General features: G+C 42.3%; 2 protein-coding genes and 1 long non-coding RNA gene across 3 annotated transcripts; all 3 read left to right on the top strand.

Annotated features, from left to right (window-relative positions):
- Positions 1 to 33,710: 33,710 nt before the first annotated feature.
- On the top strand, positions 33,711 to 34,254 carry LOC140359884 (uncharacterized). Its single transcript, XR_011926889.1, has 3 exons — positions 33,711 to 33,806; positions 33,991 to 34,112; positions 34,178 to 34,254. It is a non-coding gene; the product is annotated as an uncharacterized lncRNA (long non-coding RNA).
- A 14,063-nt stretch (positions 34,255 to 48,317) lies between these two features.
- LOC140359269 (uncharacterized) lies at positions 48,318 to 53,068 on the top strand. Its single transcript, XM_072444127.1, has 10 exons — positions 48,318 to 48,393; positions 48,914 to 49,708; positions 49,790 to 50,260; positions 50,377 to 50,691; positions 50,754 to 50,962; positions 51,037 to 51,182; positions 51,277 to 51,519; positions 51,594 to 51,747; positions 52,811 to 52,886; positions 52,960 to 53,068. The coding sequence occupies exons 1-10, from the start codon at positions 48,330 to 48,332 to the stop codon at positions 52,971 to 52,973; spliced, it is 2,487 nt and encodes an 828-aa protein (XP_072300228.1). The 5' UTR covers positions 48,318 to 48,329; the 3' UTR covers positions 52,974 to 53,068.
- Positions 53,069 to 53,832: 764 nt separating this feature from the next.
- On the top strand, positions 53,833 to 66,857 carry LOC140359267 (coiled-coil domain-containing protein 138-like). Its single transcript, XM_072444126.1, has 13 exons — positions 53,833 to 53,905; positions 54,961 to 55,013; positions 55,791 to 55,838; positions 55,955 to 56,068; positions 57,232 to 57,305; positions 57,352 to 57,367; positions 57,533 to 57,649; positions 58,560 to 58,737; positions 60,651 to 60,872; positions 61,717 to 61,806; positions 65,632 to 65,869; positions 66,479 to 66,619; positions 66,782 to 66,857. Exons 1-13 carry the CDS (start codon positions 53,833 to 53,835, stop codon positions 66,855 to 66,857), a joined length of 1,440 nt encoding a protein of 479 aa, XP_072300227.1.
- Positions 66,858 to 72,089: the final 5,232 nt, after the last annotated feature.

The raw sequence follows: 72,089 nt of genomic DNA, 5'->3' as shown, positions 1-72,089 counted from the left end.
CACTCAGCAGCGCTGCTTTAGTCTGATTCCACAACCAGTATAATACATCCTGCAATATCGATGCATTAACCATTATAACGTTGGTCTGCAGAAGAACCAACACAAGAACCTAACAAATGTATGTCTCACTCCCATAAATAAAGAGAGACATTCTTTGAAATGATAATGTAGTAAAAGCTGTATAACTGAATACTAATGTGTATGCAAAAAATGATGTGATGAGGTTAACTTCTCAATGATAATTCAGATGTATTTTTTATACAAAGTTGGTGTTGGGTTGAGAAGGGTTAGGGTGAGCGCGGCGTTGAGCTGATCAGTCATAACATGAGCGACCACACATTCCTCAGTAATTGAGCCAATGATTAGTCTAACAATCAGCTCACGACACCAGCTGCCACGCAAACTGAACACACAGAGAGGGGCACAGAGCCACACTCAATCTATTATCACGTTTATCAATGCAAATATCTTATAAAACCCAGGAATGTTTCAGAATATTCCTGGTCTTACAACAGAGAATATTGAGCTGTTAATGCAAATCATATTGAACAGAAACAGATCTTCATGTTTTTAAAGCCATGGAAGTTCCATCCAGTTCTTTTTGACTGTGTCTGTGCAGGTCAGAGATGAGGCTGTACCAGAATGTTCATGCACAGTTCACAATGACGCCACAAACAACCAAACAAAACAGTGCTGGGTCTGAATAAGGGAGAGGCTAAATACCTAATAAAAACAATAGTTTGAACGTGTTCTTATTCTAGTTCTGATATTAAGCGAATAGTACACGTCTTTTGTACTATTATTGATGTGGTTTTTTTTTACCAATATTGATACTTAAATGTGTATATACAAAAGTTTTGATACTAGATTCAATATTGATTATTTGGGTATTGATTTTACACTGCCCTAACAGGAAATAATGAGATGTAGTCTCTTTAGAGTGTTCTTAATTAGATTGAAACACAGAGGATACATAAAGTTATTGAATTGACTGTGTAGCCCTTGCACTACTGCTTTCGATCTCTCTCCTTTGCCCTTTTACACTTTTCTCTTTCAGACTTGACTAGCTTCATTCCCAAAGCTCACTGAGGTAATTAAGAGCTAATTTGCCTTTCTAGTGCAAGTGTGAGGAAGAGTATTAGCAGCATTAGCGAACATCTCAGATTTCTGTACGCTTTGTGTCAACAGGGCGGCCTAATGATGCATGCTGGGAGCGCCACACCACACTTGTTCTGCTCAGTTCAGCAAAAATCTCCAGTGTTTCAAAAATAGCTGGTGGAACACCCAGGTTGACCCACATTAGTGCAAGTCGACCATTGATACTGTTGTTTCACTCAGAGGCTTATTATTGTTGCGTCTAACCTTGGAGTGAAGCTAATGATGCCAAGCAGATGAACAAGCTGTTTAATAAAGATTAAAACAGGCAGAGAAATTGAAAAGGTAATTGGATAAAAGCAAAATTGGATTAGATCATTACCATTTCATTTTGTCCAGTATAATGAGGCTTTAATGTAACAAACACACAGAAAGAGACTGAGGCAGCGAGGTTATCCTGGAGTCTTTCAATGGCCAATACTTCAATAACTTCAACACAGATCTTTTATCAAACTGTTTCTTGCTGAACATGGAATAATAATGATCATAATAAAGGCTTAATAATTATTACTGGTAGTTGTTTTATAGTACAACAGCGGCAGCAGAGAATTACTTGTGTGCCAGCAAACAGCTTGAAACATACATTTAAATCTATATTCCAGTGTTTTCAATAAAAAGTCAATTTGAAAATACATTCACATTATGTGGGTTTGTGGGTTAGAAGCTTACAAGACGCACGTGATATTGATGAGTCATTAGAATTATAAGATACTTTTACTATTAACTAACTTTTCTATGGGAAAATAGACTTGCTTGTCTCCAAGGAGATGTGATGCTTTGCCTTAAATGTTGCAAACGTGGCATTAAACTTCTATATCTCCATGAGACAAGCATGTGAATAAAATATGAAACAAAATTGAAGTAAGAAAAGCCAGAAAGAATAGGTAAATGAAGAGGCCAGAGAGCTTGGGCTCCAATGTCCAAAAACTTCCACCATGTTTTGTGTACCAGCGTGTAAAACAGCGTGTTTTTTTTTATTCAACTGTTTTTGACTTTTTTCGGCTGGATTTGAGCGTTTTTCGTTGTGTTGTTGTGACGTCCCACCAGCCCACCAGCCCCCCCCCCCCCCCCCCGCGCCCTCCGGCCGCCGCTAAAGTACGGCGTGTCGTCGGTACACGTTTATATACACGTTTATATGAAAGAGGAACTTCATGAATGATCGGGACACGCACTGGAATCGCTTTAAATTAACTTGTTTTGACTTTATTCGGCTGGATTGAGTGTTTTCGTCGTGTCGTTGCGATGTGCCTTGGCCGCGTTTACACAAAGGAGGAACTCATGAAACTGCGGAGAACAGTCGTCTTACCCGGAGATCGTCACGTTATCCCGGCGGACATCCTAAGGAAAACGCAACGAAGCAGACGGGCTGGACGTAAACTCCGAGAGAAGAGAGGAGAAAACAGGAAGTCGGTTCCCGCCGTAGTCATGGGTAACGTGAGGTCCCTTCAAAATAAAATGACGGAAATAGCGAGCCTCATGCTGTCCCAGAGGATTTATAGGGACAGCAGCGTCTTGATCTTCACAGAGACCTGGTTAACAGCAGAAATGCCAGACTCTATTGTAGGTTTGGACAATTTTCATCTGCTGCGGGCGACAGAAGGAGAGAATGCGGGAAGAAAAGAGGTGGAGGTCTGGCTGTGTATGTGAACACAAGCTGGTCCAAACCCGAACACTGCACAGTGAGGGAGCAGCTATGTAACAAGGATATTGAACTATTGGCTATTGGCATGAGGCCATATTATCTGCCCGGGAGTTCTCACATGTGATTTTGATCGCAGTCTATGTGGCCCCGTCTGCCAATGCTGAAAATGCTTGTGAAGCACTGCTCTCCTGCACTTGTAGGCTGCAAACACAGCATCCACAGGCTCTCTTCCTCATCTCTGGTGACTTTAACCACGCTTCTCCCTCTTCTGTTCTACCAACATACACCCAGTATGTTACCTGCCCCACCAGAGAGAATAGAACATTGGACTTGTTTTTTGCCAACACCAAGGAGGCTTATTCCTCTTCCCCCCTCCCTCCCCTGGGCAGCTCGGACCACAACCTTGTACATCTGAGGCCTGTGTATGAACCCATCGTGCGCAGGCAGCCTGTGGTGTCCCGTGAGGTGAGGATGTGGTCTGCTGAGAGCGAGGAGGCTCTGAGGGACTGCTTCAGCACCACTGTCTGGACTGAGCTTTATGACCCACATGGGGAGGACATCAACACCATCACAGAGTGCATCACGGACTACATCAACTTCTGTTTTGAGAACATTGTTCCCTCCCGGACAAACAACAAGCCATGGATTAACCGTGAACTGAAGGTTCTGCTGAAGGAGAAGAAGAGAGCCTTCAGGTCAGGGAACAAGGAGGAGCTGAGGACTGTGCAGAAGGAGCTGAGGAGGAAGATCAGGCAGGCTGAGGCCGGCTACAAGAGGAGGATGGAGGAGCAGCTGCAGCAAAAGAACATTCAGGGAGTGTGGAGAAGCCTGAAAACCATCTCGGGCTTCAAAATCCCCCCTGCCCAGATAGAGGGGGATCTACAGTGGGTGAATGATTTAAATGCTCACTTCTTGAGGTTTGATCGGTCACCCGCCCCTCCCCATGCACAGCTGCATGCTCCCTCTTCCACAGCTGGACAATGCCCTGCATCTGTTCCTCTTCGCTTATCTGCCCCGGACCATCAGTTCCACACTTCGCCTGGACTCACCCATCCCCCCAGCACACGGTCCCCCTGCCAACCACTGACTGTCACAGCAGCACAGGTGAGGAGTGAGCTGAAGAGGATTAAAGTGAGGAAGGCAGCAGGACCTGATGGCATCAGCCCCAGGCTCCTTAAGTCCTGCGCAGATGAACTGTGTGGAGTTATGGAGCATGTCTTCGACATGAGCCTGAAGCTGAGGGTGGTACCACAGGTCTGGAAGACCTCCTGTCTGGTACCTGTGCCTAAGACACCGCGCCCCAAAGACCTCAACAGCTTCAGGCCGGTGGCTCTCACGTCCCACCTGATGAAGACACTGGAGCGGCTGGTCCTGGACCACCTCCGCTCCACCGTGAGCTCAGCCATGGACCCGCTGCAGTTTGCATATCGGCCTGGCATCGGAGTGGAGGACGCCGTCATCTCCCTGCTGCACCTCTCTCTCTCTCACCTGGAAAAGCCTGGCAGCTCTGTGAGGATCCTGTTCTTCGATCTTTCCAGCGCCTTCAACACCATCCAGCCGCTGCTCCTGAGGGACAAGCTGGAGACGGCTGGTGTGGAGTATGACCTGGCAGAGTGGATCCTGGACTACCTCACAGACCGACCCCAGTTTGTGAGAGCCCGGAACTGTGTGTCTGACACTCGGACCTGCAGTGTGGGGGCGCCCCAGGGCACTGTCCTCGCGCCCTTTCTCTTCACCCTTTACAATGCAGACTTCAGACATGACACGGACAGCTGTGTCCTGCAGAAGTTCTCTGACGACTCTGCCATCATCGGACTCATCACGGACGACGATGACGAGGAGTACAGAGGACTGGAGCAGGACTTTGTGGACTGGTGTCAGCGGAACCACCTCCTCATCAACGCGGGGAAGACCAAGGAGATGGTGGTGGATTTCCGCAGACGCCACCCCACTGCCCCCTCGCCAGTGAACATCCAGGGACGGGACATTGAGAGAGTGGACTCATACAAGTACCTGGGTGTTCATCTGAACCACAAACTGGACTGGACTCATAACACAGACGCACTGTGCAGGAAGAGCCAGAGTCGGCTCTACCTCCTGAGGAGACTCAGGTCTTTTGGAGTGACAGGGCCACTCCTGAAGACCTTCTACGACTCTGTGGTGGCATCAGCCCTCCTGTACGGTGTGGCCTGCTGGAGCAGCAGCATCACAGAGAGGGAGAGGAAGAAGCTGGACAGAGTCATCAAGAAGTCCAGCTCCGTCCTGGGCTGTGCTCTGGACTCGGTGCAGGAGGTGAGGGACAGGAGGGTCCTGGCTAGATTCACATCTATGCTGGACCATGAGTGTCGCCCCCTGCAGGACACTCTGTCCCCTGCAGGACACTCTGTCCCCTGCAGGACACTCTCTCCGCTCTGGAGAGCAGCTTCAGTGAGAGACTGATCCACCCTCGCTGTGTGAAGGAAAGGTTCCGTAGGTCTTTCCTTCCTGCTGCTGTCAGACTTTATAACAAACACTGTTAGTCCTGAACACTCGCAATACTGACCTAACCTAATACTGATGTGCAATTCTGTCATATGTGCAATTGCTGTTGGAATTCATGTGCAATTCATGTGCAATTACTTTGAAATTCATGTGCAATCTATGTGCTGTCGTGACACATATTCATGTGCAATTACTGTCGTGATCACATGCAATGGTATTTATGTTTTTATTTATTTATTTATTTGTCTATGGGAGTTTTTATTTATTTATAGGAGATCTTCTACTGAAAGTGTTTTTCAGACTTCCTATAAGTGATCTGTTCTTCTGTATCTACCTCTGTATCTACCTGCATTGCACCAATGAAATTTCCCCATGTGGGACAATAAAGGAATATCTTATCTTATCTTATCTTATTAAACCATTAAGAGAGAATGAACTGTATACAAATGTAAACCAAAAAACAAGCTGTAAACAAACCTGATAAAAATGCTGGGTCACTACAAAATACAATTACTATAGTGTCAGAATACTTCTACTTCTAGTTTAGTATTCAGGGTCTTAAAATCCACATTTCAACATTAAACATTCATGGAAAAGAGGTGTGACCACAAAATCACAAAAACTCAATCATGTGGAACATTCCAAGCAAATCAATATCTCCATGGAGACAAGCATCCTCCTGAATATGGTGCATCTTTAAGTCATATATTTACATACAGAAGTCTTCAAAGCAACTCAGTCCATTTGTTCAGGCTTTGGACCGGCACAAAGTTAAGTGTGACTGGAGTTTTTGACATGACAGCGAGTGAATATGTCAAATGAAGTTCCCGTTCCGGATTAGAACCGCTGCACTATCTTCACTGTGTTTAGTCTGTCTGCTGGTGGGACCTGCAGACACTGTCATGAAAAGAACTGCTGACATTATTTGGATTGGGCAATAAACCATCATGCTTCAGTTTTATCACTTCAGGATGTTTAATTGGGATTGAGGGCAGAAACGTATAAGCATTTTATTCCAGTATCAACATGGTGGTGTTTATGTCCACATGAAGACTGCACTGGCCTATGATGAGGGAATGAGCAGTACGTGGGCCAAGGGCGGGCTGCTAAATCAAAATTAAATACACAGATCTACCTCCAAAAATGATCACCATTTATAGCTGTTTACAATGTGCTGCAGATCCTCAGTGGTTATAGAAAGCAGCCACATTCCTTACCTGCCCACACACTGAGCACACTGGTGTTGTGAAGCTTTTGCACCACATTAAAAACACTACATCTTCATCCTGTATTTGCAGATTATTGCTCAGAATGCAAGTGATTGTCATTGCGGCACAAAGAGTTATCAATATTTCAACAAAACAAGACAGCACATTATATTTCACTTTATGAAGTTAACTCCTGAGTTTTAGTTTTGTGATTAATTTAATGTTACACAAAATAATACCAGGTAATGTCAACTGTTTTTAGCATTAGTTTTTATTTTCAGGCCCCAATTTTAATGGAAAATTGTTGTATTATTCATGTCTAAACATCTCTAAAGGAAGACCAGACTTCACTGACCATTTTCATGCAGTTTTTAAATGTCAAAACCCTGGAGCAGATTAAAATCACCAAAATGCCTTTATAATGAACATGGCTGGACCCGGTGCAGGAGTGAGGACATCATCTCTTTACATCCCCGTTGTTATATGGAAACTGTTCATGTTCATAGATCAAATGTAAAGTGTATAGAGTATTATACATTGGTAAAGACAGTGTATTGGATATTTTATAATAGTACACTTGTCTTAAAACGTCTAAAACAGTTGTGGCCATCCATATCCAAAGACTGGAGAGCTTAAAGGTAACATACAGACATCATAAAGTGTACCTTAACCTTAAATTATGAACATAATGAAGCAGTAAACTTGGATATTGAATGACAGATATCTCACAGAACTTTTTATTTGACAGAAACATTTCTCCAACACTATTACTATACTGAAACAATACGGCCTCCTACTTCTTGAGCAGTCAACAAACTTTTGAAAGAGTGACAGGCTATGACCTGAAACTCAGCTGCATGAACGTAATGAGGAAGAAAACACGGTTGGTTGATCACAGCTTGTACAATATGGAACAGTAAAAGAAGTGGCTGCCCTGTGTTTGGACTGAGCTTCATTCATAAAGGCCTGTAGCAGCAGCATTGCTTGTGTGAGCTTCACTCTGGGGCAGTGCCAGGAACCACACAGTGCATAGCAGTCATTCCTGCGCTCGCTGAAAGCATTTAGACTCCAGCACCTGTTTCCCCTGCTCATTCTCTACTGTAGAGCAACACACACAGCTCCTACACTTTATACAACACTATTACAGGAATGTTATAAGGCTATTTTTGTATCTACGTGCCCGGGACACGCTGGGACAAAATGGGTCAAGATTTATTTAAGTTTAATGTGTTAAGTCTATCTCACAGGATAGACAGCCACTTTTCTCTTTTGTAGTGTTTTGAACTGCAGATAAACAGGAAGTTGTGTATCAAAATAAAACAACGACTTGGCGTAATTCATTCATCATAAGGGAAATGTAATTGTCATTGAACGTCAACTCAAACATGACAATATAAGATTAATATAAGATACTATCAGGCTGAGGATGTGCACTAACCCAAATAAATAAACAAACTCAAAATGTAAGGTCGAGGATTACAGACACAGACAGTAAATTGCCTCCAAAAAGTGGTTTATTTTCAGTTTAGAGAAGTTTAATTTTATGGTACTGATGCACAAATATAGAATTATAAAGTTGAATGTGCTCTTTGTGTTTTTTCTTAATACAACACACTGGTCTCACTCCTCACTTCAGATGATTGTTTCTAGATTGTATAATTTGATAAATAAATGGTCTAATTTATGCACAATCTTTGGTTGAATTACAACCCAGGACTCATCCATATATATCTAATAATGTAAAGTAAATATGTTTAAAGTCACTGTTATTTATGGTCACCTTTACAATATTAAAGGTGTTTTTATTGCATAGTTTCCTTTTTTATTTCTTGCGGAAATGTTTATTACTATTATTTTACTTTCAGTGTAATCCCTCTGTTATTCAGGGTCAGTTCCATAGCAAAAGAAAGTTCAATTATGTCAACTGGACAACGTATTAAGAGCAATTAAACAGTAATTATTCTTTATGATCACACCAACAGAATGATTTAGACTTAGTAACCACTTGATCAAAGAGTCATGGTTAATTTAAACTTATTTTGCCACTGTTGTTTTACCCATGCAAAACATATCCCTTATTAGATTACATAAAAGTGTCTCCTGTCTCAAACCAAAAAAAAAAGACTAACAAAACTGTCTTCCACCTGCTCTGGCGAGAGAGGCTCAGCTGGGCCACCTGCCTGTCAATCACGTTCAATCACAGCCCTGAGAGACGTGACCCTACCTGCTGCTGCTGTCCCACACTGCCCATGCCGCTCATAGCTCACATACCGGGGCCACAAAGGGACATTCCGGGAGCATTCAGCACATCCTCTTGACTTCATAGGAGCTGTCACTGGAACCTGTATCTGCCGAAGGAGAAAAAACAACTTACAAACTATTGTGTCCAGAGGAAATGGAGGCACGTGCTGTGAGTGAATGCAGCCGTGCTGGAGAAGTGGATGAAAGTGACAGATGGAGATTGATTAAGATTTAGAAGACCTTTCATTGGTTATTTCATATTCTACTGTGTCCAAATCACATTACTGTAGTGTCTGTATTCAAATTTAGAACCATTTATTCTATTGTTTTAGTTAATAATATCACACATAAAGAGTAATGCGTTTGGATCCAGTTCACTTTGGAAATAAGGTGCCCTCACACTTGAGCATAAACCACATCAAAATTGGGATTCAACTGGGACTAAATTTGAAATAAATCCTGGACTAAAACAGGACAAATTAAAATCTATTTCAGGACTAAACTGGGCTCAAACCAAGATTCAACAATGAACGCACCAACATTTATCTTTTTTTTTGGCTTATAAAATTTATCTTGATACAGATTTGTATTTATCTATTTATTAATTCATTTGAACAAAAACAGTTTGTCTTGTGGGGCTGGGAAAATGTATTTTATTTTAAAATTACCACTAAAATACTAACTGAATTGGACCCTTGGCATGTGGAGATTCAATTTACTTTTTATGCACTTGAAATGAAATAATAAGAATATTTAAACCTTTATCTTCTGTTTGTTTTTATGTGTCTTTTTTATTTAAAGCGTCTTTGAGTTGAAAAGCGCTACAAGGGTTATTTTTATTATATTCCACATTTCACTGACCATGTTTGCGGTTGTTGATCATAGCCATATACTGGTAAATCAGATTAGCTCCACTATAGTGCCCTGCCCTCTGTGTGTGTGCGTGCATGTGTGTCAGAGCCAGTGTAATCTGAGGATAACATGGACTTATCCAGATCATCCTCAGCTCCCTGGGTCCTGACAGCTCCTCATCCATCATTCTTCACACAAACTCTGCCTAATTGTCAGCTAATTCCCCGCTGTCCCACTGTCCCTCCATTGCCCCTGCTGGTTCCCTCCTGGCCGGGCACCCCATGGCCTCACATCCACTCCGCGGGGCGTCTTGTTTGGGCCGGAGCGCCTGTCCTGTCCTGTCACTGCGGCCCAAGGGGAAGTGGACTGGTGCTTCCTCTGCACTGGGGATGTCCCTGCTGAGAGCTCAGTGCAGTCTGACAGGAGCCCGGCCCTAAAGGGTTCAACCTGTCAGCTCCTGTACCAACCCACTCCTCCGGCACACAAACAAACGGACATACAAAGACAGATAGGCCCTGAAAAGTCAAAGTGAATGATCATTTAAAAGCTGTGAGCTGAAGATTGGGAAATCAACCGACTGTAATCAATTTGTTAGAGACAATTGTTCAACTGACCATTAAAGACGCAATTTTTGTCTGATTATGACACTGTTTGGTGAGTCCCTGTGGTAAATCATTCTCATAGTTTTGAATCAGTCAAGTTGCACTTTGTGAAGATAATTTGACAAATAAAAGTTGAAGATTGCAGTTCAGGGGTAATTATTTGTCAAATCATAATTATGGTATGATTTAAATGGATTTGGGCCCTTGTTTACAGTGTGGAATTATGTCATATTGACTGGCCATGTCAAACCAGGAAGTAACATCATAAACATCACCAAAATGGCCAAATTGAAGAAAAACAGGCAAAGTTTTTGGTAAACTCTTAAATATAATCATACTCCCTTTGTTTTACTGAGAAGTGTGGTCTAATGTGTCATATGGCACACACCATGCAAACACCTTATGAGCCCTAAACCCTGAGATCAGCTGGTACTGGTCTCTGGGTGGATCCCAGACTAAGCATGGTGAAGCTTCATTTGGTTTCTTTGCATCTCAGTTGTGGAACTCCCTTTCATAAAGTGTGCGTCTTGAAAAAAGGCCTAATATTTTCAAATCGAGATTAAATACACACTTTTTTATTACAGTTTATGAGTAAAATGTGTCTGGATTATGTTATGTATTTACTGACTTGAATTAGTTTTTACTGTTTTTACTATGTTGTATACTAAGTGAACTTGCTATATACATCACCATTTTGTGAACTCAAACCCTGAGTGTGCATGAAAGGTGCCATTGGTCTTTCTTAAATATACTTTTTCTTTTTATAGACATCATCAAAATTACATCTTACATTTCTGAAGTGTATTAGCTATACAACTTTATGTAAATGAAATAATAACAGTTAGTACACAGTAGATTACAGGAAAAGTACATTAAAGGTGCTCTCACAGCCCGAGGGGAAGTGAACTGTGGATGTCCCAGCGCTCAGGAGCCCGGCCCTAAACCTGTCAGGACACAAACCCACACACTCCTCCTGCACACAAACAAACACACATACAAAGACAGATAGGCACAGGTCCAGAAAAGTTAAATAAAATGGCAATTAAAAGGATAACAATTGGTTAAAAAAAAGATGATGAATCACATTTGACCATTTATAGACTGCATCCTGTAGTGTTTAATTACATAAATTATTCCAAGCGGGTAACACATCTGTCTATATAACTACTATATTTATGCCAGTAGTTTCAAGAATAACTCATTAATTGCAATGTTGTAAAAGTGTTTACCATCATAACTCAGTGTCCTGTAATTTCATTAACTTTCTGATAGGACTTGGGCCTATGCTGATGTGAAACACAAACACTCACATTCCTGTTCTACTGTAGCTCCTGACAGTGATTGACAGGTGTTTGCTGAAGCACTCAGGATAGTCAGACATGCGGCATCTGGGCACCCGCCCTCCTGTCATGTCCACCTTCCCATGAGGCCTTTGTGGCCAGGACAGGGATGGCAGGAGCAGCCAGAAGCTTGTCAGAGCAACAGGAAGAAGACGGCCCCGTGGCACAGTTACACCTAACTGTCCCGGGACGCATGCACTGTCGCTGTCGGACCCCCGGGAGAGAGTCAGCTGACAAGAACTTCCACAGTGAGAGGAGAAGAGGGGAGGGAGGGAGATATATATATATATATATATATATATATATATATATATATATATATATATATATATATATATATATATATATATATATATATATATATTTGCATTGGTGATTCAGTGCAACGTAAAACAATGAACAATAATAAAACAACATTTATAAAATCAAAAATTGCATGCATTAAAAAAATAAAAAATCTACTATCGGATAAAAATAGGCTTAATATGTACACCGTACATATTACTGTTACCGTTAATTTACAGATATAGAGCAGTAAGTGAATAATGCAGTGAGTGATTGATTAAATTAAAATCAAAGTGACTAAGTGAGGTGTTTAAGAAGTGTTCATGAGTCCAGGTGACCATAGCCTCCTACGTGGCTCAAATAGCCCATGTCCAGGGTGAGAAGGGACGGTTGTGATCCGACCTGCTCGTCCCAGAGCCCTGGAGACGTACAGGTCCTGCAGAGAAGGAAGTCTGCAGCCGATCACCTTCTCAGCAGAGCGCACAATTCGCTGTAGTCTCTGTTTGTCCCTGGCTGTGGCTCCAGCGTACCACACGGTGATGGAGGAGGTGAGGATGGACTCAATGATGGCCTTGTAGGCACCATCGTCTCTGCTGGCAACTTGGCTTTCCTCAGCTGCCACAGGAAGTACATCCTCTGCTGGGCCTTCTTGATGAGGGAGCTGATGGTGGGCTCCCACTTGAGGTCTCGGGTGATGGTGGTGCAGAGGAAATGGAAGGAGTCCACAGTGGTGATGGGGGAGTCTGTGATAGTGAGGGGGGGGCTGGGGGGCTGTACTTTTCTGAAGTCCAGGATCATCCCCACTGTCTTTTGGGCATTGAGCTCCACCAGGACCCCAGCCAGTCCACCTCCCTCCTGTAGACAGACTCATCCCCGTCCGAAAATGAGCCGAATGAGGGCAGAATCATCCACAAACTTGATCAGTTTTACGGAGTCGTGGCTGGAGGTGCTGCAGTTTGTGTACAGGGAGACGAGCAGAGGAGAAAGTACACAGCCCTGTGGAGCTCCTGTGCAGATAGTCCGAGTGTCTGAGACATTCTTCCCCAGCCGCACGCACTGCATCCGATCCATCAGAAAGTCAGTGATCCACCTGCAGGTGGAGTCAGGCACGCTGAGCTGGGAGAGCTTGTCCTGGAGCAGAGCAGGAGGTGGTGTTGAATGCACAAACAGGATCCTGGTGTAGGTTCCCGGGGAGTCCAGATGCTGCAGAGTGAAGTGGAGTGACAGGTTGATGGTGTCATCTACAGACCTGTTGACTCTGTTGGCGAACTGCAGGGGGTCCAGCAGGGGGTCCAGCAGGGGGTCCAGCAGGGGGTCCAGCAGGGGGTCTCCGGAGGGCCGTGGCCACTGGCCTGGATAGGCACCAATTTTGACTAAATTTGGGTTTGTGCAAAATATCCCCGAGATCTGTTTCAGTGATAAAAACTGCTATATGGTGCTGCCCAGTGGTCGGGTGGTTAAATCACAGCACACATATGCCAGGCTCCAAGTGCAGCCGGACGCTGTGTCGTGAGTTCAAATCCCGACTCCGACGATTTACTGCATGTCTTCCCTCTCTTTCATTCCCCAGTTCACACTGTCCTCTTCTGTCTAATAAAACGTTATTAAAAAAAAAACTGCTTTATAACTACCGTATAATGTTTTGTAAAAAATAAAAGACAAACGTCTTGCCCTGTAAAATTTCAAACACAGTATGAACCAGAATTAAAGGACAAAACCAAGACAAAACCAGTAAACAAGAATGTTTATTTTATATTTGGAAGATGGGTCATGGCCCGGATCCGATCACGTGGAGGGCCTCATCTGTCCCCCAGGCCTTGAGTTGAATTGGCATGGTGCTTCTCTCCTTGTCTCCACACGATCATATTTGGCGCAGGATCATTTTATAGCCCTCTTTATCCATTTCCATCTATATTGCTGTATGAGTGGCAGTAGGAGGAGGGGTGGCGGGCATGTGTGGAATGTATGTGATATAAAGGCCCTCCACTCTGCCCCGCCACAATGGTGTCTTTGATGGGGGGAGAAGGGACGCCTTTGTTTGGTGACACCACACACTGTTGTGAATGCCGGGCATAGCAGCCATTCCTGTGAGTGTGCCCTGGGCCAGGCTAACAGGGGCTTATCAGGGATTCCTCTCCATTCTGTCAGCCCACGCACGCTCCCCTCACGCTCCCCTCACGCTCCCCTCACCGGCTCACTCTGTGCTGGGGCAGGGGTGTGGAAGAGAGGGAGAGCTGCTGGTGCTGCCAACACATGCAAATGAAGAAGAGGCATGAGGGAGAGTCTGTGCTGATCCTCTAAGTGGACACAATTTTAGACTGACACATTTTAAGTGGCTGGTCAAAGTGGGTTTTAGGTGACCCCCTGATTTCCCTAAAAGGGCTTGTGAATGCATGAGCAAGTTCCAAGCCCGGATAAATGCATTATGGGCTGAGATAATGTAATTTATAATGAAGGTAGGTTTTATTGCAGAGTCAAAACCAACATAACGTTTTATGCGTTTTTTCTTTTCTTTTTTTTTGGATAAAATAAATAACAGTAATAATTTGCCTTGCAATGCTTCAAGAGCTTCATCAGTCCCAATATTTATACCAATAAATGGACTTTGTGCTTATTCCCAATGATATCCAGAAAAAAAATATTGCAACAACTTTCCATAAAACATAAAGTGTATGTATTAAGACAATATAATTATGCTCAGAATTCAGGATCAACAGTGCATTAAAGTTTTAAGATTCTGTGTATTCATTCATTCATTCAATCATTTTCTACCACTTGTTCCCGTTGGGGGTCGCGGGTGACTGGAGCCTATCCAACTGGGCCAATTTACAGTTGCCTCACACATGCATGTGTTTGGACGGTGGGAGGAGCCAGAGAACCCGGAGAGAACCCACGATAACACGGGGAGAACATGCAGACTCCACCCAGAGAGATCATGTGACGTTGGTCTGGCCCGGGAATCGAACCCATGACTTTGTGTATGTTGTGTGTTTTTCCTTTACATCTGTGAACCAGGAAGTATCACTGCAGCGCTGGAAGCAGGCTGAATCTTCTTTGCAGTGGACTGACCTCAAAACTTGGATTTGACCTCTACAAGATGTGAAATGTGCTTGTAACTTACTGCGGGGAATAATTAATATGAATGCATTAAGAAGGCGAGGAATAAGCTTAGACTGTTGCAAACTGTTGAAAATAAATTATTTCTCGTAAAAGTCAGGTACAGCACCTTTAGTTGATTGGCCTATTCCTTAAACGATATCCTATTTAATCCAAATTGGGCGCAATTACTGTCTATTAATTGTGAATCTCTAATCTTGTTAACTTCATTCAATCGATTCCGTAAATGTACTTTATTACTGCATTAACGACGCAAAATCTGTTGTTTTTCTATTTGTGAAACAGAGCTATAAACCTTATTTGACCGCATGTATTTTGTCTTTTGTACAGGTGTGTCCATGTTCAGTGAAGATCTAGTGTTTTCTTTAACTTTTGTTCAGCACTTGTTTCACTGAAAGCAGCAGTGACTAATCTATTAAAAATGAAGCCAGTTATTATAACTCTTTGCTGTGTTGCTTTGCCAGAACGTATTTTATAACTTATTATACCTTGTCAATAAATAAGTTTCATGTGAATGTTACCTAACCTTACAGATGTCTTTCCAGGTTTTTCAATACAAATATTTTTGCCGTAACATAATACTGAACTCACTCGGCGTTTGAACTTGGGGAGCTCCTTGACCTTTGTATTTCGATGTTCATTTACAAAATCTAAAATGACAGAAATTCATTTTGAGCAGCTTTTGGGAAAATGCACACCAACCAACCCCAGACCACATGTTATACTTCCTTATGTCTCCCTTTTTATTGTTATATTCCCATTGTAATTGTTGTGTTAAAGGAGGCATACTTTTAAAGGTGCTTAGTATTGAACTATAACATAATGATTTTAAAATGAATCAAAAACCACAATGCTGGTCTAAAATGACTTGATAAGTGAAAGAAGTTTCATCGACTTCCGGTTCAAACCTGCAGAACTGACTCTTCATGGTGACATTTTACCATTGAAAGTAGTGGATTGTTTTGTTTTTTTGTAAATCTTCTGTGTGACATTCCAGAACCCGACATGAATTAATGGAAGTCTGATTTAAAAAAAAAAAAAAAAGAACGTGAAATACGTTCGGGGATGTGGGCGGGAATGAGGGGTATGTGAAAGCAGCCACTGGAGCCTCAGTTGCAGGACTAAACAGGATTACTTTGTGCATACTATTACTACTATTTTGAGCAAGATACTGATGATTCATAGAAAACTGTTGCAATAAGGTTAAAGCCCATTAAAGTTGATTTAGCAGATGTGCCCTTTAAATGTGACTAGCCTTATGCTAACAGGCTGCAGCTCTATCTTGTGTTGCTGCTCAGGTCAGATTAGCTCTCACGCTAACGCAGCAGATGCCCAGAGTCTCGTAGCTGTTTCACACGTGTGAATGAGGAGGTTCACACAGCTGGGCCTGAGCCTTTAGTGCCAGGCTGTTGTTCATTGTGCTGCTGATGCACTCAGTCGGCCTTGCAAAACTATTTCAGAACAGAAAGTCAGGTTGAACACAGCTTCATGCACTGTTTGACTCCATAGTTAAAAAGAAAGATTTGTCTTTTGAAGGAGTTGGACAGCAGATTGTCCAGCAGGTGTTCCATGTTGAAAACAGCTGTGTGAAATTTACATTATTCTTAACCCAGTTTATATGGAAACACATGAACACAATAAACACCATGTTAATAACATTCAATATGGATTTGACCTACGACTTTACATTAACTCACATCATTGTATTCTTCAGAGTATTCAACCCGGTCTGTTAATAATGTGGAATGATGCGCACACTGACCAAACTGATGCCTTTTCTAATGACACAAACATTACCTTTCAACCAGATTCATACATATTCATATCCTTATGTTTTTTACCTAATGAACCATTCTGCAAGATCATCACTATCATGACTTACTATCATTCAATGTCGTGTTATCTGTTCTATTTATAAAGATTTTTTTACATTCTAGATGCAAAGTATGTAAATATATCCATTCTTATATTTTGCTACAGGTTTGTACAAATGTACTACAAAGCGTCTAACGCCCACACATTTTGTAAATTCCTTTCAGGAACAAATATATTTATACAAACATTTATTTCCTAAAGCCATAACTGGATGTCGCTTATTTCATTATATTCCTGAAGATCCTTTTTCAATACAAAACACACACACGCGCACACCACACACCACACACCACAAACCACACACCACACACCACACACCACACACCACACACCACAAACCACACACCACACACCACACACCACACACCACACACCACAAACCACACACCACACACCACAAACCACACACCACACACCACACACCACAAACCACACACCACACACCACACACCACAAACCACACACCACACACCACACACCACACACCACACACCCACACACACACACACACACAAACACACACACACACACCACACACCACACACCACACACCACAAACCACACACCACACACCACACACCACACACCACACACCCACACACACACAAACACACACACACACAAACACGCACACACACGCACGCACGCGCACGCACACACACAAACACACACACACACAAACACACACAAACACACACAAACACGCACACACACGCACACACGCACGCACACACACAAACACACACAAACACACACAAACACACACGCACGCACACACACAAACACACAAACACACACAAACACACACACACACATACACACACACACACACACACACACACAGGGGCCACTTCTTGTAAGGTGTATTCTTAGCTCCCATGTCCCTGAGAACGAGGCCAATCGCACACACATTATTTCCAAATATTAGCGTCTGGGCCCTCGCTCACATATGCAGCATTCCAATACTTCCAGACAGGACTTACTGAAGCGGGAATTAAAAAGGCATCGGGAGTTGTTAAAACATGACATTCCCAAAAATGGGCCGCTGTGCCGAGCCATCCCACATGACTCAGGCCTGCAGGAATGACTGCCCCGCCAGGGTCGCTAAGCGAGGTCCTCTGCTCAAATATATCTCTGCTGCAGCCTCCAACGCCGTCTGCACAGAAGTGTTATCAAAGCCCTGTCTCCGGAGTATGTACTGGACGTCTGAGGGATTGTTGTGATATTTAAGAAGCTTGAAAATGTCAGGGTGAGATAGCGATCTTTTGTTTTGTTGTTTTAAAAAGTTAAGATACATCTAACAACGCGCACACAGCAGAGAAGAGCAAAGAACGTTGGCTCCGTTCTTGAGTGAGATGCTAAATGACCAGTGCAAAACCTCAATGGGAAATTTCGGAAGTAAATTATGTCCATTGTGAATTCTTTCCCTGCATTTGACCTCTTTCTGCTGATGCATGTGGAGCGATATGTCCAAGCCAGTGGTCAGTGTGTTCATTTAGTACTCATGGATTGAGTTGATGATGTTGATTTGCTTGGAGTGTTTCACAGTTTGGCATTAAAACTACCTGGCATTTAGTTAGTGGGAACAATTACATTTACATGAACACAATTAAGATATCTAGAATAATACAATAACCCAATAATTAGATCTGATCTCATCACAAAATATACGTGTCTCTCTGTTTAGAGGAGTTTTAGAGTACTTATTGATTTTAACTATTTTGCTTTCATTTTTGCCTGCCATTTTAGTTATTTTCTTGCATAATTTCCCTTGCCAAAACCAGCACCAGTGTGAAGAATCAAAAATAATTCAAATTACCCACGTCAGATAGATATGCACTCAAAATATGTTTAATATCACATTTCTACAGTTATTAAACACATGTGAACAGCTAAATCTGATGTGAGTAATCTGATGTCATCCTGATCATAGTTCCTCTGAACACTCACATAAGTTGTGTCAGTTACATATTCCAAACGATCCGCAAATCAGATCATAATCAAATTGTGGTGTGCACGTAAACATGAACTAATAACTCAAAAAGACCTCGGAGAACATACCTGACCTGTAACGTGACCTGGACGGGCCGGACCCTCCATCAGAAAAGTGACATAGTGCACCTTTAAAGATAAGGCACAATAAGCTGCATTCATGCTGCCATAAAACTGCAGACACACAGACAGACGTGTTGTGAGGAATGTGTGTGTGTTGTGTAGGAGTGGAGGTCAGTCTCACTATCACGGACAGTGTTAATGTATTCTGCTCCTATAGTGGTGGCCTCTGGTGGCTGTGGCCTGGACAATGGCTCAATTCATGGGGCTAACACAGAGGGACAGTGCTCTGAAAAAAAATCAGGGCTTTTGACGCAACTAAAGTGTCAAAATTTCATGGTTTCATATGGAGGTCTGTGCTTCCCAACTCACTGGGACCATCATGTTAACTCATGCCAAGCAAACGGGAGTGAAAGGAAAAAGAACTTATTTGAAATTAAAACTATTCTTTGTAAATACAGGAGAGTCATGATCTAAAAAAAACCTGATTAAAACATGAATACATAAATGATTTAAAGAGTGATGAACATTTCCATTACAAAAATGATCTTTGCTGGACTTTCTTCTCTTTTCCCCGCAGTGTTAAATGGCCCCAAATGCCTCGTACTGTGAAAGAAAAAGGAAAACATTCAAATATTAATGTATCAATTAAATCTTTTGGAATTAATCCAATAAATATAAGATGACAATGTTATTATACAGAGAGCTTTTAAAGAGTGTGACAGATTAAATGGATAAATCCTGCAGGGCACAAAAGAAGTCGAGCGTGTAAATGTGGTAGGTTCCCATTGGACTGGAAATGACATCTGAAGCATTTAAACGGTTAAAGTCATGAGTTAAGCATTTTATCACATCAGTAGAAACTCAAGGGGATTTAGATTTTGTGGATTTTGGTTTTATTAATGCTCGCATCGATTTTTACCAATGGTTTGATTTCCAGGGTCCAGGATAGAGTGCTCTTTATTTATATGGTGCTCTTTGAGGCTGAAAAAGATCTAATTGCAATCTATCTAATCTATTCTTTATGTTGCGATTAGCGATTTGAATACGTCCAATACAATAACATATTTGTCTAAACTATTCATGGGTTTCAGTCATAAATATGCCTTCCTGATCTGCTTCCCGTGACACATGTGAAACAAAGGAGCTCATTGGTCATCTATCATTTAGAAATTAAGCTTCTCTCACCTCGGATTAACTACATTTTGTGCTTCGCTCATTGATTTCTTTCTATTTTCCACCATGCCCGTCCCTAATACACCTAATCCCACTTGAACTCGCAGATATGAAAACGGTGACCGGACTGATATTTTCATAAAAACACAGAGAGATATCATTCTGGATGTTCAAGGCAAATCCTGTTGTGCTACATACCTGCAAATGTTCAACACTGATCGCAAATACAGGCCATACTTTACCACAATATGACAATCAACACTGTACATGAGCCTTTGTCCGACAGTTCAATTGCCCATCATCAAAGTCCATGATGTTTTATGTGCAGAACAGAAAGATTCAATCATTTTTTTTGTTCATATCATCCATATTTCCAGTTGAAACGACCCACAGTGGAGCTGGATGTTGCTCAGGATATGTCTTTCTTGCCCGGGAAGTGTAATTGCGGTGGGGGCTTCTTGAACCCCAGACCCATCTTTACAGCTCACATTAGCATATATAATACTGTCCTGTGCGCTCATAACACCACAGTACTGAAGATCAAATCATCTCCACCGCGCCACACTTCCTATGCCTTTGTATGGTGAGAGTGGAGATAATTGCCCCAGCAGTACAAGACACCAATAATGTTAATTCCATGATTTGATTGCCTTTGTTTAGCAGTGTGTCCCGTGGGCTTGTTCACTCAGCCTATATGAGTTTGACACGAAACAGAAGGCGATAACTAGTGGCATCATCCCATTTTATCTAATCGCACAGACAAATTCATTAGCGCACAGGCCAATAGCAGATATTATTTGGCGGCGCGCTAAAAACAGGGCCCCAGGGGAAGCTCAAACGCCTAGAATAAAAAGGGAATTACATTTTTTATGAACGTCGAACTACTCTGCAACAATCAGGAACAATTATCTTCTTATTGCATTTGTAATAGGAGCAAAAGCCAAACAAAGAACTAAAATGACTAGACTACAGGTACTTTTTATGGCTCATTGACTTTTAACCTTTAGCCTCAACCTTGACCTCCCACAACTTTACACCTGTCAATGCTTCTTATTATAGAACTACATTATTAGACACTGGTTATGGTAAATAAGGTTTCAAAGGTCATCCGGGCACTGTCTTTGAAATGGTGCCAGTTGCAGTAATTCTCTACTGCTGTAACTAAAATAGATTTGCCACACAAATCCCAAGAATGTGCAGGCTAAAAATAATGTTGCTATCAGTAGCCTTACTAGCCCGATAGATAAAATCAAATTGCCTTTATATCTAAACTCACACACCTGATCACAGACATCTCATGTTAGATTTAGATGGAGCTACACTCAATACTGAAGAGGACAGTTTGACCCTTTTTTGGTACAAATCCATTGCAAATCTCTTGATAAGAAAGTATGTTAATGTGGCCAATTAACCATTTTAATACAAAGTGGACTATGCTCATAGTTCCCTAATTGAAGAACTGTGTTATTATAGAGGCTTATATGCTAATTTATTTCCCTGCAGGGACAAGGTGATTGAACTGAGAGCACGTTAGAAGGGAAGTAACCAAAGTTACATTAACCATGAAATTAAGACTATAAAATATAAAGTCAACACTTTTCAGCACGAATGGAAATGATCAATTTACAAAAAGTATATAATATTAAGTGTGGCTCTTACGGTATTATAATCATTGGCTATTTGTGGCACAACATGAATGATGAAAAAATCCAAATTATGCGTAAAACAGGAAGCTGAACAGTTTATATATATATATATATATATATATATATTCTTATTATATTGTTAAAATATAATAACGTGTGATTATGAACTATACGGTGAACTAATGAACTGAGTGAAAAAACACTTGCAGTCCTGCACGACACTGCCCTCATGTGGTCACTGGGTGAAATGACATGCTGCTGTTCACGGGCTTTGAACAATCCATCAGCTCACGACTTGAAAAAAGCTGCCCCAGGACATCAGACACAGACATTTTGGGGAAAAAACATTAATAAAAGTCAGTTGAAAGGAGGTTTCATTGCTTTTGTGGCTGGACCTGTAAAATTTGGACTGATTGCGTCTTTTGTCACTGCAGTTCGGTCTGACAGGTGCAGACACTATGAAGGAGTGACAGGGGCAGGTGGTGTATTCTGAACGCATTAGCCAAGAATCCTGGTTTCTGACCTCTGTGAGGTCGGGCCCCACATTTTTTGTGGATATGCGTTTGATGGGGGCCAACTTCACGGAGGACGAGAATGAGCTAATCTTGCGTTTAGTGTCCTTGTGTCCTCCTGAGTATACTGGTCAAAGTGAGCATAGCTCACAGCTGCAACTGCTTTGTTAAGGACCTCTCTTTTTCTTTCTCTTTTTTATTGAAAGAATAAACACAGATCAATCAGTACTTGTGGGTAAAGAAGGATACAGTCCAATAACATTGTAAAAAATGAAAAAAGAGAAAGGAGAAAAAAAGAAAGAGAAAAAAAAGAGAAAGAAAGAGAAAAAATAAATAAAAATAAAGAAAAGAAAGTGCGGAGTGGGCGGAGCCAGAGAAAATACAAAGTGTGTATTGTTTGAGATGACCGTTTTTAGAATAATGCATCCAAATGAATTAAAATACAAGGTTTGAGCACCTGATCCATAATGTGAGTCCCATTTTGTCCAGTTTATGTTGAATTTGTCCATTTCCAAGTTCAGTCCATATGTGATTTTTTCCATTTCCCGTACGTCCTTTATGATGTCGGTCCAGTCCTTTATTGTTGGTGCAGTTTGTGTCATCCATTTTTTTGTGATGGCCTTTTTCCCGGCCGACAGAAGTATCCTCCAGAGATATCCATTCCCAACGTCCATGGCAGGAGTTCTGAGACCCAAATACATGGATCTAAAGTCTGATGGGATCGTAGTGTCAAAGATTACCTGTAGTGCCTTATTAATTTCTGTCCTATAAGTCTGTACAACAGGGCAGTCCCAAAATATGTGATAATGATGTGCCTCCTGGCAACCACACTTCCTCCAACATTCAGCCCCGCCCTGTGAGTCATGAGAACTTTGATAAGGTGTTATAAAGAAACGGGTCACATTTCCAACCGAACTCCCTCTGTAATGACGAGCGGTAGTTTAGTTGCAAACGTGTTTATTTCCCCGAACCAGGCAGCACAAGGTAATCCTTATCACTCACAGGTTTGATTACAGATCTCATGCAGGTGGTCACACTCCCATATATAGTGTTTGCCCTCGAGCATCCGGGTCAAGTGTCAACACATAACATGTATACATATGACATCTCCCCCTTTTATGTAACCTCCCCAAACCAAAATTACAATAAACAACTTATTTCAGCTTACTCATATTAGCAGATAACGTAGGGTCTTAAACAATAACTGAACAAACACTGTAAATGTTTAGAAAAGTGCTTACAATGTCTTTTTTTTTCCTTTTTTTTTTTTTTTTACATATTCATCCCCAAAAGCAATATTGTGAAAAATACACCCATAGAAGCTATAAATTCAGCCTCTTAACTGGTCTACACACACGTCCAGACCTGGTACACACTCGCGATGGCGATACTTCCGATGGGCGTGTGTCAATTTGAGTCTCTTGAGCGGAGGAGCCAGTGGACGGAGCAGGCTCAACCGCAGCAGGCTCAATGGCTCCACTCTCAGCTGATGCAGGAAGAGGAACAGTGTCAGATGGTGTAGAGTTATTCACACAAAGATGGCGACGGTTACGACGCAACATTGCTCCTTGTGGAGTTTGGACATGGTAAGACCTTGGAGTAGTGGCCTCCCCTGAAACAACGGCGGGCGTCACCCAAGTCTTTTCCTGATCCAGCTTAGCAACTACAGCATCTCCTGGACGCAGTGGAGGAAGTGGTCTGGCCCCATGGCGACGGTTGAAGTAAAAAGCTTGTTTGGCCTTTTCTGTGGCATCTTTCTGCATGACAGTCTTTTTGTTGGGCCACTTTGGTTGAAGATTCTTCTCCAGTGTGGGAAGAGTTGTTCTGATTTTCCTTCCCATGAGGAGCTCAGCTGGACTAACTCCGGTGGTGGCACAAGGTGTTGACCTGTAGCACATGAGAGCAATGAGCGGATCCTCCTGCCTGAGGATTTTCTTTGCGGTTTGCACTGCTCTTTCTGCATGGCCATTTCCCTGAGGGTTGTGAGGACTGGACGTGATATGTTTAAAGTCCATTTCACGCGATAACTCTCTGAATTCCGCGCTGGAAAACTGAGGTCCATTGTCACTTACCACCTCATCAGGTATCCCAAATCGGGCAAAAGTGCCTTTCAGTCTTTGTATTACCTGAAAGCTTGTGGTAGAAGGCAGTTGCAGAATTTCCAAAAAACGTGAATAGTAGTCAGATACGATCAGGTAGTTGGTTTTGTTGTACTCACACAGATCCAGTCCTAGTCTTTTCCAAGGTCGATCTGGCAACGGTGTTGAGATGAGTGGCTCCCTCTGCTGGGTGTGCCTCTGCTCCTGGCAGGTGCGGCACTGAGTCACCATGTCTTTGAGCTCAGTAGAGAGTCCTGGCCACCAAACAGAGGAGTTTGCCCTGTCTCTGCACTTTGTAAGTCCTTGGTGTCCAGCATGTATTTTCTTTAGGATATCTGCCCTCTCCGATTTGGGAATCACTATTCGACACCCCCGTATCACAAAGCCATTGCTCTCTGACAGTTCATGTTTCACTTTCATGTACGCACGGGCATTTAGTGGTACTTTGTCTTTGAATTCAGGCCATCCATTCCTGATGAGCTTAACGACGGTTTGCAGATCATTGTCCTTTGCTGTAGCCGCTCTTATACTGTCCATGCGGCTGGGAGAGGCTGGAATGCCCTGCACCACAGTGGCTATGTAGCACTCCACCTCACTGTGCGTGTCGATTTGCTCTTTTGTGTATGATTGTGGGCTACGTGACAGAGTATCTGCAACAACTAGAGATTTACCTGGCACATGAACAGCCTCTGGTTTGTACCTCATCAGCCGCATTAGAAGGCGCTGACATCTCAGTGGTACATTATCCAAGCTCTGACTGTTGATGAGAGGCACTAACGGTCTGTGATCTGTCTCTAGCCTAAAATGGTCTAAGCCACACAAATACTTGTCAAACTTTTCACAAGCCCAAACACTGGCTAAACACTCTTTCTCTATCTGAGCATAACGAGTTTCAGCTTCAGTGAGACGTCGGGAGCAGAAGGCGACTGGTTTCCACATTTCCCCATGGAGTTGAAGTAGCACCGCCCCCAACCCGTAGCTGCTTGCATCTGCGGACACAGTAGTTTGTTTAGTGATGTCATAAAATGCAAGGACTGGTGCTGTTGTCAGCATGCTTTTAATATCCTCAAAAGATGACTGCTGTGAGGGACCCCAGGTCCAGGCATTTTTAGTCTTTAATAAATCATACAGTGGCTGACCAATAGTGGCAAGTGCCGGAATGTACTTGCCCAGGTAGTTGACCATGCCGAGCACTCTCTTCAGCTCTTGGATGTCCCGTGGTGGCGGCAGCTGCCTAATAGCCTCAACCTTTTCGGGGTCTGGTCTCACCCCAGAGTGGTCAATCAGATGACCCAGGAATCGCAGTTGACTCTGCTTCAGGGAGCACTTTTCTTTGTTGAGCTTTAGGCCAGCTGTCTCAACGCGATGTAAAACTTTGTTTAGACGAGCGTCGTGTTCTTCCATAGTGGCTCCATACACCAAGATGTCGTCCATGAAAACCTCCACACCCGGCAAACCTTCCAGAGTCTCAAGCATTTTCCGCTGGAAGATTTCCGGTGCACTTGTTATTCCAAAAGGTAGCCTTTTGAAGCAGTACCTGCCAAATGGTGTTATGAATGTTGTTAGTTTACAGCTGTTCTCATGCAGGGGAATCTGCCAGAATCCACTGGCCGCATCGAGAGATGAGAACACTGTTGCACCACTTAATTTTGAGGTTATCTCATCGGACGTTGGTAAAATGTAGCGCTCTCTTTTCACTGACTTGTTGAGTTTTGTGAGGTCCACGCAGATTCTCGCTTTGCCCGTGTGTTTCTTTAAAACCGGGACCATTGGAGCGCACCATTCAGTTGGCTGAGTGACACGTTCTATTACACCATTTTGTTCCATTCTAACTAGTTCCTCTTTAACCTTTTGTAGCATTGGAAATGGCACACGGCGTGCGGTGTGTACAGCATATGGCACAGCATCCTCTCTTAACAGGATCTTAACTGGTTCAGTCTTTAAAGTGCCATGTTCCCCATAAGGCTGTCCCTCCTTCAATGAGACTGCATCTACTCTCCTCACAATGTTCATTTTGACTGACAGGGAGCGGCTGAGTAGATTGTTGACTCTGCGTCCACGGACCACATACATTTTTGTTGCATAACGTTTGCCTTTATAATTTATAGTCACATCAAAACAACCAAGACACATTAATTCTCCACCTGGGCTGTCCAGTGGAAGATCGGATGGCTGCAGTGCTATTCCAGGGGCAACTGTGTGGAAAGTGTCTTCATTTATTACATTTACATCCGCCCCTGTGTCGATTTTAAATTCGACCGGGACAGAATCCACCTGTAGAAATACAGTCCATTCATTTTTGTCTTTAGGGGTGCTGACTGAGCCCAGAAAGTAGGAGGTTTGTCCAGTAGTTTCATTCTCTGTGACTTCATTTACTGACCTGCCACTACGACACACTCTGGCCCAATGTCCCATCTTGTGACAACAATGACATGTGGCTTTTGAAGCTGGGCACTTCTCCTCAGTTCTATGAGCCGTTTTCCCACATCTGCCACACTTTCTGTCTGAATCACCCCATCTTCTGCCCACATTTGACTTGCCTTGCTTGCATGGCGTTTTCCACGTCGTGCCTCTGCCTTTGCGCCGCACCTCCTGCACAGCCCCTGCTGCGTCTCCTTGCAGACTTATCTGAGCCCCGACCTCCTCGGACTGCCTCACACTCTGGATTGTGAGCGCTAACGTGAGATCCGACATCAGCTGCAGTTTTCGTGAGATGTCCTTGTCCAAGATGCCCACAACGATCCGGTCACGGAGATGCTCCTCTCTGGCGGCTCCGAACTCGCAATGCTCCGAGAGCTCATACAAAGCTCGTATGAAGCTCTCCGCTCTCTCGCCGGGCCGCTGGACGCGCTGGTGAAAACACGCTCTCTCGTGAATCACGTTCCTCCGCGGAAAGAAGTATTCGTCAAACTTTGTCAGTAAAATCCTTATGTCATCACGGTCCTCGTCTGCAGCGAACGTGAATGACTTATAAATGTTCTCTGCTTCAGCGCCCATGGCATAGATCAGGCAGCTCACCTGCACTGGTCCCTCTTCTTTATTGAGTTTTGTGGCAATCCTGTATCGCTCAAACCGCTGTTTCCAGTCCGGCCATTCTGTCGGCTTGTCGAAGGGAAAGTTCACGGGTGGATTAAATTTTGCCATTGCGCTTCAAAGTCTCTTTTTTTTTTTTTTACGACGATCGTCCGGTCCAGATCCCACTCCTGACACCATGTAATGACGAGCGGTAGTTTAGTTGCAAACGTGTTTATTTCCCCGAACCAGGCAGCACAAGGTAATCCTTATCACTCACAGGTTTGATTACAGATCTCATGCAGGTGGTCACACTCCCATATATAGTGTTTGCCCTCGAGCATCCGGGTCAAGTGTCAACACATAACATGTATACATATGACACCCTCCAGACATGAGATCTTGTGCTTCTCCATTGTGAAATAAAGGGCACTTTCCCACTCCTCGTCCGTCGGATCAAAATGAGCCTCTTTTTCCCATTTGATTTTGATGTATTTGGTAGATTGGTTGTCCAGGTTTTTAATGCATTTAAATACTTTAGCTATTATTCCCCTTGAGAGTTCAGATTCGTAAGCCTTGATAAAGAGTTCAGTCAGGGGGTTGTAATTACCATTGCTTTGTTTTATTTCTAGGTTGTAATAACTTCTTATTTGTAGATATCTATAAAAGTCTTGCTTCTCCAAGCCAAAGGTGTTTTTCAGTGTGTCAAAGCTTTTCATCTGGTTGTCTTTAACAATCTGGTAAAACACTCGGATGCCTTTTGTTATCCAGGTCTTAAATCTCAAATTGGTGCCATTTGGTTTGAAACCTTGGTCATAAGCCAACCAGCCCAGGACTTTAATATCTTTGTTTAATTTACATGTTTTGAGTAGCTTTTTCCAGGTCATAAGCACCGATTTTACCCATGGATTCTCAATTTCCTCCAAGTGATTGAGCCGTTAATCCATAACGTTATTGACACACGGGTAGAGAAGACGAGGAGAGACTGTTTAGCCAATCAGAATGCAGAACACAATGCATGATGAAAATCCGTGAAGCAGCGAGAGCGTGAAAAGTGAACCGCGATATAGTGAAGGATCATTAAAACACTCTTTGGTCCATAAATGTACTCCACCAGCTTCACTTCAGCTTCACTTCAGCTTCACTTCAGCTTCACTTCAGCTTCACTTCAGCTTCACTTCAGCTTCACTTCAGCTTCACTTCAGCTTTATATGGGTCGAATTTAGCAAATCATAATTTCATCACATGACTTTTGCATTCTAATCAACTGTTTGATTAAACGAAAGAACAATTCCTTAATAAGTTAGCAAAATGAAGGTTAATTGCAGCCCTACTTTACTGACTCTATACTTTATTACATTATTTAATTTACATATCTAAATAATTACTTACTTACTTACTTATCAACCAATACCAATAACAAACACCTTAAAAAAGATGTTGTATCTTGGCCGAAATAAAGTAGAACAACATCTCAATTTCCGTCGTGTATTTTAATCACAACTTTATCACAGGTACATGCGGAGCATCACTTGCTCGCGAACTGGTAACAACATGCATACTCAAGGCAAGTGCGCCCTCTATTGGGGAGCACTAATAATGACACTCTATTGCACACAATAACACATTCACATTAAGAGGAGCAGAATATAGCACATACAATTCTCTAGTGCAATATACCACATCTCCCCCACCTTTAAGCGAACAACACGTAACTGTAATTTCCAATAATTAAAGGTCACAACATGACACTGCAAACACATTTGTAAACAACTCAACATTTTTACTTTCTTTTACTTTAGCGAACAAAATCTTTAAGATGAACAGGTGTACGTTTTTCTCTAGTCGAGCGTCTCACTTCTGACTCAACCTGAGTAATTCTGCAACACTCTCTTGATTAGAAGTAGTCAGTTCTAACATGGATTTGTTTTGTGTCTGCACTGACTTGAGAGTAGTTTGGGTAACACTTGGAAACAACGGCAAGGTAGGCTCTCTTTCAACAGTTAGCTCCGGATCGGACAATCTAGATCTAACCTGATCTACATGCCTTTTCATCACTTGACCACTTCCAACACTGACGGTATAAGAAAGAGGTCCCGAACAGTCTTGTACCACACCAGGAATCCATTTTGGTCCATAGGAATAATTCCTGATGAGAACGTCATCTCCAGATGAATAGCATCTCGATTTGCTGTGGCTGTTTCTTTTTGTTTCAGTAGTTTTTGTTGAACTTTTGTTTTCATGTCCGGCATAACCAAATCCAGGGCGGATCTCAGTCTGCGTGACATCATCAACTCTGCAGGTGACAAACCTGTCCTGGCGTGAGGTGTAATTCTGTAACCAAACAAGAATCTCGAAAGCCTGGTTTGTATTGTTCCTTCATTCAGCTTTTTCATCCCCACTTTGAAGGTTTGAACCGCTCTCTCAGCGAGCCCATTTGAGGACGGGTGAAAGGGAGCAGACCTCACGTGACGTATGCCATTTTGGTTCATGAATGTCTCAAACTCCGCACTTGTGAAGCAGGTCCCGTTGTCGGACACAAGCATTTTTGGTAGACCAAAAACACTAAAACTTTGTCTAAGTTTCTCAATTGTCACTTGTGAAGTGCTAGTCTTTGTTGGATGATTGTCCAACCACTTGGAATGAGCATCCACAATCACAAGAAACATTTATCCAAGGAAAGGTCCCGCGTAGTCCACATGAATCCTTGACCATGGCGACTCAGGCCATTCCCACGGGTGCAATGGTGCATGAGCTGGTGCTTTTTGGTGAGATTGACACTCATGACATGCCTGAACAGTTTTTTCTACATCCTGGTCCATTCCTGGCCACCACATGTATGATCTTGCCAGACCTTTCATTTTTGTCATTCCGCTGTGAGTTTGATGTAGAAGTTTGAGCATATACTCTCTCCCTTTTGTTGGAATAACAACTCGAGCTCCCCAGAGAACACAGCCGTCTTTTACGCTGAGCTCCATTCTTCTCTGGTGGAAAGGTTTAAGGCCCGGTTCTGTTTCTGCAGGCCAACCCTTTAGGATGTATCCATGGACGTGAGTTAGTATTTCGTCTTTGGAAGTCCACTTTTTTATTTGGTTTGCATCGACCAATGTCTCATCTAACAAGTCCATCATCAGAACTTGCTCAGTCCTCTCCTCTTCCTTTAGTTTGACCGGAACTGGCAATCTGCTCAGGGCGTCGGCATTAGCATGTTTTTTTCCTGGTTTGTACACAATATTATACATGTACGCACTGAGTTTAACTGCCCACCTTTGAACTCTTGGAGATCCCATTTGGGGAATCGGCTTCTTTTCACTGAACAGATAAATCAGCGGCTTGTGATCGGTATAAATGGTGAAGTTCCGTCCATATATGTATTTATGAAATTTTTACACACCAAATATCACGGCCAGTCCTTCTTTGTCCAGTTGTGAGTATCTTGTCTCGGCAGGTTGCAAAGTGCGCGAGACAAATCCAATCGGTCTCTCACTTCCATCTTCCATGACGTGTGATAGCACTGCTCCTACTCCATACGGTGACGCATCACACGACAGTATCAGCTCTCGATCAGCTGAGTAGTGTACCAGAACATCCGACGTGTTCAGCAAGTCTTTAAAGTTTCGAAAAGCTTGTTCCTGTTCTTTGTTCCATTTCCAACAAACATCATGTCTCAACAGTTCGTGTAACGGAGCCAATCTTGTTGCTAAGTTGGGAAGGAACTTGTTGTAGTAATTTAACAGTCCCAGGAACGATTTCAGCTCTGTGACATTTGTAGGAGCTGGAGCATCTTGGATTGCTTTGACTTTTTTACACACGGGATGTAATCCTTGTGAATCCACTCTGTATCCCAAATACTCCACTTCATCCTGAAGAAAGGTGCACTTATTTCTTCTGAGGCGCAATCCAGCTTCTTTTAGCTTTGTCAGCACAATATCCAGATTCTTTAAGTGATCAGCCTTGTCCACCCCACTGACCAAAATATCATCCAGATAAACCACGACCAGAGGAATCCCACTTAAGAGACTCTCCATGGTCCTTTGGAATATGGCTGGAGCTGACGCCACACCAAACGGTAGTCTGTTATAAGTGAACAGTCCTCTGTGTGTGTTCACCGTGAGGTATTTCTTTGCCTCATCATCCATCAATATCTGTTGATAAGCATGACTCATATCTAGTTTGGTGAATTGTGTGCCTTTAGCTAGTGCATTGAACAAATCATCCACTCTGGGTATTGGATACTGCTCCAATGAGGAAACAGTGTTTACAGTTAGTTTGTAGTCTCCACATAACCTAACGGTTCCCACTGGTTTCAGGATGGGTACAACAGGCGCGGCCCATTCAGCATATTTCACAGGCGTGATAATTTCCTCTCTTAACAATCTGTCAGTTTCCTCATCCACTTTTGCTCTCATTGCATAAGGAATCGATCTTGGACGAAAGAAACGCGGAACAGCATTTTCTTTCACATGAATTGTGGCCTTTAGTGCCCTTTAAAGTGCCAAGTTCCTCTTTGAACACTTCTTCGTTCTTACACAGTATTTCTTGTAACGTTATCTGTTTCTCCAAGTGTAAGTGCAGTACCTGACGAGCCTTATTTTTCGCTTTCACCTCTTTCCAGTCCAACTGAATTTCCTCAAGCCAGCCTCTGCCCAGCAGTGTGGGGCCCTCTCCTTTAACAACAACCAACGGCAGTTTAGCTCTTTGCTGATTATATTTGACTTTCACATAAGCAGCTCCCACCACTTTCACTGGGTCTCCGGTGTAAGTCTACAACTTTATTTGCACTGGCTTGATGCGAGGAGTTTCTCCATCTTCCCATGTTGTTTGAAAAGTCTTCTCATTCATTACTGTGAGACTGCAGCCTGTATCTATTTCAAAACCAATCCTTTTTTCATTTAGTTTCATGCTCACAATGTACGGCTCAACTTTCCTCAAATGTATTTCACTTATACGTCCCAGTTTGAACTTCATACACTGTAATGCAAAAGGACTGTCTTCTGAGCTGTCCGTGTTGCTATCCTCTTGTTGCTCTTGAACATTATGTGAGCGGTAGCTTGAATTTCTCTGATCCTTTTTTCCAGCATTAAATTTAGCATGTCCCTTCTGTTTACTTTTTGTTCGACAAGCTCTTGCAATATGTCCCACTTTTCCACATGCATGACATTTTTCTTGTTTGAACTTACATTCCCCTGGGTTGTGTTGTCCTTTGCAACGATAGCACTCCTGCCTTGTGCTCTTGAACGCTCCACTGCTGTACGAACCCTTGTTTAGTTTGAAGCACCTTGTCACTGCGTTTGGATTCTGGAGGTCCAATGCGTTTTTATTTGCCGTTTCCGAAGCAACTGCAATAGAATACGCTTTTTCACAAGTTAAGTCCGTTTCTGCCAGGAGTCGTCGTTGAATGCGATCATCATTGATTCCACACACGATCCTGTCTCTCAACTTTTGCTGTAATGTGTCGCCGTAATTACAGTCCTGTGCCAGCCTCCGCAGCTCGGCCACGTAATCCAACACTGACTCGTTTGGCTTACGACTGCGGGAATCAAACTTGTACCTTTGGACGATTTCACTTGGTTTCGGGTCAAAATGGTTCTTCATCAACAACACCAGTTGCTGATAAGTTTTATCTTTTGGTTTCTCCGGGATGAGGAGATTCCGCATTAAACTGTATGTAGATGCGCCGACCACACTGAGGAGAATTGCTCTCTGCTTGTCTCCGTTATCAATTTCGTTGGCCTCAAAAAACTGTTCCATTATTTCACAGTATTCTTCCCAGCTTTGCTTTTTAGCATCAAACGCTGTTAGAGTGCCAATGGTCGCCATCTTCCAGCTTTTTTTTCTTTCGCGTTTCTCTCTCCCCCTTCTTTTTTTTCACCAAAAAACAAAATCCTTACCCGTTCAAAGTTCTTTATCCTCGTCGCCAAAAAGATGTTGTATCTTGGCCGAAATAAAGTAGAACAACATCTCAATTTCCGTCGTGTATTTTAATCACAACTTTATCACAGGTACATGCGGAGCATCACTTGCTCGCGAACTGGTAACAACATGCATACTCAAGGCAAGTGCGCCCTCTATTGGGGAGCACTAATAATGACACTCTATTGCACACAATAACACATTCACATTAAGAGGAGCAGAATATAGCACATACAATTCTCTAGTGCAATATACCACAAAAAGTGTCTTAAACAGTCGCATTAAATCGCTCTTGAAAACGAGTCTGAGCGACCACAGAGACGCTACCGGTTTCTGCCGCTAGAGGGCGCTGTCATATTTCACCTTTTTTTCTTACATCACGCATCCCGCCTCCTGACCGTGCTGGAGGTTCAGCACTGGTCATGGCACTGGTGCATTGAAGTGTATTTTATGTCCTGTAATATCATTCTTTATGGTACGAGTGGTTCTCTTGAGCGGTGCTAAGTGTGTTTAAAGAAAGGTTTAAAGTTACAAACACGCGGATAGAAACATGGCAACTGCAGAGAAACGAACCATTTCAGTGAGCAGAAGAAAACAGGTCCAGTTTTATACATCTAACTCACTAAACCAAATTAACATCACGTCCTTGGTCAAATATGTCGAGTAGATTTCTCAGTATTAAAGACAAAAACAACAACATTCCAGACATCTTAATTGTATGTAACTCTGCAATAAGCAATAATAACAGATATCTTTGTTCTGTTTTTCTTTATTTGCCACAGCGTGAAGATGATTTGTGTGTTCTACAAAATCTCATCACGGCTCATTGGCCTGGCAAGGATTCTAAAGCATACAGCAAAGTTTTACATGGACTATTTAAAGGAATAATCCTCACCCCACATCAGTAAGTCTGTGTAAAAGCTTTTGATAACAATCTATGACGTGATATCTAACGTCTCCTTTCCTTAGATCTGAACATGATGAAGAGGTTGAGTCCCGAGCTCACTTTTGCTCAGATTCACAGCAGCTTTTTGCAGAAACGGGTGAAAACACATTCAAATTACTCACAATTTATAGCTTATTACTTATTTATTTAATTCATGTCAAGCATGAAGTCTAATTTTCAGTTTTCAAAAGGTTTTCGGACCCGTCGTCAATCAAGACGAGTTTCTTTGGGTTTTTTTACCAAATATTTTTATATATAAAATTCCACCCGATTGGAAAAACAACGCTCATAAATCAGAACAAGACCAGAGTGTGGGATGGATATAAAATTAAAACCAAAACTTAGGGCACATAACCAAAGAAATTGTGACTTTTGGTCCAAAGTCTTTCAAATTTGTCCAGTTTCAAATCAAGTGCGAATGTCATTTTTTCCTTATAATGTCTGTTCAGTCCTTGGGCCTTTTTTCCCCTGTCGCCAAGGATATGTTCCAATAGCAGGAGTTTTGAAGTCCAGGTACGTAGTTCTGTAGGTCTGTTCATCTCAGTCCAGTGTTTCTGAGCAATAGGACACATGGTAATGATGAGCCACTTGGCAACCTGAGTTAGCGTGGCAACCCTTGTGAACGTGATGGGTTTCAGTCAAGGTTGTGGACTGGATTGTTTTATTCTTGGATTGTCTTCTTGTATCTTTATGTTAGATTATGTATATTATTATATGCATATTGTATAACAAACTTTTATGGGAATATTGTTTTTCTGATTGACACATTTCAAGATTAGGATGTGACGTTGACTCTTGCCAAGTCGATCTGCAGTAAATCTAAAAATCAGACATTTGCCCATTAACCAAATGGTTGACACTTTAGTACCTGCTACGGACATTGCATACTGAAGACATTTCACTCACTTTACCTGAATTGCACTCACAGGGGACAATGTGGCAAATTGTTCATTTATTTAGGTTTATGTGATTGGGACAATTGTGTTTCATGAGCTCGTGTCATACACAATTTTTTTTGGCGAGGCTAAATCAGGTGGTCACAAGTCTAACCTCCGATGAAAAAAAGGCTCATCAAAAAGACACAGTTTGTCTCTTCCTTCAGTTCTGCAGGAAAGAGTTTCATTTTTGGTACCTTTTACAGAGAAAGCTGAAGTAGTTTTACTCCTTGGAACTCTACACTTTCCATTCTGTGCTCCGGTTATGATGAAATAACTCAAGTTTGCTGTTGCAACACTGAAATGTCCCCATTGTATGTCAAATAAAAGTTCTCCTATAAGACTCATGCAATATTCATTTCAAGACACTTTTTCAATGTACCTTGAGTAGATGTGGGTGATTCTGATGAAAACTCAATATACCTCAATATTTTTTGGCTTATCCTCATGACAATATTTAGGCAATATTGTGGCAATCCATCAGAAATGTGTTAAAACTTGTGTACTTCATGATTGAGGTTCAAGTATCCATAAATATTCATGGATTTTAAAATGAACCACAAAAATGTTGTGTGAAATCTCACACTGCCAGTTTCTGTCATATTTAGCTTTTTATTGTAGAAAATATACTTTATATTCTAATTTTGAATATATCTAAAATAACAACTGCGATAACACAGATTTTTTTAGTTGCTCATGGTCAGTAATAATAGTACAATTCTCAGTTGTTGGTTCACGGTGAAACACATTTACTTTGCTGTGTTGGATCTGTTCTACCTGCCTGTGTGATAAATACTTAAAGGTTGAATGGACGACTTTTTTGGCCCAAATCTGAGTCTTATTTCCTTGTGGCGTGGACGGCCGATTAGTCCTGCCACGTATCAATCATAAAACGCACCGACCGCTCACCTGCAGCCGCGTGAGGCTCGTCCCACATTTCCGCGTGTCTAAGCGCATTGATCTATCATAATATAGTTCAGACATTGGTGTTGTGAGACAGTAACACATTGTCATGCCTGGACGCCGAAGAGCTCGGTAGTCAAATATTAAACAGTCGGGAGTGTCTCGTCTACAGAGCGGCGAAACTGCCATGTTATTTTGTGCCGCGGCTCCTGAAACTGCTGTTTGACCGCGCCGCGGCTCTGCAGCCACGGCCTGCCCTGATAGTTGATGTCACTCGAGAGTGGACCCCATTGAGTGCAGGCTGAGCTCTTCCGCGTTCAGGCATGACAATGTGTTGCTGTCTCACAATTTCACCCCACAATGTCTGAACTAGGGATAAAAATTACCAACCACTGCTAAAATTGAGAATAAATATATAAACAAGTGCCTTGTATTCAAACTTTAACCATTAGGGCGGAAATTGACATCAAATTTGTAATCTTGGCTGTGATTGGCCAATTAGTTTTTATCGAACACGTTACAAACGTGCGTTTGAGTCCAGGAAACCCCGTCATACAAGGGCACTTGGAGGGAAGTTCGTGTTTTTTTTTAGGGTCGAAGGAGAGACCCGCGGAGTACCAATCCCAGAATGTACAATATTTTGGAAATTAACTCTCATATGAATGTTCAGAACCGTGCGCAATAAGCAAGGGAGAGATGAAAAGAGATGCTCAATCTGCTCAAATCTGTGCACTATGCGCGCCTGGGGCAGGCAGTCACAGGTTGCCGTGGACACGGATACAATACGTGATCTTAAGGGCGCAAGCCAGCCTGGTTAACACGCTGGTGTGATCGCTGGCTTTAAGCCTAAACTTTGGGGTGTTTTTGGGGCGATCAGAGCGAATGCTCCGGTCCTCGTGCCGCTTGCACTGCTCCCAGGTGGCGGGTGACGTCAGAGGCGAGAAGGGCCAGCGCAGGTGAGGAAGCCTCCTTTTAAAGGCCCAGGTCACAGGCCATAGGCTGTCAGGGGTTATGAGGGCCTACTGCCACACTCACTTTTTGTTGAATGGTCCCAGTCACAATTGTAGGTCGAAAATAAACTGGCAATAGTCTCCTCTTGTCTCTCTCTCGGCTCGGTGTCCTTGTTCTCCCATTTTTCCCACTTTCCCAGCTGAACCATTACTGGACGCTATACGTCGTCAGCCAAAATCCAGAAGGAATCTTTTAGAGCACAATTCGGATGTTTCCTTTCCAAGCACAATGAGATGCCCGCATCCTCCACCAATTCTGTCGAAGTTTACTCTAACAGACTGCGAGAGGCGAGGATCGTTTTCAAGGTCTTTATTTGATGAAAACAGGGGAAAAACAGTAGCATGTTGTTCGTCTTGCCGCTGAGATTCAACTTTTCACAAGATTTAGCTGTGTTTTATATAGCTGTTGCTTGGGTCTAATAAAATGGCATGACGATGGCATGACATCAGCTTCAAGATTGTTTATACCAGTCTTTAAGATTGTTTATACCAGTCCAAAGATAATCAGAAAGTACACAGAAAGTTCATCGTGACACATATGCAGTAAGATCCAGTGGCGGCTGGTGGTACAAAATATAGGGGGGGCTATTTGACATGACCATGTCCAAAATTGAAATGTTTAACATTGACTGTATGGATACATATTGTTAATGATAAGACAATGACTTAGAGGCAGATATCATTTGTAAGAAAATACTTTTGACATAAAATTAAATTTTACACTTTATAAAATTACAGATTGAAAAGAGCAAATCAAAAATCTCAGTGATACTGTAACTTATAGTGCAGAGTAGACATTACTACATTAAGAGGAAATAAAAACACAAACAATTGTTGGTGTTTCATATAACAGCTTCTAAGTGGCATTAGTTTTACATTTTTGTATTTAATCATCACAGACATTATTGCTGTTGTTCTTAAAGACATGTCATTTATAACATTGTTTCATAGGTTTTCTAATAACAAAAGCATATTTTTATCAATAGAAGTTAAGCGATACTTAGCGTTAGCCTTATGCAAGTTGTTGGCGCGCTCGTTTATGAAAGAAGGAGCAAGAATCAGAAAGTTAAAATCAGTCAGATGTTTAATCCCTGCCATGTACAAGACTGATACAGATAAACAGAGCGCTTACCTAAAATGTCCCTATCGAATGTGAGGCGACTTACACAGGCGTAGTCCGGACGCCCCCTGTGCGCTCAAACAATTTATACATTTTCATATGGGGCGTGATATGAAGGTTGAGGCCTTCTCTCAGTATTCTTCCATCCGCCATTGTATCGCACAGCGATGTCCTTGGGTCTGCAGCTTTCTCCTTATCTAGGAATGTGGTCTGTGTGAGGCCAGTTTCAGCACAACTTAGAGGGACTAAAATGAATACAATCTAAAGTTAATATAGTTGGTATTCCCTTATTATATCAAGTAAAGTTAATAATTGATATTCCCTTCACAAGTAATAAACTAAAAAAAAACACTCCTCTTTAGTGTGTTGTCATGGTAACGGAGCACAAAGTTTGACAGATCACATGTCTCGGCTCGAATTGATACAAAATCATCCGCTTTCACTTCAACACGATTAAGCCAGCAGCTCAGTCGAGCAGCTCATTCCGAATCGTTTTGGACGTACCTTTTGTACACAGACGTTTGTAGATGCAGTTTTTAGACATAAACACGGAAAACACAGCATGTGCGCGCGCCGTACACCTTTTGCATACGACGCGCGCACATGCCTCTGTCCAGCGTAAAAAGCGCAGCTCCATGGCGTAACTACTACGTTCAAATATGCGCTTCGTCATTCGCAATTTTCCTTTGGCAAAAACCATAGTGACGTAGTCACTTTTGACTGTGATTTGATTGGCTAAAAATCCCCATTGCTTTTCTATGGGGCTCATGCGTCACAAAGGCGCCGGTCCAGCTGGCAGCCCGGTGTAACGATCCGCTCTTTTCTCACACTTTTTTCACACTTATTGAGCTTTATCTTTTGTATTTTGTAAATATTTTTCTACTTTACTTGTACGATAGGGACACACGCTGGAATCGCTTTAATTTAACTTGTTTTTGACTTTGTTCGGCTGGATTATTTAGTGTTTTCGTCGTGTCGTCGTGATGTGCGCTGGCTCCGAGCCCCCCCGGGCCCCCCCGGCGGGCGCCGTACCGCGTTTACACAAAGGAGGAACTCATGAAACTGCGGAGAACAGTCGTCTTACCCGGAGATCGTCACGTTATCCCGGCGGACATCCTAGTTGTTTTTGTTTATAAGAGATCTTCTACTGAGAGTGATCTGTTCTTTTCTTCTGTATCTGCCTCTGTATCTTCCTGCGTTGCATCAATGAAATTTCCCCATGTGTGACAATAAAGGAATATCTTATCTTATCTTATGGTGCTTTTCAAACCGCCCCACGGGAACGTAGAAAAGTGACGCAGGCTGCGCCACGCAGCAGACCACACGGCGCACAAACAAAGTATACATCTATATCTATTTATAGATGCATACATGGATATATATTATGGTTTTACACATTTACGCTAATAAGAATATAAGATATTTCTGAATAAATTATATTGTTTTTAGACACAAAAAAATGTTTCGTAGTTGGTAGATTGACAGGGGGGGGCGGCGCCCCAGCGCCCATAATGGACCAGCCGCTGCTGATAAGATCATCGTGACCCATGATAAATAGGCACAGAAATATAATACAAATGCATGACAATAGTTTGATATGATTAATATCCACACGCCCAAGGAGGAGTTCGTAAAAGTATAACGTGTCAGCTTTTTCAGGCCAACATCCTAGGAGGAGTTCGTAAAAGTAGGACATTTGGGAAAACACCAAAACATCGTCTACCTCTGGGAGTTGGTCCCGAGAAGAAAGGAAGGAGGACAGGGGCACAGCTGTGATTCACCAGCATAAATGAAAAAAGCACTTGTCCATAAAATTTGGGTAACTTTAGATGCCCCACTCCTGAAGTTGATGTCCTCCAAAGTTAAGCTTGATCGGGCAATCGCCCTAGGAGGAGTTCGTTAAAGTGTGAAACATTAAAATTGTGGAAATTAGAGTGATTTAGCACTTTTCCCATAGGGATAACGTATGTCCATGTTAATTTAAAAGCCACTCTGTAGGGCAATTTCACGATAAACAGACCCACACTTGAAAGTGATTCAAATTTGGTCCTCATCAGAGTTGATTGCTCAAATGGGAGCAATTTTTACATTTGCTAAATTTCAAAAATGCGTTGTCCAAATTTGCGGCTGCGCCGCACGTAGACCCAATTTGGATAACTTTAGATGCCCCACTTGTGTAGACGACTTACACAGATTTTGAGGCCAGTGGGCGAAACGCCCTAGGAGGAGTTCGTTAAAGTCCGACGTGAGCAAAATTGCGGACTCAGCGTATTTTTGGCGGACATAGGTTAGTCTGGGGGCATGGCCACAATAATATTTTGTCCTCACGAGGGGAATGCATGTCCCGAAGGAAGGAAACTCATTTCGACCGCTTGTATCCGCGATCTTGTTCTTTCGGTCACTACCCAAAGCTCATGACCATAGGTGAGGTCAGAACGTAGACCGACCGGTAAATAGAGAGCTTTGCCTTTCGGCTCAGCTCCCTCTTTACCACAACGGTCCGATGCAGCGACTGCATCACTGCAGCCGCTGCACCGATCCGCCTGTCGATCTCACGCTCCATCCTTCCCTCACTCGTGAACAAGACCCCGAGATACTTGAACTCCTCCACTTGGGGCAAGGACACCCCACCCACCTGGAGAGGGCAAGCCACCTTTTTCCGGTCGAGAACCATGGCCTCGGATTTGGAGGTGCTGATTCTCATCCCAGCCGCTTCACACTCGGCTGAATAGAGAGAATGACATGACATTTTACCATCACATAAGTGAGAGCACAAAAAGGTAATACTATCCATACAAAGGACAAGTGGGTGCAGTGTGCTCTGTGTGCGTGGCCTAGCTTAGGGAGGCATGGATTAATAAAACATGACTGGAAGAAGATGAAGCTGTACCTCAGATGTGATTGGACAGGATTTAAGTAGAAGTTAACTCCATGTTTTGACTCAGGGCTGGTATTGTACTGCGGCACAGACTGGAGAGAAAACTATTGTATTTTCCGGAATATAAGTCACACTTTTGGCCGAGGTGCGACTTATACTCCAAAGCAAATTAAATGTGATATTATTTATTATTTTCACCCTGGCAACCCAGTGGCGAGCCGTGGGTCTGGGGCTTGGGCCTTCAATGAGGTCCAACAGAGTCCCACCCGAATTAATCCACCTCTTATGACCATCATTATGATGCCATGGCTCTAGACACTATACATTTAGACAGAAATGCAGTTTAACCAGGGGTTGCATCACCTTTAGTGTTGCCAACTAGCTCAACCCCAAATGAGGGACTCTTTCTTCCAGGTGTGCATGCACATGTATGCGCGCCAACAGCTGACCAATAATGGAAATTGCAAGGTTTCATTAGCCATACCATAAACCTACTAATTTCAGTATAATTTTGGCAAACTACTGTACTTGCTTGGATGTATTGTTCATGTGAATAGTGAAGACAATTATTACAAGTTTCTCTCAAATGTCATTTTAGCATTAGACTATAACCAAATGCTGCAGTCACTGAAAAGCTTTAGGCCTAAACCAACCATTGTCAAACAAATTTATCCCAGTTCTGAGCAGTACATGGGAGGCCATATCATATTGAAGGGGGGGAAAGACAGACATTTATGTATGTTATATATTAACATTTTATTATAACTCTGACATTTAAGTTTTTAAAACCTGTCATTTAACGTGTGTAGAACTTTTTCTTATTATCCATCTGTCTTCAGTTTTTCTCTCCTACATAAATTGTATTGGTGTTGCTATCCTGACCTGTTTCTGTTGTTTCTTACTACTGTACCGTGTCTCTGTCGTTATCCTCAGTTGTCTGTGTCTTTGCAGCCTGTTTCATGGACCTCCTCTTACCCTGCAGTAAATGACAGAAACAAATCATTATTAGTTTGAGAAATACTGCCCCAAACCTATGAGGTTATGTGTGGGGCATAAATAAGAATTTTGAATTAACAAACAAAGTCAAAAGAAGACTCAACATCTAAGTTACTTTTTCCATGGATATTTTTTGCTACTCCTGACTGATTCAAGCATTTTCTTATCCTTCTGCACAGCCAGGTAGAACTCCTTTCATGGCAAGTCACACTTGACAGTGACCGTGCTGCAGGGCCGGCCCAAGCCTTCAGGGGGCCCTAAGCGAAAACATTTTTGGGGGCCCCTCACCACGTCATCAGAATCAGTTTTATTGCCATTGTCAGTGAACAATTCACATATGGGAACTTTCTTCAACGCAAACAAAGCGCACCAAAACTCCAGGGCATCCAGTTAGTTTATTCTCAACACCTCACAAGCTCAAATATTGATAACTTAAATCCCACAATGCAACTTGGTATTCCGCTGACATCACTTCTACTCCCTGTACAAATAACACACGTCCCAGATATGTTTTTGGGCGTATTTGTGGGCGTTAAGGGTCGACAGCCACATTAGCAGTTTAAATTAATGAACAGGGGGGGTCTGGGGGCCCTCCCCCAGAAATTTTCAGACCTTTTTTGGGTCTTCTGGTGCATTTTAATGTGGTCCAGCCGGCTAAAGTAAGAGTCAAATGTTGAGGTTGTAATGCTATAAAATGATGATGTGATGAAACTGTGCCAGGAGAAAATGACTAAAGCCAGTTATTAATACATTAGTGTACTTAATTACTCAATACAATATTGGCTATGAAAAATAATTATGGTCAAATTGATTCATTTTAACTGAAAATGTAAAAGTAATAGTTATCCTTACTAATTTATCTTTTACAGCTCCCAACTGTTCCTTCTTGCCAAAGTGACAAAACAAGTTATATTAAATTAAACAAATGGCATAAGCATTGCTTGATTAACAATTAAAACAGTGCAAACATGTTATTCCCAGAGAATGAACAGAACGAGAAGTGAAGGTCCAAACCTCGCTATAGTGAAGAGACTGCGTTTCTGCAACTTTGCCACTTTTATATAAAAATATATAGTATTATTCTATAACAGACGTAATTATAATATGTCTGGTTAATTTTCACTATCAATTTATTATAATTTATAACAAATAGTCTAATGATGCTTTTTAAATAAATTGAAATGTTTTATTGCTCTATTAAAAGTGAATTACAATATAAATGTTTGTTCTGATCAGAACATCACACACTGGACTCCTGCATGAAACAATGCTGCGATGTGATTGGCTGATGGACCTCACGTGCATAAACCTTTACGTTCCTCTCATTGCACGTTAAGAAGTAAAACAGACATCACGAGTCACGATTGATCTCACACATGGTGATGTGAGAGAGAGGGACGCAAACTCAAACCCGCTCATCTCTAACTGAGGCTGCACAGGGGCCCGGGACAGGGGCCCGGGACAGGGGCCGCACACTGTTCACTCCAAAGTCTCACGTCAGAGGTTCCGGACGAGACGGCGCTCGTCCGGACCGGATCTCCGCCTCTTAGTGACCGGGGCACAGACGCCCCTCCCCGGCCTCACCTGCAGCTCACACTACCGGGCTGGTGTAAATGTTAAGCTTATTATCTTTCATTCAGACATATTATTGTGCGCGGGGCAGAGCTCTCGTCGCCTCCAGCCTGAGCGAACTAACGTGACAGAATCGTGTTGTTTCAAACAGCAGCATTAACCGTCTCTTTGTAAGAGAAGTTCAATACCTGGAGAGTGTTGTTGAGTTTGCAGTTTCTTTACATCGTCAAGAAGTTTCTTCTTTCGTTTTTTGGCACCAGGAGATATATTCCTCTGGACATGAGGACCACGCAGGGACCACGTTCTGTTGTGTTTATGTTTTGCTCTCGAGCTCCTCGCGCACAATGAAGTTGCACAATCAGCGCAGGTTTGGTGTCTTGGTTGCCAGATTGTCATTACAAATAAATGCGGTTTGTCCATTATATGTTCCCGCTGTGTCGCTGTCGCGCCAGCAGCGCTACTACACTAGTGGCGCACGCTGCGCTTGCACTTCGCATAAGACGGGTTGCCAGATTGGGGGCCCTATTAACGCCTCGGGGCCCTACGCAGCTGCTTAGTTCGCTTATAGGCTGGGCCGGCCCTGCCGTGCTGCATCTGTTTCTTGAGTCCGACCATTTATTAGACATCAGTGAGATGATCCTCTGTACAAAGGCATTTGAGCCTGACACACTGAGGACAAATGAGACAATCCTGAACATGTTCATCATATTGGCTTTCTCTACATTTTGGAAAATTGCCACCCACTTCTTACTGTTGGATTTTGTAGTATCCTTGATGGCTTTCTGTATTTCCTCCCGGCATGCCCTAATCTGCAATTAATACCACGTAGGTTACAAATGCAAGGGTTTGTTTTGTTTTTTCCTGGAAACGCACAACACTTAAGTCAGGGGTGTCCAAACTTTTTTCACAAAGGGTCGCAATTTGAAACTTATACGGAGCAGAGGGCCACAAACAACCCCAAAATGTTGATTTTTTGCATTTGACATAGTTTTGATGCCTCCACACCTTTAATAAGACTAGGAAAATTAATATTATGTTGGTATAACATCGGAATGCTTCAATCTCTCCAATTTTACAGTAAAAACTACTACTTTTTGTTGTTTGGACCAATTTAGCAGGAAGCCGGAGGGCCGACAAAAATTGGTCTGGGGGCCGCATTTGGCCCCCGGGCCTTAGTTTGGACATGCCTGACTTAAGTGAATGTCCATCTCTCAGGACACATCAGCAGTCATCCACAAGAAGAATGCTCGTTTAACATCAGCTCGCGTTCTCCGTCCCTGTCCGTGCGCAGCAGCAGCTGGGTTTTTCTCCTCACGCCAAACTCCATTATCCGTGCGCCTCGGTTTCAGCGCGCTTTACCTCCGCCTTGGCACGCGTGCGGTTTCTGTTTCCTTCTCTGGATATGAATGATACTTGATTGCTGGCGGTGGCAGTCAGAGAGCGAGGACAGGCGAGGTATTTCAGTTCAATCTAACCTCGGATCAGAGCGAGCCAGCGGCTGCTCCGCGCTGATTGGCTGAGACGCGCGTCTGTCATGGTAATTCCAGGAAGTGGAGCTCTGAGAGGCGCGTGGTAAATGTATGCGTAAAGCTCAGTGATGTTCAGTAAGAGTTTCACACACACACACACCAACAAGCAGCAGCAACTGTTTCCCATAGCAACGTTTGCTTTTGGCGCGTTTACAGTAGCCTATTATTGGCCGGTGAGGCTGTGATTGGAATACGGGACTGGAACTGTCCCGGACAGGACAAATCAAAATCACCCATAATTCGGGATGTCCCTGACAATTCAGGACGGTTGGCAACCCTAGACTCACCTTGAATTGCAGGGGAAGGGTACAATATAGTACAGTTCAGCTAGGTTCAATATTTCCCTCGTTTTCTTGGCCGGGGCTACAGAGCCGCGGCTCGGCCATATAGCCTCATGGCTAACCCTAACCTTAACCCTAACCTTAATCTTAACCCTAACCCTATCCCTTACCCGGCGCGGTCTAACCCAGCGGGGTCAAATAGCCCAGCAGTTTCAGGAGCAGCAGCACAAAATAGCCTAGCAGTTTCGGCCGCGTGCCGCGGCTCTGTAGACACCAGTTTTCTTTACCTTTTCATTGTGCAGCTTCGTTGCCTGCTGCGTTGCGTTGCCCCCTCGCCGTTGCCCGCTTCGTTGCGTTGGCCCCGTGCCGTTGCCCGCTCCCTTGCCTCCGCGCCGTTACGTTGCCCCTGCTCTGTTGCCCGCTCCCTTGCGGTGCCCCCGCGCTGTTGCCAGCTCTGTTGCCCGCGCCGTTGCCCTGCACGCATGTTCGTTGAGCTGTAGATCCACTCGGGTGTCCCCAAAGGTTTTCCAAAGCACCATTGCTTGTAAGTGCCCAGCCGTACTTTGGAGTCTCGTTGACCAAATCGATCATTTGCCTTGGATGTTTTTCCAAAGGGAGTGTCTATAGGTGCGCGGCCGAAACTGCTAGGCTATTTCGTGCCGCGGCTCCTGAAACTGCTGGGCTATTTGACCGCGCTCTGTAGCCACGGCCTTTTCCAAAAGGTCTTTTTAACTCTTAAAAACGCTTTATGATCTCACCAAGTGGTTGGTTCCTTATGTAGAGCATTGGGCTGGGACACAGGGGCCCAGGATTCAAATCCTTCAGTGGCTTCTCTTTAATCATGTCGTACTTTTCATATTTAAATGTTTCAAACGTGAAACGTGTCGTTTGTGCAGAGCGAAGGGTCCCACTCCACTCCTCTGCGCCGTTCTCATCTCTGATTGGATGCTTGTTCTCTTTACCTGTTTCATTGGTTATTTTTGTTGAACTGGTGTATGATTGGCTGCATGTAGAAAGTGGGCGGGAGACAGCACGTCATGCGATCTGACCATGGAGCTGACAAAAAGGCCTCATTTAACTGAGGTTTTGCAAAAAGTGAAGGGCATAAATAAGAGCAGATCAACTGGAAAAAAGAGACATTGTTAGAGCCAAGTTTAGTTTATATATGTTCATATGGAATGTAAGAGGAATGTGTAATTTTATGTTCTACAAATGAATGTTTTGATTGTTTAGAAAGGCTAGATTTATTTGATTACATTTGTTTTATTTGTAAAATGTATTTGTGGTATTTTGCTTGCTCTGATGTAGTTGTGCTGCTGTCACTTTAAGAGAAATAGCGCCAGGTACACGCAAACGGAAGGAGACAGACAGCGCAAATGAAGAAGCCAAATGGTTCTCTTAACGTAGCATTTTATTTTTGGCCGAGCCGCGGAGTGGTGAAATGGCCCAGCAGTTTCAGGAACCGCGGCACGCCATATAGCCTCATGGCTAACCCTAACCCTAACCCTAACCCTAACCCTAACCCTAACCCTAACCCTAACCCTAACCCTAACCCGGGGCGGTCTAAAACGGTCAAATAGCGCAGCAATTTCAGGAACCGCGGCACAAAATAACATGCCAGTTTCGTCCGCGTGCCGCGGCTCTGTAAACACTCCCTTTATTTTTTGAGATTAGCCAGCTTTGATTACTTCTGTAAGAATTGTTCCAACCTGTGGATTAAAATTTGTGAACTATTTTTTACACCGGAGTCCGTGGGAGTTATTGCTCATCTTATAAAGTGCGCGAGTAACACCATTGGCAAAACAAGACCTCAGCACCCACAGACATTCAGAACATGTGCTGAAAAGAAAGTTTATCTAACGTAGAATAGACAACAACAGCAAACAATGAATTCATTGTGGTTGTCAGTGTAGCAGTGGCAAACAGGACAAACAGCTCATTGAGGCAGGTGTCTGCTAAAGGTGAGACTGACTTTTACTTTCTACAAAAATTAAACAAAATCATATCGGAATGAGCAGTGCAAAAAGCACAAATGGTCATAGTCATTGCTATACATTGGACTGTCTAGCTAAGTCGGTAGAGCATGAGACTCTTAACAACAGGATCATGAGATCTAGCCCTGTCGGTAGAAAGGTTTTCTCATGTTTGTTTTGTCACTGATTGTTTTAAATCAGAACACCAAGATGTACAATTTCTTGAAAAAGTAAATAACTAAATGCTACCACCTCTGTTCAATGTTTTGTGGAGGGAGGAGCTCTTAAAAGGCAAAAAGGCCATAGTCAGTCTTTGCCTTTGGAGTAGGGCTGCAACGATTACTCGAGTAAATCAAATAATTTGATTCCAAAAAAGCTGCAATTATTATTTTATTGCCTCAATGATTCCTTTAATTTACATATCTAATTAAAAACACGTGAATCTGTGGCGTGCGGAGAACGACTTGTGGCACTTTTGAGCACGGTGTCCCGAGCTGCCACTCTAACCACCGCAACTAGCTTCGCGTGCCGCCCACCCCAGCCCCCACGTCCTCGCCACCGCGGACACCCCGCTCCACACTCTGCTTCCCAGTCACACTTGTACGTTTAAAACATGCCACACTCTCCTCTGCGGCGCCTTGAAACAGCCAACCCCCCCTTTCTTTTTGGGCTAAGCCCCAGATGTTTAGAATGTCTGGCTCTGATCAAGAATGCTCACTTTTGTTTGGTTCGTTGTAATGTTTGCAATTGTTTGGTGCTTTGTAAAAAAGAGTTGCATCAAATTACTCCTATCATGTGTTCTCCCAACAATGGACAGTGATAAAAGCTCAGCCTTATAAATACAGCATTCTATCAGTCTGAGGGAACAGAGAGTTGAGGAGTTGAAGTGTAAGTAATAACCACATTTGTGATATTTGTGGATTCATGTTTAGTGCAACTAATGTTTTCTTGTTTTGCAGAAACCTGGATAAAGAAGAAATGGGGAAGTTTGGAGTTTTGTTTCTGTTTTTAATGTTGCAGATTAGTAAAGGATGTGCTTCAGGTAAAAACACACAAATGTTTTCAAATACTTGGAGAACACACAAATACACTGGAGAAACACACTTGTGTTGATCTTGTGTGGATCCAGATGTCCATTTTAAGATGTGTAGAACAAGCATCGTAGCTTCAATATCGGAAAATAATATATCTGGTCTCTTCATGCAGCACGTTTGAGGGAAAGTATTTATGACCTCAAAATAATGGCTCTACCATTTCTATTGCATCCTAGTCTTATACCAAACCATTTAAACCATGCAGGCTTATTTGATTTGATTTATGGAAATAACTGGGGCCAATGTAAAAAAAAAATGGTTTTAGTTGAGAAGTTATAATAAGATTATAATTATGAGATTAGAAACAGTTGTAAATAGATGATGGTTCTTTTTTTGCATTCTTATTTGACTGATGTAGACTGCAGTTTTTACCAAGTTTATCAATACAAATCTTCATGTTATAAGTGACTCTAAAAACACAAAGTAGGTTATGTATATCCAGAGTTTACAGTTTTGATTTATTCGTAGATGTGCATGTGACCGGCTGTGATGCATGCCACGCTGAAGCCACCTGCCTGAAGCTGGAGGAGAGTGGAGACACCTCAAGCACGACCACAACACTATCCTGTTTGTGCAAAGATGGATTTGTTGGCGACGGGATCAACTGTTACGAAGTGAAAGAATGTGGCGCTGACTCCTCTTGCTGTAGCACAGGCTTTAAATGGTCCCCAAAACAGGGCTGTGTGGATGTAGATGAGTGCTCTCTCACGCCATCTCCCTGTGGTGCGTCTCAGCTCTGCCAGAACACACAAGGATCGTTCGAATGTGTCAAAAGTCCCGCTTTTCGCACAAGAGCGAGCCTGTTTGTACAAGCTGTGCAGTTTGGATGTGGTGGCATTACATGTCCGCATGGCATGGACTGCATTACTATCAATGGGACGTCCCGCTGTGCTGATCCCTGTGAGAACTACTCTGCTCTGGATGACCCCTGGCGAGCAACAGATAACCATCATGCAGGGCAACCTAAATGTGACAACGATGTTAACTGGCAGGGCTGGTATCGCTTATTTTTGTATGGTTCCAGTGCTCAAATACCAGAGAGCTGTGTAGAGGAGAATATGTGTGGTACCCATGCACCTCTGTACATAACAGAGCCTCATCCCACTCAGTCCAATTACATCGAAAGACGTCAAGTTTGTGCAGCCTGGAGCTCCAGATGCTGCACCTTTGACGTCCCAAGTATCCACGTAAAGCTCTGCTATGGACATTACTATGTCTACAGACTTGTGAGACCAGACGTGTGTTTCCTTGCTTACTGTGCTGGTAATGTTTGAATTTGAACTTTACATTTTTGTGAGTAAAAGGACACTGCTTACTGAATGTCTTAATCCTGGTTTTCAACAGAACCCACCACCAGTCATAATAATAGCACAGCTCCAACATATACTGATACCACTCCAGAAACTCACACCACCTCTGGGACAACAGTCACAGATTCAACTCACGTCACACGCACTACAGTGAACCCGACCATTCCAGAGAACAACAGCACAGGGGTGGAAGGGGAGGTGCGCCTGGCCAATGGAGGGAACAGCTCCTGCTCTGGACGAGTAGAGATCTTCCACCAGGGCCAGTGGGGCACTGTGTGTGATGACGCCTGGGACCTCCTCGATGCCCAGGTGGTGTGCAGGCAGCTGGGCTGTGGCAGGGTGCTCTCTGCTCCTTCTTCAGCTCGTTTTGGACAGGGCACCGGGCCCATTTGGATGGACGATGTGGAATGTACAGGAAGAGAGACTGAGCTTTCTCATTGTCGTCACAGGGGCTTTGGGAGCCACAATTGTAACCACGGGGAGGACGCCGGTGTGGTCTGTGAAGGTAAAGTAGAGTCTTAACAGGCTCTTGATATGTGGACTCATTGATCATGTGTCATTTATGACAATATGTACACAGTATGGATCTCAAATCTTAACACAATTTGGTTGTCTCCTCAGCCCTGTCTCATGTGCGGTTGGTGAACTCTGCAGACCGCTGCTCAGGCAGAGTGGAGGTGTACCATAACAGGCACTGGGGCACAGTGTGTGATGATTCCTGGGACTTGAATGATGCAAATGTGGTTTGCAGGCAGCTGGGCTGTGGCAGGGCACGAGCTGCACCTCAAAATGCAGCTTTTGGTCAAGGCACAGGTCCCATCTGGATGGACGATGTCGGCTGCTCTGGATCTGAGCCGTCAATAACAGACTGTCGCCACAACGGATTTGGAAATCATAACTGTGCTCACATCGAGGATGCAAGTGCTGTCTGTGAATGTAAGCCTTGGCTTTGTTTGTGAAGACGCTTTGTTCATCTTTGTTGTAAATCTGTCTTGTAGTGCGTGATCCAGAAATCCAAGTCTACCAGCTCATCTGTGGACAAGATCAAATCCAAGTTACTCTGAACAGAGCAACAGTGTCCTCCTCTGGTCTGGACCCACTGTCTGGTCACCTGGTGGACCGCAACTGCAGTCGATCCAGAGTGCAGAATAATACTGTGTGGTACGAGGTCGAGCCACGAGTAGGAGTCTGTGGAAACACCAGAAGCGTAAAGGCTCTTCACTGAACTGTTTTAAACTCTTATTATTAGTGCTGTTTGTGATTTCCTTTATTGTCTTTTAGACCAACCACACACACGTCATCTACACTAACAGCTTATTCCTCTATGGTCACAACAACTCTTTCCATGTCCCTGCAAGTCTCCCTTTCTCATGTGTGTATCCCCTGGAAATAGACGCCAGGCTCAATGCTGCTCTCAGACCCTTAGTGTAAGTCTGTGGACGCTGACAAAAATCACAATTAGCATACCTTATTGCTATAATTAAATCAATTTAAGTGGGGTTTTTTTCTCCTTCTTTACAGACCAACCGGTGGCATTGTTGCATCCGGCGAAGCCCCAAGAGCATTAATGTCTCTGTACCGGGACTCGAGCTTCTCCAGCACTTATCCGTCCGGCAGTGTGAGTTTGCAGGAGGGCCAGCCGCTGTATGTCGGTGTCTATGTGGAGGAGAACGATATCAATTTTGTGACTGTTCTGGACGACTGCTACGTAACATACACCTCCAACCCAAATGACCCAATGAGACAGCCTCTGATCCAAAATAAGTATGTGTTTCTACAGTATAAGAACTATAATAACAGGTTTAACAGCATACTATATTGTCATTTTTATCCCGTAGGTGTTCGTTTGACCCGCGGCAGGTGTCAGTGGTTGAGAGTGGGACTTCTCTTCGAGCTCGTTTCTCTGCACTCTTCTTTGAGCCCCAGGGTCAGTACAGGATGGTCTACCTCCACTGCCAACTCAATCTGTGCAACCCCGGCCCTTGTGTCCCAGTAAGTCTCTCCACTACAACATTATATGAACACAAGATACTGTCAGCAGCGTGTCATATTGGGGGAAAATACTGGTAATGCAATGGGAAACACAACTAATTCATTCATCCTATCCTATGTTTTAATTCTATGACCAGTTGTTGTTGTAGAAAAAGCTTCAGTTGTAGTCATCTGGACTCCGTTTGGAAAAAGCTAGACGTTTCGACTCTCATCCAAGAGTCATTGTCAATAAGCGAATTTAGGCTGGGAACTCAGATATTTATTATCTTTGTTGTAAAGAGCGTTACATAGGAGAGACTAAACAGCCACTGCACAAGAGGCTCTATCAGCACAGAAGAAATACTTGTTCAGGACCACAGAGCGCCGTGCATCTCCATCTTGAAGCCTCTAATCACTCATTTGAAGACGTGAGGTGAAGATTTTAAGCAGGGAGAAAAGATGGTTTGAAAGAGGAGTTAATGAGGCTATTTTTGTTTAAAAAAAATAAAGACCTTCTTTAAACAGGAATGGAGGGTTAAGATTCAATCTGCCTGTAGTCTATAACGTAATCTTGAACCCCTGCAGAGGTAGAGGTCCAGGACATGCGGATGCTAATCAGGTCCTCAGGGTGAGTGAGCCAGGGTCACACAAAAACAAAGGGGAGACTAATAGCCCATTAAAGGGCTGATAGTAAACAAAAGGCTAGCTTGTTAGAAAACAAAGAGGGTACGTTTCTGTTGAAACAAACAATTTTTTCTACTGCAGGGAGGCCCGCCCGATGGGCTGGACTTACCACAGAATAGAATAAATATCTGAGTTCCCGGGCCTAAATTCGCTTATTGATAATGACTTTTAGATGAGAGTCGAAATGTCTAGCCTTTTCTAAACTGAGTCCAGATGACTACAACTGAACCTTTTTCTACAATGGAACACTCCTGGACGAATGAGGGATTACACCGACTATGACCAGTTGTATTAAACAGTGTGTTTATTTTCTAGTTGACAGTCCAATATTTTATTATAGTGGTAAATATGCAATATGCCTGAACAATTTTCTCTCATTTCTGTGTCTTTCCTTGAACAGGTTTGCTCTGGAAGGGCACGTCGCTCAGTTTCTGAAGGTGTAGCAATGCAGCCACTTTCCATTGGACCCATCACATGTGAGTAACACACAACTTCATCATTCATTATTAAACAATGAAATTAATAATTATTGTTTTCTTCTCTTTACAGGGGGAACTAACTGAATGTGTTTTATGCTTTCTGCAAATATATCTATGTTACTCTCTGTCACTGCAATGGCTCAGAGCAGCAAGACAATAATTGCCTGCAAATTGATGCAAGATTTGTTTTGTAATAAACAATTGGGCATTTATGTAGAAATTAAAAAAGTTGGTGTAATCCCCTCTTCATTTATTTAATTTTCTTGTTTAACCTTGGAAATATAGTGATGAAGCCAAATTTACAAGGGCCTTTGATATTTAACATGCATAAAGAAAAGTGTAATTATATATATATATATATATATATATATATACACACACAAACACACACACACATCGCAAGGCCTCCTCCTCTTCTCTTTCCGCTCTCCCTTGTTCTGTCTGCGCCAGGAGATTAAAATTGTCCAAAGCAACAGTATGATCAGGGATTTCTGGGGTTAGCCAGGTCTCTGTGAGCAAAATGATGCTACAGTCTATAATCCTGTTCATAGCGTGTGAGAGTCGCCAGCTCTGCTGTCTTATTTTGAAGGGACCGCACGTTTCCCATGACAACCCTCGGTACCGCGGGTCTGAAGCAGCTCTTCTTCTCCCTTAGTTTGGCACCAGTGCGCCTGCCCCTCCGTGTCTTTCTCAAAATCTCTCCCGGGATGGTGTGCTTTCTCCCGGGAAAAAGAGACGCGGCTCCGGTGCCGCGCAGCGCGAGGAGCTGCTCCATTGAGTAGACACGCCAGGGGAGGGGGGGGCGCGGGTCCCACACACATGCCTCGACAAGAAAAAAAACAAATAATCCAGCCGAATAAATCCAAATCAACGCGTGTCCAGCGCGTGTCGGTTTGTACACATCCTGCATGTGGATGTATGTAAAGTATTTACAAAAAATAAAATGAGAAAGTTAGAAAAAGTTCGGAAAGAGAGGGAGCGTCGTAACGCAGCAGCCAGCTTCAGCGGCGCCGGAAGTACGACCTATTCAGAACAGCAGTGGGGAGAGCGCATCACCTTGGTATATGCCGCACTTGACGGACACTTGCTAGTGGCTTGCCATTGGCCTCAAGGGTGGTTTTCCACAACCTCATTGAGTTCCCTATGAAGGCTCTTGGAGCCCCATTGATGTTGTACAACTCCAAGCATTCAATGATCCAAGTGTGTGGCATTGAGTCGTATGCTTTCTTGTAATCAATCCAGGCAGTGCTCAGGCTGGTGTGTCAGGTTCTACAGTCCCGAGCTGGTGTTTCGCAACTCTGGTATTTTTGCTGATGCCTTTCTGAGCGGTGCTCATGTATTGATCCATGTGCCCACTTATCTTAGCCATCATTATGCCTGACAGGAGCTTCCACGTTGTGGAGAGACAGGTTATTGGCCGATAGTTGGACTGTGCCCTTTGAGGGATCTTTCTGGAACAGGATTGTACACCCTTCGCTTAGCCATTCAGGGTGAGTTCTGTCCCTTAGCGGTGTGTTCATTTGGGCTGCTAGGTGCTCGTGGAGTGAGCCTATTTTGCATGGCTTGCATGGCTTGCCGTGTTTGTTTGCATTCTTTGAATTTTGTTTAATTCATTTTTTTTTTTTATTTACATGTGTGCTCGTCCCATTCACTGGGACGCTATCTACCGCTCATGTCACACATGCCTTTAGGGATTCTCCTGTGTGGGAGCGACGAAAGGGTCTTTCTAATTTTCCAAAGCTACGTACACACCGCAACGTCAGATTCACGCCCGAAGCGAGAAGTTGGACGCGTCTACATCTGAAGACAGAGGCCCCGGACATGCGCAGTGGAGGAGTTGTGCTGTGTTGCTTTTCTCGTGGTGTTAATGGAGTTTAATGGCAGACCATGGCTTTGGTTTATTAACTTTACAAAGTCCAAAAGCGGAGGCGATGGACACCGGGGCTTGTCTGGGACGCGTTCGACACGCGTTTACATAGACTTTGAATGTAAACTGGACGCTTTGGACGCCCCGGCCTGTAACGGCCTTTACTCTTTGTTTATGTGAACGCAGTTTTTCGTTGTACCATAGGGAGGCGCACTTTAGGAGCTGGGACATCGAGTGCAGACTTCAGAGAATTTATGGTCAGGTCAACAAATTGGTCACTTCCCCTGGGACTAAAACTGTCCTCAGCAGAATCACATGACATGTCACTGAATATTGGCTCTATTATTTTATTATTTTATCACTAATATTTTTGGGGTATTGTCCTTTTCATTATAACTTTATTCTGTGGGGCTGGACAATCTTTAAGAATAAACTGAAAGGTAATTAGGAATGATCAGACAATAAGGTTTCGAGGGAAGACAATGAGGGCACTTAATCTCTATTCTATGCGTTAGGACAATGGTATATTATATTGGTATATAAATAAACAAAAACATAGACGATTAAATACATAAATACAAAAAGGAGTTGGTGATAGTATGAACATGCTATCCAGCCCCGTTTTTAAAAATATGTATTTACTGTACTACTCTCATAGTCCGTTCAATGCATTATTAGTACAATATTATTACCCTTCTTGAATTACTTCACACTTCCATCACTTTCATATCTCACGAAGACTGCTTTTTTGTCATTATTTTTGAATATTGACATACTTACCGTAGGCATACATAGCATATCTGCAAAGGGTAATTTCCACTCACTATAAATACCAGCTGTAATAAGTAGTTCGTTCTCTGATCCACATGATGGCAGTATAACATACCTTGTTTTGCATGTCTCTTAACAGCTAGAGCATGTTCTCTTCATTGCACTTAAAAATAACCTTATTGCACATATGAATGAACGTGATGCATTTATTTATTTATTTTTTATAATTCATAAACGCTAAATGAATTGAGCTGAACGCAAAGCTGGAGAGGCAGTCGAGGAAGGTGCAGGCCCGACTTGAAAACCTACAGGTGAGACTCTGAACGGTCAGTGTTTCATTAAGCCGGTCCATAAAACAAATTCAGATGTTTTTGACATTTATTGTATCATAAATCCTGGCTAATTATATTTAAATGTGCTGTTTCAGAGGAAATATGAGCTTGGGGTTGCATTGAGAGGATGTCAGAAAATGGATGTTAAAAGTCTGGAGCGTGTCAAACCTCCCCAAAAAGACAAGACCGTGCCCAGAAACATCAGCAAGGTACCATTTTATCCATGTCATCAGGCAGTGGCAGACAAGCAGCACTTCAAACCGACACTCAAAGAATAAATCTGCAAATAAACCAAATGTTTTTTGCATTTACAGCAATATTTCCTCAAGATGGATATTATGGTTATTATTTTAAGAATTCAATATGGCCTCATAAAGGGGGCATATTCTGCTAAACAAATGTGATTTTTAACCTTATACCATTGTTCCCTCATCTTAATCGTACTCAAATTAGAATTTTGATTGATTTATGTATTTTTGAGTATTTGTATTGTAACTGAAGAAAATTCTTATCTTCACCTCCCCCCAATCTCCGCCTATAGCAGTGGCCTTAGTTGAATTTACACAGTATATGCAGAATTTACCTTTTTGAGCTTTTACTATGTTGTAACATTGTTCCCTCATCAGAAACACACCCGGAGTTGCATTTAACTTCATTCAGGCTGGTTTGATTAATCTTTGATGTTGTTGGTCGAGCTCCGAGAGCTGCTGTCTTGTTTTTAAGTCCATAGTTCATCACCATTTTTCAGCCTTTTTTCAGGGATCATTACAACTGCGAGGCTACATTAGCATGTGGGAGGCAAGCTTGCGTTTCTTTTTCCCTCTGTGTAATTCCCTTTGCTGCCAGTAGATGGAGCACAAAGTCAATTCTTGGCGTGGGAAATACCAGAGACTGACTAATTTAGATTTCGTAAACTTTTTAGTTTTTGTTCTAAAATATGATACGCCAAATTAAAGGTACTTCAATTGTTTTTTAATACTCCGAGTGATGCAGGGTTAAAACACAATCTGCTGCTTGTTACAGTGAAATGTCACTTTGAAGAGGCTTCTGGACTCGTTCTATTACTAAGCTGTTTAGAACAATATTGTAGATTAGAAAGAACATGTAAAATAGTGATCTACTTACAGTTATAGTTCAATACTAAATATCATGTGTTTCCTTTATGTAATTAACACAAAAACTTATTTTTAACTTTATATTAATATACATATATATATTTAACTTTATTCCTCCCAAATCTTCTAACAAAACTACATATTGCTCTCATTAATGTAGTTTGGTAGATATTTGCTTAAGTGCTAGACATAATGCTTCTCTCATGTTTATTGCTCTGCCATTATCGTATCATTCTTTTTGTATTTTCTTTCGTCAGGTAACTCCTTCTGCAAAGCTGCTCTCTCTCCTTTTGGACTGGGTTCTTGATGCACAGCTGAATTCATCAACCTGGTGTTAAAGATGTGTGCCACAGTTTACCTCCAGAAATCTTACTGAGCGAACGATGCCTCAAGGTTGGACTCTTTAAGGCAATTTTGCTCTCATTTTATAGCCAGGACCTTTTCCTACAATTGTCCCGGTGTCATGACCACAATGAGTGATACCCAACGCCACATGAAGACGTTTTGTGGAGACTGAAGTGATACATCATCTAGAGTAAGTTATGTTTGTGTCCCCAGGCGCTGCCGTTATTAGCAGATCAACTTTCGCGCACGCCTTTGTTGGAGGCTGAGCTCGTTTGCAGCCTCCTTCGCCTCATCCACAGGGCTGTGAGACACTTGGACAATAGTGCACAGGTAAGTAGCACAGGTAAGTAGCATTAAACGTTTTGCTGTGAGGGAAAAGAGATGACAAAGTGCCCACTGCCTGATATCATGTCCACGCAGTCACAGAAAGAGCTATTATTTTGACACAGGGTTCATTTCCACTTGGATTGAAAGTGGTAAATGATGATTGGCTTGCAGTGTATTCTCATGTCAATTTGAAACATAATCTTCGAACCTAAGATTGGATTTAGCTATGGCCAACTCCATATGTAAACCATGAGCTAATCCTGTGCAATAATTCATCCTAAATAAAACAACTAATAATTGTCATCTAATTGAATCTAGTCTCCTCAGATTTGACCATTAATCTAAATTATTATTATTTTCTTAATACTTCATAGAGTCAGATTACGATAGATTAGCTTTCTGAATGTACATTTTATTGCTAAGATGGGCGTCTTTAAAACCGGAAGGCCCAAACAAGAGTACAAACCAGTACTAAAGCATTATCTATTGCACATACAGGAGCTATGCGTCCTGTTTTGTGTGATTTGTTTTCACATTTCACATCTAAAAACAAGAGATAATTGTATGTTACAGTAGTAGATCTTTGCTTTCTCCATTGCCTTATTAAGTGGTGTTTTTACAGACAAAATGGAGGATGCATCCTAGAGTTTACAGCCGCAGATGTCATGGAGAGCAGAAGGCAGATGGTTATACATTTTGTAAAGTTAGTGGTTTACCCGACTGATTAATTGTCTCCATGAGTTATTTACAGGATCTGCGCGTTGGCTTCTGTACAAACTGACCTTGTATTTTATCCACCGTCTTTGATGCAGATCACTGTAGGCACTTTGTTTTTGTTTCCTAAAGCCGCATAGCAAAAGTAACTGGATGCAGCCGCTTTGTGTGCCGTTTGTTTGTGTTTACTGTCGAGCAGCATGTGGCGCTATCAGCAACATTGAGGCGGATAGAAGAGGAAGTGTCCAAGCCTCGCAGCCATCTTCAGTCTGAGGATCCAGAGACAGAGGAGGTGAACGAACCCGGCACTAAACAGGCTCTTTACCGAAGTCCATGTCCGGAGACCCGCGTCTTCTGCGTGCTCATCGTACTACAAGGTAACGGACAAAAATATGGGAGTCTTCCATCAAAGTCGCTTCACACGTTCATGCTTATCCTGAAATCCCGGGCCATGAATCTAGCGCCATTTCCAGCCTGAGCCTCAAAAAAAAAAAAAGAAAGAAAAATAAGCTCTGACCAATTCAAACTCGGGCCTGAGGTTTAAACGTTGTGCGCGCTCCTGGTCAGTGGTGGTCACTGAGGATGAGGAGCAGTCGTGATGTTTGTGATGATCTGACTGAACAAGAAAGGAGCGCTTATTCTGATCAAAAGAGCAAGAGGAGAGACAGGCCGACCCTCCTCCCCCGTTCACTCCCCCTCCTCCCCCGTTCACTCCCCCTCCTCCCCCGTTCACTCCCCCTCCCGTTCACTCCCCCTCCTCCCCCGTTCACTTCCCCTCCTCCCCCGTTCACTTCCCCTCCTCCCCCGTTCACTCCCCCTCCTCCCCCGTTCACTCCCCCTCCTCCCCCGTTCACTTCCCCTCCCGTTCACTCCCCCTCCTCCCCCGTTCACTTCCCCTCCTCCCCCGTTCACTTCCCCTCCTCCCCCGTTCACTTCCCCTCCTCCCCCGTTCACTTCCCCTCCTCCCCCGTTCACTCCCCCTCCTCTCCCGTTCACTCCCCCTCCTCCCCCGTTCACACCCCCTCCACCCCCGTTCACTCCCCCTCCCGTTCACTCCCCCTCCTCCCCCGTTCACACCCCCTCCACCCCCGTTCACTCCCCCTCCCGTTCACTCCCCCTCCTCCCCCGTTCACACCCCCTCCACCCCCGTTCACTCCCCCTCCCGTTCACTCCCCCTCCTCCCCCGTTCACTCCCCCTCCTCCCCCGTTCACTCCCCCTCCTCCCCCGTTCACTCCCCCTCCTCTCCCGTTCACTCCCCCTCCTCCCCCGTTCACTCCCCCTCCCGTTCACTCCCCCTCCTCCCCGTTCACTCCCCCTCCCGTTCACTCCCCCTCCTCCCCCGTTCACTCCCCCTCCTCTCCCGTTCACTCCCCCTCCTCCCCCGTTCACTCCCCTCTCCCGTTCACTCCCCCTCCTCCCCCGTTCACTCCCCCTCCTCCCCCGTTCACTCCCCCTCCTCCCCCGTTCACTCCCCCTCCTCCCCCGTTCACTCCCCCTCCTCCCCCGTTCACTCTGTATTCAGTGCAATGTTAAGTACCGTATATAAAGTTGCCAGACACACTCTGCGTGTGGAGTGCTGAGCATAAAAGTCAAGCTGTAGCTGAACTCTTTGCATGTAATGAGATCGTAGCAGTAAAAGTGCTTATGTGAATGAGAGACGAGGGAGAAAGAGAGAGATTGTAGAGATCACAGTAATAACATGTATGATGTAATAACATGTATGATGTAATAACATGTATCGTAGGCTTTTATATAGGATTATTTGTGCCTATTTGCTGAGAGCAGTGTCCACAGTCACATCTATTTCTGGTTATAAAAGTCTCAGACGCCACATGAATAAAAAGTCACTTTTAAATTGCGATGACTTAACTCAGAGAGCGCACATGATGAAGTTTTGTACCTGGATGCTTGTTACCATGGCAACTCAAAGCCCACTCTGGTTGCCCACGTTTGTGGAACGGAAATGAGGATTTGATGAGCCTTGATTGTCCTTATAAACCAGGCTTTGGCTTAATCTCTCTTCATGAAAGACCCCCATCGTTTACAAGATATAGCAATATTGTTGTTTTGGAAGGTATGTGAACTTAAAATAAGTATTTAGAAAGTAAAACTAACAACTATGAATCAACTGCAAAACAAGCTCATGATACATAGTATAATAATAATATGATGTGAGTAATCTAATTTATTTTTTTAAGTAAAAAAAAAAGAAAACTTTGTTTTTTAAATACAACAGTTTCTCTAAAAATCCCCATATTAACTGACACATGTCAGTAGGTGTTTTATCAGAGTTCTTGTCCAGGCCTTGTAAATATCCAGTGATGAAGAACTGCAGACAATATTCTTTTCTTGAACACAAAGCAGCCTACATCAACTACCTGCACTTACAGGGTGTTTTCAGTTCTACGCTGTTCTTCACCATGTGCACAAACTACTGTGTCATTAACACCGTCTCATCTATGCCTGATGCCACAGCACTGGTGGGTCTGCTGTCTGAGCAGTACCAGTCATGTCTGTGTCTGGACTGTGTGAAGGATCTGGTGATGAGAGTGAGACCAGAACGCACTCATCATTAACTCATCAAAAACAAAAGAAATCATTTACTTTACAACAATAAACCAAATTGTTCATAATAAAGTTTTTTTTTCCGCCTCTTTGTTGAAAATTGGTACAGAAACTTCAAAAAGCAGAGGAATGTTTTATCTTATGTCAGGTTGCAAAAACTTCACTCTTATAATTTCCTCTTCTGAAACATGCCATAAATGTGTAAAACCTTCAGATGATGAGAATTGAAGAATATATATTTGGGTTTTAAGGATAGTTTAGGGTCAAAGTTTGAAGAAAAGGAGCCGAGATAAAGGCCTTTGATAGGTACATATTTTATGATCTACGAGAACCTTTGATTGTCTTGAAAGAACTTTGTAGATGGTTATGTTGTGTTTTTTTTTTTCAATGAAGTAGAGCCATATGATTAATCAAATGTTAATCATTATTACAATTGTGGCTTCAATCGATCCCAAAAATTGTGTTCAAAAATACATGGCTTTTGTTCTGAATGATATAGAGGTTCATTCTGCCTCTCGAACTCGTATCTACAATGAATTTTAAAACATGAACGATGTCTATTCTTCCTGTACAGGCTAACCTTTGACATAACATGAATATATGTTTCAAATATTTCAATTAAGGTCCAGATAATCATATTGTTCCCCCCTTAATCAGTCTTACCAAAGAGATCGTCGAGCAATGATCTGACGTGATTATTTGAGTTTTTGGAGTGAACAATGTGGCTTAAGTGTCTTGCTCAACGACACAGTGGATGTTTTAAGGTGTGATCGTATCTGTCTATCCACAGCCGATGTCCTGACCCGGGCGCTGGACGGTCTGCGCTCCGACCTGTTACACGGCATCGTAGACGCGCTGATGCAGCTCACTCAAGAGTCCAGTAAGAGCTCACTTTGCACGAGTTTCAAAGAGATGGAAATGTGCAAATAATAATTCAACAGTAAATGTCTTTTGAATGGTGAAAAGTACTCAAAGGGAGTGTCCTAGAGTCCTAAAGTGTCTCAGTATTAACTGTCTTTCTATACCACACAAAGCTAGTTACGCATTGTCTTTTAGGAAGTACCACGATTGATACAGTTTTTCTTGTAACTAAATGATTTTAAATGATTCTGTCTGCTGCAGTTTTCTGGAGGAACTGCAGGAGGACCTAAACGTTTTCTTCACAGCAAGCTAACCCATACCGTATTTTCCGGACAATAAATTGCACCTTTTTTCATAGTTTTGGCCGGGGTGAGACTTATACTTATATTTATACTTATATACTTATACTTCGGAGCGACTTATATGTGATATTAGTTGTTATTTTCACACTTGCAACTGCATTTCATACTCCAGTGCGACTTATATATGTTTTTTTCTTCTCTATTATACATTTTTTTTGGCTGGTGCGACTTATAGTCCAGTGCGACTTATAGTCCGGAAAATACGGGTAAACAAATAAATTTAAATTAGGAGTGGGAGATATTTGTTGCAGAATCTCGATAATTATATTAATTTCATGTCATGTTCATGCATGATATTTTAACAATGCATCAGGAATGGGCAAAAATATGTCTGTGAATGTAATGTACGGACAATAGAAATGTAGAACTATCACTTCACATCATGTCTGGCAGATCACACAAGATGTTTCTGTCTCTTTTTGAGGACCTTTAACTGTAGTGTAGACTATATATTTATTTAATTTGGCATATCTCCAAAACAACAATTGCACTATTATCTCCCACCTGTAGTTTAAATGCACCACTTTGAATCTGTCAGCTGTCATTGTTCCAGAATAGTAAAGAGTGAATTTTTATTGTTCACATGGAGATTTGTTGATGTCCCGCAACACTCTGGACATCGAGGACGGCTGAGCATATCGCATAACGGTAAATCAGAAAATCTCAAACTGACGTCTGGCCAATTGATTTCAGGTTTTGAAGCATGTTGATCAGTCAATTTATAAATCAGCAGTTACAGGAGCACTTCTGGTCTGGGAAAAAGCCAAAACGGCGTCCGGAACATGCGCGCTCACCGTCACAATTGACTCAGATACTGGTACTTGCTGAATGCTCCGAAAATATTGCCTGGATCCTTTACACTGAGAAATTGAGAATGTGTCCTGTGACCTGTGCATTACTGAAAGAAGCCCAGTCTATCAGCTGCACTCCTGGGATTAACCCATTAACCCATTAATGAACTGATTTCAACAATGGAGTTATTTGGTAAGATTGTTAAACAAGAAAATGAAAGAAAAACACAGGAGGCGCTCAAAAAAGGACTGATATAAATGACACAGAATGGATCACGGTGTCAAAAGGTGAATAATTGTTTCTTACACTAAAACTGTATATCATATTAGCACTCAGACGTGTTTATAGCCCTTTATTAGCTCATCTGACACGCTGGGGTGTTGATAAATGCGCTATTTGTTAATAACTTTCCTGCTGAAGCGTTCAGGACTGACGTTTGCCCAAAAATTGCCTTCTGCCTTTGACTATCACTATTTCATTTGATTTACACCAGCCTTTTCTGGAGTGTCATGGCGTATCTTTCTCTTATAGCGAACATATGTGAAGGTGGAAAGCAGCTCTGGACTCCCATCAATCATAAACCGTGGCCAGGCTCTGCATTTTAATGTTGTGGCTGAAAATAAAACAACTAATATATGGCCTCACAACGGCACCGTTCTGCTAGGGAATATTCTATTATTCCCTAGCAGAATGGTGCCGTTGTGAGGCGTATTATTGGAGGCTGCTAAATGCTAATCCACAACAGAGCGCTGTAAAAGAGGCAGCGGGAGCCAGGGCCGTGTGCGCGTCCACGGGACTCTAATCACTGTGTTTAACAAGCAGAAGTCGAAATGAGTTGAGACAAGGAGAGACTTACACCCAGAGGTCACCGCTAATATCATTCTAAAACAATGGAAGCTGTATACAGTTTATGAAGCACAGGCAGAGGCACAGTTCTGTTGAAGTAAATGGACTCGACTAAAGTAAGACAGTAAAAGTTTGGTACTACAATACTTGCAGACTGAGGTTATGTCTCAAAATACTTCCACGACTCCAAATAAACCTGTGTACCACACTAGACCTCCTGCAAAGTGAAGCACAATTTGCAAGAAGCTGTTACCGCCACGCTGCGACACAATCATACCTGCTGATGATCGCCTATTACAGTAAAAATAGGCCTGTCACGTTAATTATTACTTCATCAATATTTCATCCAATAAATGATAGATGTAGCATTATTTATATTTGCACTTGTGGGGAATCTTGTATTATTTTTGTGGTAGAAAGGTACACTATGCTGTAGAAGGTCAAATAAGTAACTCCAAAGATCTAATTAAAAGTGCATTCACAAAACAGTTTTCTGGGATTATCCTGCATAAAACAGTTACAATATTGTTTATCATTTTTACTTTCTGCAGCGATCAGATCACACTTCAAAATGTGTTACAGGCCTAGTTAAAAAGTACCTTAACTTAAACAAGTCGATCTACTACAGTACTCAAAATAGTAATACTTCTCCAAAGCAAAGAGACTCACAGTACACATGACAACATTTCACTTTAAACAGTAAAAGTAAAGTGTATGTAGTAAATGAACATTTGAACGGGACATATGGACTTGCTTTCACCATGTCGTGTGTTTAAGCCGTTCTCACCTTGTTACCTTTTCACAGTCGCCTTCATAAATACCTTTCAACATATTATTAACCTTCATTAGAGTTTGATGGCTCCCGCGGCTCCTGTACGTGCTGCAAATGGAGTTTAACTCATGGTGTACGTGGAGAAAAACACAGAGGCTAAAGGCTTGAAATTGATACTTGAGTATAAGATGCAGAATTAGACCAGTTTCATCTAAGCAGTGTCTAAAGTCACGTAATGTTCATTTGTAATTTCATGTTGTCCAATACAGATAATAGAACATTATATTTGGGGATTAGGCCATGAAGTTCAAATGCATTTAGAGAATTCTCGAAGGACTAGACTGAATCTGAACTAAGACTAGAAGGTCTAAAATAGAAATGGCATTAACATCTGATTCAATTCATTTTAAAAGCATATTACTACATTACTGAATAACCGAGCTAACATGCTATATGTGGCCCGACAGTTGAATAGATCTATTTGGACAGGAGCAGGTGGTGGTTTTCTTCTACACAGTGCACGTTGAAGTTTTTCCCATGTCCCAACAAAAACACTAAAGGAATCATGTTGTTGCTTCCTAAATGGCTGTTTTATCCCTCACATAATCTCTGAATGCACTTGTATGTTTTTGTTGGACCCAAATCGCTCTTCTCTTTCTAATCTCTGTGATTGGACGCCAGCGCCACCGCTGCACTGCCGCCGCCCCCGAGCCCCGCTTTTTCAGATCTGATTCTTGACTCCCATGCTGTGGTTTTCCAGCAGCAGGAAGTAAGTTTTTGAAGGAAGTGGAATGTGACTTTAGCAGAAACAAATGTTTATTTACCCGGAACAGACTAATTTTAGGACTTCATAAGGTCCACATTTATTGTATTAATCTAAGAAACGTTGGTTCCACATGTGTGCTTTGTGCTGTGTTTCATCTCCATATGTTTGTGTGAGGTTATGTTTTATTATAGAGAAGGTCAAAGTCAACAGTGACAATATGGAAGCTCTTTTTTTCAAACCAAATCATCCTCTTCCACTCGGCATCTGCTTCCTCACTACTTTGTGTTTGATTGATGCAATGTTTTTTATGGCTTGTTTATATTCATTCCTGTGGGAATTTGGTAAATTTGACAAATCAGGCTTCAGAAGAAAAATGTCTTTGTTTGCGTGTCATTTGGAGAGTTGTTTTTGTGTTTGTAGGCTACCTTAAGAGCTTCACGGAGGCCGGGTTTTTCCACACGGCGTCTCAAGTCCTCAGGAGTCCTCATTTGGAGCTGTCACTTTTGGAAAAGCTCTACATCCTTCAGAAACTCTCCACTATCAGGTAAACCACATAAAAGAGCTGGGGGAGTGAAATAACCCACACATACAGTACAAGTACATGTGTAAATACTTTGTTGGCCTTTATTGTCTTTACAGATCATTCGTGCTTTTATTTAAACATAGAGCTATGACAGACACATGCTTTAGATCTTATTCTGTCATTTTAAGTCATTTTATTAGATATGTAGACATTTTATTTCAAATTTCATAAAGATCACCTGTTTGTAAACATGGTCAAATGTTCAAATCAAATATTGCTTTCACTGGTAACAATTGTAACGTTCATTTATTCTTTATTACCGACACATTCTACATGATGGACGAGTTGTTGGCGTTTTCATTTGGTGTTTTTGGTTGTCAAGAACATTATCCAATCAGAATGCAGAATGAGCGGTTCACTTTTGGTTGCCAGAAACTAAAAACAGTCCAAAAACCTAAAAGAATGCATCACTGAAGCCTTTCATTAATCAGCGCTGGTGCAGCCGCTGAGCCTGTCCAAAAACCTGAGCATGAGAAAAACCTGCTTGTGTCTTCTGTCTTCTGTCTGCAGGTGAAGGCTCTGGTTCAGTCGTGATTGTAGAACTTTAATTCACTTTCTTTCTTCCGTCAGAAAGAACCGGCGTCTCTTTGAATCGTCTGCACTCCTTCAGCAGATTGAGGAGCTCCAGCGCAGATTTGGTCCCACTCACACCTTTCTGTGCCTGAACCTCCATCCTACACTATCTGCGGTAACTCCTGAGACACAAACCAAGTACAGTGTGTACAGGAGCAGATCTGCACTACCTCTCCAGCCACATGCCATTGCACATTCTTTATTTATACGTTTTTGAAGGTTTGTCTTTGTGAGGAGGACTATTCTTTACCATTGCATATGTTTTACGCTGTGAGATCCATCTGTTTCCATGTTGTACAGCAAGTCTATTCTCTGCCTTCATCTGGCTTTGAAAGTATCAGATAAAGAACGGTTGCCCTTCAACTTTGCAGAGTAGAAAAATTAACTGGGTCGTAACCAAATGTAGGACAAACACGAGATTGAACTAGGTCTAAACTAATAGAAACAACCAGACTGGGCTGACCAAAACTAAGATAAGTTTATAAAGTACTGGACTAAACCATTGCAAACCAAAGACTTTCTTTTGTATCTTAACTCACAGTTTGTTCTAATATTCTAGTTTAATATATTTGAGTCTCTTTCTCTATTTATATTTGAAATTTTTCTTCTGCAGTTCTTATATCCTGCGTTGCCTGTACAAATAAAGGTTCTCTTATCGCATTATTGGTCCGACTCCACATTTTTCTAACTATTTGCTGCAACTGTAATAAACACAAACTAAGCCCCAGAGAGACACTTGAAATAATGAAATCCACTCTTTGTTTGATGTGTTTGTTCCAGTGCACACAACACGTATGGCCTGGGTTTAAGTTCAAGATTAGACTAACCTACATTTAAACAATCCTCACTTTACTCTTGAAAGTCGTGTCAGAAATGGCCTGCACGTCACATATTAAGAACTATTTCCTCAAGAGTTTGTCTAAACACCGGTATGTGTGACGAGGTGAGCGTTGAGATACTGAATCCACATATTATTTAGTATTATTGAGGCTTATTTGTTGAACTTCCTGATGCGTTGTATGGTCTTTGGAATCGAATGTCCTTGAAGGAATTTGGCAGATATTTCAAAATGTTGTGCCCAGTCTCAGTTGAGACGTCAGGAAAAAAATGTCTTTGAGGCATCGGAGGCGGCGCCGTCCAGAAATGTGAAAGTAGTTTTTTGGAAACGCGGGTCCTTATCGTCTGCCAGAAGGACGTGCCACCTGGTTCTGATCTTGGGGTTTGGAGATTTGAGTGATCTCAGAGACAGAAAGCCGTTTTACAGGTGGAAAAAGAGACGTGTCTGAGTCGATAAATGTCAAAGTTGTTTCATGGGATCAGTCTTAACTCAGCGTGGCAGCTCTGTGGGCAGTGCAGGAGTTGTTTTGTACAATCTGAAATGTTGGACTCAAACTGTTGTTTCCACTGACCCTCAAATGGTTTTGCAAAATTAAAACAAGTCCATAATCTGAGTTTCATTTTGATAAGCTAAATTATGGCTGAATATTTGGCCCCTTATCTATAGTTTGAGTGTATTGAAAGCGGGATGTTCATTGGGCCTGTGGACTCATGATTATTTACCCGTGTTGGTCTGTTCCACACAAACCTACGGCGCTCTGTGTTTAACTGTGCCAATCAACTTTAAACGCAGTCTTGATTTATGTTTGGGTTTTTTCAGCAGACCAAAAATTCCTCAAATTACCTTAATGAGTCCCCCGGCTCTGCTCTGGCTCATAAAGCTCATTAAAATGTTATTTGATTTGATGGAGGTGGAGGCAGCGAGAGCATAAAGGTTTTATTTGGGTACTTGCCTCCATTTAGAAAAGTCAACCAGCGTCTTGATGAGGCAGACCACCAAACTAGTCTCTGCCAAAGCTCATACAGATTAGAATGTGTAAACTAAATATGCAAAGGAGAATATAGAGCTGTGTCCAGTCTTCTGCTCTACAGTACATGTGCTTTTGACCGTGTCCCTCGGGGAATACGACGGGGTCCGGGGCCCTTCGCTCAGGCCTGTCCAGTCCCTGCATGACCGGAGCAGGAGCTGTAAGTGAAGTTAGAACTGTTTAAAAGTGTAATGACTGTGGAATTTGTCATTATTAGTCAAATAAGTTTAAATAGCTAATCTGACCAATGGACCGGAGCCATGTTCTGCTCTTTCACTAAAGCACAAGTCGATCTCAGAAGTCTGGGGCTGGACACACCTCATAAAACTCTCAGCTGGTGTCGAGCCTGTGTGTAATGCTTTGCAAACACTTTCACTTTTTAGAGGACCAATTATGGTTTAACAACTTACCTGTAAAGTAACTGCTGGCATTCGGTTTTCATAACAACTGAGCTGTTAGTTTAGTGACTTCACACACTTAAACGTGCACAGGGAGAGCGCAGAATGTCTGGGTTTAGGCTGAATTCCATTTTTCATTTGTAGGATTTGTATTTCTTTTGGTTTTTGGGGTTTTCTAAAGGGTAAACAACATTTCGATTCCCTACATGTATGCATTTAAATTGAATATAATTGGAAACTGGAGAGCACTGGATGTACAGTAAAACGGCTAAATATATTACCTTTTACCATCTCTACAATCAGCAAACGATAAAACATAAAGATTACATGCTCCAACACATTTGAGCAGCAGGTGATAGTTGAGATGAATGTTTGTAGAGCTGGTCCTGGGTTTAATTACTGATGGTGGGCCGGGCACTCCTTAGCCTGCAGAGCCATTTTGCAGCGCCGCACCAAGACCACAGATGCACAAAGTTCTTGTTCAGCGTTATCACAGTGTTCGACGGGGCTTGTCACAATGAACAATGATGTAGGATCGAGCAGGATCATGGATGTATTAAATTATCGAGCAGGATCTTTGAAATCCGATGATAGAAATAGCGCTGCGATGATCCAATGCCCCACAGCAGCGGTTTTATCATCCTGTGCCAGCAGCGGATACAAACACTTTGCTGCAAGGCCTTGGAAAAGCTGACACAAGTGCACAAAGGAAGCTGCCATCTTGTGCCATCTTGTGTGAGGTCATATCAGTAGCAACAATCTGTTCAGAGAGATTAATGCTTTTAAGTGTTTGTAACAAAAAATGAGCAACAATTTAGAATTTCCCCAGGTAGACCTGTCCGTTTGATTGGAGAAAAAACACCTTAAATTTGTGTTTGAGAGTCACAGAAGTATGTTTTGTGCAGAAGTTTGTAACATATCTGGATAAAAAAAATAAAACTGAAAAAAATAAGTTAAAAATTAAAAATTAAAAATTAAAATTAAAAAATAAACAAAAACTAAACAAAAAAATAACAAAAAAAAGAAAATAATAAAAAAAAGTAATAATAATAAAAAATATAATAATAAAAATGAAAAAATAAATAAAAATAAATAAATAAATACGTAAATAAATAAAAAAAATTAATTAAAAAAACTGAAAAAAACAAATCTAATATCTATCCTAATACACTATTACAAAATGAAAACGGAGTTCAGATATCGCTCATGTAGCTGAGTGGGGGTCATTTGCCAAACTCACTACTATTTTAATTTTTTATGGACCATCCCAATCCCTCCATTGAAATCACATTGTGTTCCAGGTTCACGTTCAGTTTGATGATGTCATAATCTCAGCTGGTGGGCGGGGCCTTTGTAACTGTGGGAGATTTATAGTTTTTGAAAGAAATATCCAAAATAGATGAATGTATCAACCTTCTTATCATTTGTCTTGAGACGGCTCCACAAACTTGTCATATTGATTTAATCTCTTCAGATCCTTTCAACTGTCAACAATGCTTTGAGTTGAATGATGGCACTACTTTGTGAAGCTATTGTAAGGAATGTTTGTTGTTTTATTTCTTCTGACAGATATTGAAGACGTTTTTCTTTCATGTGGATATGCCCAATATTTACAAAGAAATGAACCACAAACCAGCCTGGAATTTTGACCTGCTCCAGCTCAGTTTTAAAATATCAGGATTCTAGAATGTTTTTATTTATTCTTAAAGGTCTATGCTGAACAGATTTTTTTTTAAACTTTCAACCATGTTCTAACTTTCATGAAAAGCAGCTGTGTTTTGATTATTTTGTGCAATTTAAAGCAATCCTGGATATCCAGTCTGTCAGCTCTAAACGCAGCATTCCACCTGCTGATGTCACGAGGTGTCCTTGTCCATAAAGTGCATCATTTCAGCTGCGCACTACAAAGCTAAAGTTCATTTTAACTCATTATTTGCGCAGCACTTTGGAAACCACATTTGTTTGTAAAATGTGCAACAGAAACAAAGTGGATTGTACTGAAAGCTTAGTAATATGTGAATGTAGTTTACATATTATTCTCTTCATATGGAGTGCAATTAAAGGGTTATAATGGTGTAATTTACTGGTTGTAATCAATCAATAATAGTCTTAGTCAGACTTTCCATTTGCTTTTCTTACAATCTGCTTTCCAGATCTTCAGTCTCCAGTCAGTGCTGTTTGGTACAAAACTTTGATAATTTTGCCAACAAGCTCTAAATGATAACCTCTTTGTTTGGTTTCTATGTTTTGATTAGCTCTTTTCGGATTCAAGAACACAAAGCAGAGCTAGTTTCTTATGCACAAATATTAGACTAAAATCACATTAAATATCCAGTTTAAAACATTTATAATGCATGCATCACATAGTATTTTAAAGTCTGCCTTTTTCTACCGCTCAGGGACAGTGGCCTATTTCCATTTATGAAAATAAGAATAGGAAATCCACAGACACTGAAAACTTGGTTTAAATGTTTGGCAACTCTTATTCCCTTCTCTGTAATCGGCGAGTCATATTTCAATGTGTTTTGTGGGCATAAAACAAATGTCTTAAAGATACTGACAGATACTCGCAGTGGCAAGTTGGCGTGGGAGAGAAAAGACGATGAGGTAATGACATAATGGCGTAATGGTCTTGTCCTGAGGTGTTTTACCAGTGAAATCAACTCTCATTAAACCAAACACAGGGTTAATGTGTCACCGCTAATGGCCATTCATTAAATATGAGATTTTTTGAATGAACTGGGACCATTGTCTGGAGCATTTGTGATTAAATCTCCCGGTAATAAATGTGTTGTCAAATCCATAGGTAGAAGTCAGGAATAATCTTACTACTTGTATTAAGTTACAGATTTATCACTTATCACTCGGGTTGAGAGGGCTTGATCTGGCAACTTTGGACTTTATCTGCAAATGTCTGTTATTTTCAGGACACAAATACATAATAAATTACACTAACTTCCACTGGGACCACTTAGTAATGTCTACACTTTTATTAGCCTAAATAAAGAATAAAGAAAATACCTTATTCATAGTAAAACTCTAACTCCTAAAACCTTAATAAGTAGTTGATCAGCCTGAACTTTATTGTGAATTAATTATTTGTTCATGCTTTATTAAGGCAAATTAAGGTTTAGTCATAATAATTGTTCACATCCATTTATTGTCGTTCTTTCAAAGACCACGAATAACTTCATGACAAACATTTTAACACTACACATCACTTGTTGCTGGGTCATAAATAGTATTCCGCTGACAAACTGTTTAAAATAATTATTAATTACAAAATCACAACATTTTGAATGATGCATTTTACATAAACCAAATAAACCATGTTGAGCATCTGGC

The sequence above is a fragment of the Eucyclogobius newberryi genome, unplaced genomic scaffold (assembly GCF_026437365.1).
Source record: "Eucyclogobius newberryi isolate DKJ021-1_F unplaced genomic scaffold, fEucNew1.0.hap1 SCAF_14, whole genome shotgun sequence".
NCBI lineage: Eukaryota > Metazoa > Chordata > Actinopteri > Gobiiformes > Gobiidae > Eucyclogobius > Eucyclogobius newberryi.
Note: the sequence above shows the minus strand (reverse complement) of the source record. Positions and strands in the feature narration are given on the sequence as shown.

Excerpts from the sequence above, each read along its gene's own strand:
- LOC140359267 (XM_072444126.1), top strand. The coding sequence starts at position 53,833 with ATGAGAAAGTTAGAAAAAGTTCGGAAAGAGAGGGAGCGTCGTAACGCA. Across the intron at positions 55,014-55,790 it reads CAGACTTCAGAGAATTTATG|CTGGAGAGGCAGTCGAGGAA; the intron begins GTCAGGTCAACA and ends CTGAACGCAAAG. Across the intron at positions 66,620-66,781 it reads ACTCCTGAGACACAAACCAA|CAAGTCTATTCTCTGCCTTC; the intron begins GTACAGTGTGTA and ends CATGTTGTACAG.
- LOC140359269 (XM_072444127.1), top strand. The coding sequence starts at position 48,330 with ATGGGGAAGTTTGGAGTTTTGTTTCTGTTTTTAATGTTGCAGATTAGT. Across the intron at positions 50,261-50,376 it reads CGCCGGTGTGGTCTGTGAAG|CCCTGTCTCATGTGCGGTTG; the intron begins GTAAAGTAGAGT and ends TTGTCTCCTCAG. Across the intron at positions 51,748-52,810 it reads ACCCCGGCCCTTGTGTCCCA|GTTTGCTCTGGAAGGGCACG; the intron begins GTAAGTCTCTCC and ends TTCCTTGAACAG.